Source organism: Dermacentor albipictus, chromosome 9, assembly GCF_038994185.2.
Source record: "Dermacentor albipictus isolate Rhodes 1998 colony chromosome 9, USDA_Dalb.pri_finalv2, whole genome shotgun sequence".
In the NCBI taxonomy this organism is placed as follows: Eukaryota; Metazoa; Arthropoda; class Arachnida; order Ixodida; family Ixodidae; genus Dermacentor; species Dermacentor albipictus.
The window spans coordinates 68,530,473-68,602,561 of record NC_091829.1 but is presented as its reverse complement, the minus strand read 5'-3'; positions in this window follow the sequence as shown (position 1 = coordinate 68,602,561).

The following is a 72,089-nucleotide window of genomic DNA, read 5'->3' as shown; positions in this document are numbered from 1 at the left end:
GTTTCCACTGCTGGTGAGGCCCTACTTTGAGCTACTGTCGTTTCTGTCAGAGGAGTTGTTCTTTCTTGGGGAAGAGGAGTCCCCTCGACAGTGGATATGCCATTTCCTGTCAGTGGCTTATGGACGCGTATGGCTTAATTTTCGAGCAGCCTGGTTTTTGCAGCCAGGCCATCAAAAGTATTCACTGAATATACATGTATGTGGGTGCGCGTGATTTCTCTGTACTCTCATATGCATGATCATCTTTGTATATAGACCTCTCATAGCTTCGCTACAAAGCTATGTAAAGTCACATCATCATTCTACATAACTATTGCGTACACTGTATATACTGAACATCATTTTGTGTAAAGTAACAATTAGTTTATGTGGAACTGTGCGTTTCTTTGGCTCTGTGTAGCTATATGTTAGTGAGTGTGAACACGGACACTTCTTTCAAAACGTGCCATGTATACAATGCTTGGTACTTTGTGTATGTTATCGTCCTAGTGGAATTGTGCTTCGATTATACCTTTGTGCCTTTATGCCATTATGCCTTTGACAAGACGTCGTTTTCGTGCGGCAAATTTAAATTCAACAATCGTGGGTGTTCTGCGTGCCGAAACCACGATGTGATTTCGGGGGGCACGCCGTAGTTGTGTGTTTGCGGGGGTGGGGGAGTTGGAGTACTCCGCATTTATTTTGACCACCTGGGGTTTCTTTAACGTGCACTTATACCCAAGCAGACGAATCTGCAAAGTGTGGCAAATGCTATAATGAACAGCTGCGATACCGTTGGCACCCAGGTCGCTACTGCGTGGGCATGACGTGGGCGCCGAGTGGTTCGTCGGTGGCCCCACCTTTGGTATAAGGCACGTACAAAGTCAGCATACAACCTTTCATTGCGGCATGCATTAAGTATTGCTTCAATCCGCATGTCGGTGAACTGCATTGGTGCATTGGTCCAGAGACAACCACCGGAATACTAAAGCTAACGTATCTTTATCGTTGTCGAACGTGAATGGTCCTTGCTACTTGATTCAGATTTGATTCCGCAATTCACTATTAGCAGTGTGATATTCCTTTGTGATGGAGATATCAGCGATGATACTTTTTTGTTGGTGTCTTGGGAGAGATATACAGATGCACGTGAAAGACTGCTTCCGGATGGTTCTGCTGCATGGACGAGGGCTGTTGCCCAGAAGTGCACTTTCTTTTTCAGAGTGCATGCGCGGACCATTATTTTCTGCTTAATTTCATCTTCTTCAATAAGAATGTCTTGCTTTTGGTAAGCATATGATTTTGCTGTCTGCGCGTACTTAGGCAAAGCCATTCATTATTTCGCAAGTCTCACCAAATTTTCATCTCATTAAAAGGATGTACGACGCTGTAGTACGTACATCTAGTTGACATGCATCGGATAACCGAAAGCAGTTATTGATAATTTTCAGGCCCCCAATTTACCAATTGTAAGCTTCTAAGTGGCGTTACGTGCACTGGTGAAAAAATATTTAGGTATAAGCCTCATTTTACTAACATGAGTCCACACAATTTGATATTTGACTTCATTTGGAATTGAGGAAACATTCGGCATTCAATTCGATGTTTGAAGGTCGCCTTTCTCGAATATTTCTATACGATCCCATTGGCGAAATTTACGATTAGAACACTGCTAATATGTATGCGTGCTCTAATTAAATGAAGACAGCTTGCACCCTTGGAGCTTATCTTGTCTCATACCAACAATCGCCATCGTTCTTGCGCGCTTTTCCTTTCTTTAACGCAGCGTACTTCCAGGTCACGAACGGCTGGCGCGTTATCAGCGTGATATAGCATTTTTAACAGGAAAGCTGCGAGAGCAGAGTTTTCACGAAAGGAAACGCAAGCAGGGAAGATGAGGGTAAGCGTTTGGGAGCGAGATACACCTTAAAGGGTCTAAACCTTATTCACAGTGTAGCCTTAAGATGAAGCTTTAGCTCGGGTGCTCCTTTCTAAATGAACGGGAGAGGAGAAATCGTTTCTTTTTTGGCAACTGCATCCTAGAAATTGGGGCAGTTTATTTCGTTTAAAAGAAGACGGTAAAATATACAGTCCGTAGCGAGTAAATTTCTGACTTACGCCGTGAGATTTTTATTTAAAGTTCCCGAGAATTGAAGAAAAAAATGTCTATCACGGCTGCAAATTGTTAAGGCAGCATTGAAACATGCCATCACCATTCCGTAAGCTACACCTAGTCATAAATTTGAAGCGCACCAAATTGATGTATAATAATATGGTCACAAATGTACCGTCAGTATCGGAGTGGAACTTTTCCGGAAACCGTTGTAAATATTGTAGCAAATTTGAGTAAGCTGTAACTTCGTATATGAAAGGTTTGTAGGCTTTAGATGTTCTAACGGTTGCACTTTACAGGAGTGCGATGTCTGCTTTTGGTGCAGAGTTAGAGATTCGTAAACTTAAAAAAATCATAAAAGACTGTTCGAGCTACAGCTAAAATACGGTTTGATGAAGTCACTAGAATTTAGCTTTCTCTCTCTAATGCAACAAATCTCATTCAAATCGGTGCGGTGCTTGTCTCTTAAAAACATTTCTGCCTTTTACATTCGTTTGAATAGTCCCGAGCTAATGCTATATATAGTTCGCGCGTGATAAGCATGAATGGAAGAGGAAAACCCTCTATTCCCTTACAGTGCAGAACGCCGACTGAAGCTCACCGTGGTTACTGAGTGGCTGTGGTGTTGGCCTGCTGAGCACGAGGTCGCGGGATCGAATCCTGGCCACGGCGGCCGCATTTCGATGGGGGCGAAAAGCGAAAACACCCGTGTACTTAGAATTAGGTGCACGTTAAAGAACCCCAGGTGGTCGAAATTTCCGCAGTCCTCCACTGCGGCATGCCTCATAATCAGAAAGTGGTTTTAGCACGCAAAGCCTCAGAATTCAAAATTTTAACGCAAAGTGAAATCGCTGGTCGAATATCCGTAACGGAAGCGACCGCCTACGCTAAAAACAACAGCCAGTGATCGAACGTTTCTCGTCGATGCCATCGAAGGTGGCAAACAAGCGCTGCAGGACTGTGCAACCTCTACTACTAGTGCCTTGACAACCCCTTGAAACCTCGGCGCGGTTGACATTTTTAGCTTGGAATGACACTAGAGTCTGGCGCTCTTCGAAAGTATTATGCCTGGTTTATTACTGCACGAGGAAAATGTCACTTCTCGCCGCCTTGCTCCCGTGCTAAACACGCGTGCAGAGTTCACCTGTAGGTGTAATGATCGGAGTAACCTTAGAGAACAAAAGAAAAGAGAATGTGGTAAATTCGCGGACCAGTGAAAGTGGCAGTGTCTAACACTGCCGTTTCGTTGACGGAGCAGTTGCTATTACGGTGACCTCGTTTATTATGCCAATTACACGTACGACGTCATAATTTAGGACAGTTAGTTCGCTCGTTACTGTTGCTGCACTTTCTTACTCCAGCGTTTTGACCGCGAGTGTACACGGTCATCGAGTGAGATGTGTTGATGTTTGCTTGAGCGCACATGATGATGATATGTGGTGTTTAATGGCGCAAGGGCCAGGTTTGGCCAAAGAGCGCCATGACAAGTGGTGATGTTGACGATGTATTATGGAGATGTGACTTGGCTGTAAAGTGGCCTAAAAATTGTCGCTGTAAAGTGCGTAAAATCTACGTGCTATAAAATTATGGCGATGACTAATGACGAATACTATGAACACTGGAATGTATTCGGAAAAAGGATGCAATGTACAAAATATGTGAGATGCTAAAATTTTCTAAGGGCACCACTGCCTCGTCAAAACCCTTGAACCCAAGGGACGAGAGGCATGTGCAATTCGAAACAACTATCACAGCGCTATCCTCTATAGAGAGGAGGCGCTACGAACGTATGGGCTAGTTACATGTAATACAACATCTTTCAGAAAACCTAGGACAGTGCTGGTGTCAAAGAGCGGTTCTGCACCGAGTAACATAACAGGATGAAGGGGGATGTGCTGCCGGTATGCTAGGGGAAAATGCTTCTTTCTTTCATATTCGGCTTCCCGACACTCCAGCAGGACGTGGAGGACGGTCAGCCTCTCCCCGCATCTACCGCAGGTTGGAGGCTCGTTTCCAGTGAGTAAAAAGTTGTGCGTGCCAAATGTGTGTCCTATTCTTAAGCGACAGAATAGGACATCTGTCCGGCGTGACTTTGTTACAGGAGGCCAGAAACCTAATTTTGGCTTTATTACATGCAACTTATTATTTGTTTCCAGGTCCCACAATCGTTGCCAGTAGTTTCGCAGTTTCCTTCTTAAGAAGGGTTTCAGGTCTGTGACAGGGACCGCAGCGGTAGAATTAACAGTGTGTGATGCAATTGATGTGGCCATCTGGTCCGCTAGAACATTACCCTGGATGCCCCTATGGCCAGGCACCCAGCATATAATCACATGCTGGTTTGATACATATGCTTTACATAAGATGGAATAGAGTTCAATTATTATAGGATTTTTGTGCTTACAGAACGACATCAAAGACTTCACAACACTAAGGGAGTCCGTATATATAACTGATTTTTCGAGTTTTGATTTCCTTATATGCTTCACGGTCGACAATATTGCGTAGGCCTCAGCCGTGAAGATACTAGTTTCCGGATGCAGTAAATCGGATTCCGAGAAGGATGGACCGACGGCTGCATATGACACCCCCTCGCGTGACTTCGATGCGTCTGTGTAGAACTCAGTGCAGGAGTATTTGTACTGGAGTTCGCAGAAATGCATTTGGATTTCAATCTCTGGAGCATGCTTGGTGACTTCCACCAAAGATATATCACATTGTATGAGCTGCCACTCCCAAGGAGGTAGCAGCTTGGTTGGATGCATTAGGGGAAGCTCGAGGAGTGGAACGTGCATTTCTTCACTAAGCTCCCTCACACGCAGCGAAAAAGGCTGTCTTACGGAGGGACGATTGCGAAAGAGTGTAGCATATGTCACGTCATTAACGGTATTAAAACAGGGATGTTCAGGATTTGAGTGTACTTTCAGTAAATATGTTTGGCTGATGTACGTTCTCTGGATATGAAGCGACCACTCATTCGATTCTGCATATAAACTTTGTACGGGACTCGTTCTGAAAGCTCCTGTGGCTAAACGGATACCTAGATGGTGGACCGGATCTAGCATCTTTAGCGCGCTCGGGGCTGCAGAATGGTAGATCACGGCACCATAATCTAATCGTGAACGGATCAGGCTCTTATAGAGATGAATTAAGCACTTCCTGTCACTACCCCACGATGTATGGGATAGAAGTTTCATTAGGTTCATTGTTTTCAGACATTTTTCTTTAATATGTTTAATGTGGGGGACGAAAGTGAGTCTGTAGTCTAGTATAACACCTAGAAACTTGTGCTCTTTGTTTACGGGTATTTGTTGTCCACAAAGTTCTAAGCAAGGATCTGGGATCATTCCTCTCTTTCTTGTAAAAAGAACGCAAGAGCTTTTGTTAGGATTGATCTTAAATCCATTATTGTCTGCCCACATTGAGACTTTGTTCAGGCCATGCTGTACCTGCCTCTCGCAGACTGCGAGGTTACAAGATTTGAAAGCTATTTGAATGTCGTCCACGTAGACAGAGTAAAAGATGGCGGGTGGTAAGGATGCACGAAGCGTGTTCATCTTTACGACAAAGAGCATGCAGCTGAGTACGCCACCCTGGGGTACCCCAGTTTCCTGTATAAGTATACGCGACAGTGCAGGACCTATTTTCACTCGAAATGTACGGTTCTCTAGGTAGCTCTCTATAGTATTTAACATGTTCCCGCGGATACCTAGCGCGGAAAGATCGCGCAGGATTCCGTACCGCCAGGCTGTGTCGTACGCTTTTTCCATATCCAGAAATACAGATAAGAAAGATTGCTTGTGCACGAAGGCATCGCGAATGCTCGCTTCGATCCGCACAAGATGGTCGATTGTAGATCGCCCTTCACGAAAACCACATTGAAATGGGTCAAGCATTTTACTGGACTCGAGGAGATGCACGAGACGGCGATTGATCATTTTTTCAAATACCTTACAGAGGCAACTTGTCAGGGCTATCGGGCGGTAACTTGCCACTGAGGAAGGATCTTTGCCTTGTTTCAAAACCGGGGTCACAATGGCTTCTTTCCATGCAGTCGGGAAGTATCCCGCAGCCCAAATCGTGTTGAAGATTGTGACTAGTGTAACTTGGGTGTCTTTATGTAAGTGTTTGATCATTTCGTACATGATTCTGTCAGATCCCGGGGCAGAGCTCTTGCATGCGCTCAAGGCAGCTCTCAACTCGGCAATGCTAAAAGGACAATTGTATGGTTCATTCTGTTGGCATTTTCTCATGAGTGGTTTACATTCTTCTATTTGTTTATTTTTCAGAAAGGATTGCGAGTAATGGTTGGCACTTGACACGCTCTCAAAGTGCTCCCCAAGTGAGTCCGCCTGATCTTGTAGGGTATCGCCTTCTGTGTTTACCAAAGGGAGTGTATGTGCTTGTCGCCCTCTTATCCTATTGACCCTGTTCCAGGCTTTCGCCTCATCTCTGAACGAGTTAATACTTGATAGAAACTTCTGCCAACTTTCTCGTCTGGCCTGTCGGCGGGTTCGCCTGCCTTCGGATTTTACTTTTTTAAAGTTAATAAGATTTTCCGCAGTGGGGGAGGCGCGTAGCAACCCCCACGCTTTGTTCTGATTTTTACGTGCGATCCTACAATCGTCGTTCCACCACGGAATACGCGGTTTGCACGACAGGCCATTTACTTGTGATATACATTTAGACGCAGCATCTATTATGAAGGCTGTAAAATATTCGACAGCAGCGTCAATTCCTAGCGAGGACATGTCATCCCACGAAATACAAGATAGAGTTCGGAATTTTTCCCAGTCGGCAGTGTCAATTTTCCACCTAGGAGTTTGTGGTGGATATTCCTTTACTTCAGGTGTTCTAAGCAGGATTGGGAAGTGGTCGCTTCCGTAAGGATTGTTCATAACTTCCCATACGAGTTCAGGCAGTATACACGGGGAAACTAGGCTGAGGTCAATTGATGAAAATGTTCTGTTGGCGAGAGAATAATATGTGGGTGCCTTCTTATTCAGCAGGCATGCACCAGAGGAGAATAGGAACTGTTCAACAAGACGACCTCGCGCATCTATACGAGAGTCACCCCACAGGCTGTTGTGCGCATTGAAATCCCCGAGTACCACGTAAGGTTCTGGCAGTTCATCTATGAAGGACTGAAATTCATGTTTGCTTAGTTTGTAGTGTGGAGGTATATAAATCGAGCAAATGGTGATAAGTTTGTTTAGCAAAACAATTCGAACCGCCACTGCTTCAAGGGCCGTTCGTAGCTGTAAATGTTGACATGCTATGCTCTTTTGGATTACAATTGCAACACCTCCCGATGATGCGATTGCATCATCGCGATCTTTGCGAAAAGTAACATGCTGTCGGAGAAAGTTTGTGTGTTGTGATTTGAGGTGTGTTTCCTGTAGACAGAGCACTTTTGGATTGTGTTTGTGTATAATCTCTTGCACATCATCAAGGTTCCTAAGAAGACCTCTGACGTTCCACTGTATAATTTGTGTATCCATATTTAGAGTAAGTTGGTGCTGTGTGTACGGAAACTGAAAGATGTCTTAGATTACAGAGCTCTTTCGAGGCCCTGTAATCGGGGTTTTGCCCTTTCTGGAGCGTTCGAGGGAGCCTCGCCGCTCCTTAGGCGCTTGGCGCGCCGTGAGGAAAGGTGTAGTGTCCATTGCCTCGTGTGAGGCGCCGGACACGTGCTCTTGCGAGCGAGAAGTTACTAGAGAGGGTCCCGCCTTGGAGGGCAAGACCCCTGCGCCCACCAGCCCGGAGGTCGATGAGGCTCCCTGAGGGATTTGGCTGCGCCGGCTGTTGCCAGCGCAGGAAGGGGCCGGGGAGGCCGGGGCAACCTCGGCTGCGCCAACCTTCGGGGTCGATGATCCCTCATTCAGGGTTGACGGAGCAGCGCTAGCTGCAACCGCCGTGGGGGCAGATGGCGTAGCTGCCGACTCACTGCCTGTGGGTCGGACAGCTGCCGGAGGCCGTTGTGACGCTGCCCCCTGACGCGCCACTTCGGCAAAGCTTTTCTTTGGCAAGTATGCTACCCGCCTGCGTGCCTCTTTGAATGATATGTTTTCCTTTACTTTGATTGTGACTATGTCTTTCTCTTTTTTCCAGGACGGGCACGACCGCGAGTATGCGGCTTGCTCGCCTTCACAGTTTACACAATGGAGAGTGTTCACGCAAGCTTCAGAAGTATGTTCGTGTGCACTGCACTTCGCACAGGTTTGACGGCCTCGGCAGCTCTGCGAACTGTGACCGAAGCGTTGGCATTTGAAACATCTAAGCGGATTTGGCACATATGGCCTAACACGGAGCTTGATGTACCCGGCCTCTACAGACTCGGGCAGAATACTTGAGCCGAAAGTCAATATAAGGTGTTTGGTCTTGATTTCTTTGCTGTCACGCCTGATCTTAATTCTTTTAACATTGATAACGTTCTGGTCACTGAAGCCCTCCAAGAGTTCATCCTCCGTGAGCTCCAGCAAGTCATCGTCCGAGACAACACCGCGGCTTGTGTTCATGGTACGGTGCGGGGTTACTGTTATTTGGGTCTCGCCAAATGCCACAAGTTTCGGCAGCTTTTCATACTGCTTCTGGTTTTGGAGCTCCAAAAGGAGATCGCCACTTGACATTCTCGACACCTTATATCCTGTACCGAAAACTTCGGTCAAAGACTTGGAAACTAGGAACGGTGAAATGGATCGCACTAGTTTGTCTGGCTTTTCTGAGTGAATGACGTGGAATCGAGGAAAGTTGTGGACTTGTCGTCCGAAAAATTGAAAGAGCTCTTCGGTGCGCCCTCGTTTCTGAGGGCGATCAGGAAGTTTGGGGAAAGAGGTTTCCATGAAAATGTATAAAAATTCGGCAACAGCGCCGACCACCCACCACGGAGCCCAACGAGGGGACGCGGCAGAGCTTGCACGCAAGTCTGCACGACGCCAGCTGTACGCCGCCACTATAACCAAATATGGTGTACCCAAGGTTGGATAACCACACAGGGTTAACCCTTGCCGCCGAGGAGAATGAAGTAAATGGAAGAGAGGAGAAGACAGGAAAGGTAAAAAAAGTAAGAGATAAAGACAAAGATTCGAGATGAAGAGATAGGAAGAGGCGACTGCCGATTTCCCCCGGGTGGGTCAGTCCAGGGGTGCCGTCTATGTGAAGCAGAGGCCAAAGGGGTGTGTTGCCTCCGCCGGGGGGCCTTAAAGGTCCAAACACTCAGCATCGGCTCAACCCCCAGGATCCCCTTTTCCCCAGACACGGCTAAGCCGCGCACGGCTACACGCGGGAGGGTCCAACCCTCGTGTGCTCGGGTCCGTGGTGTCGCCACACACCAAACGCCTGCTGACGCAGACGCCCCTGCGGGGGCTTGAGCGCACATGACACCATGCTTGTTAACTTTGTTAGTGCGCGAATGTTTACAAGTTTTTGTGGCTGATAAAACTACTATTTCGCATCAGAATTTCGTACACTCCACCGTCTTCGAATTGAATTTCGATGGCGCGTCCTGCTTTTGTAAGCCCGATAGCCAACCTCAGGTCGAGATCCCTGCAAGCTCTGTTTGCATGTAAGACCATTCTTCAGCTATGTACAGACGTCAGTTCCTGTTAGTATATTCAAGTTGACAATAGATCAGAAGATGGAGTGGGGCAAGCCATATAATGCACAGAGGAGATGATGGACTTATTCAAGAACAAACTGGTTCTCATGAGAAAGAAAGCGCCGTCGAGGACAGCAGAGGATCGTGTGGTGGATGCAAATTGGAGGAGTCAGCGGACGCAAGACAGGAGAATATTGGAGATAGCTTAGTGGGGCCATCAAGCAGCAGTAAATATTAAGCTGATGATTATGATCAGAGAATTTTGTAGTTTTTCTCCGGGCAGTTAAACATATCGAGAATGACCTTTTTCTACTTCAAGCAGTTCTTCTACAAGAAACGAATTAGAGTCAGTCCACTTGGTTTGCACCACCCACTCTCTCGTAGGCGTTGAAGTTGAGCCTGAGGTTTTGAATAAACATGTTGCTTTTTTACAGCGAAGGTGACTACACTCTTCTACTAACTTGTTTTGTCAGTTGGACCGCAAAAGGATATATTTATTGTAGCACTGGAATGTGACCATAGCACTGCCGTTCTCCGAATGCTAACAAAATGAACCAGCTCACTTAGACATGAGGGCATCCTGAATTTTGGTTGTTTATTTTGCGTCGCAGCCGATGCTGCGCATGTTTTCGAGTTCGACTAACCGCATTGACATGTTCGGGATTTTGTCGTAACATTTGCGGACGTTGCTTTATCCAGTAGGGTCCAAAAAGTCGCTACTGCGCTATTACATAAAGAACGCTGCGTAAATGTTCGTTTGGAGGTTTCTTTCTCGAAACGTGGGCACAAACACTAAAACGTTGAGGAAATAAAACAAAATGCGAGCTAAAACCACCCATATCTGGAGAACGTGCTCCCTGCCAGGCGCCATAATTTCTACCACCCTAACCACGACCCTTCCTTATGTTTCACAACCTACGTGCTCTCTATCAAAGCGCCGATGTAGCATATGTGTTACCATCGAAACAAAAGAGCGTGAACTAGCATGCAGATGTCGAGGTACAGCACTCACCTACGGCAACATATGTTGCTGCTGGAACACAAAATGTTCACACATTTCTTCACAGGAGCACAAAAGCCATCGTCGTTTCTTTATACACAACATGCATAGATGTAGGTACAAACGACTTTATAAAGCCTACTTGAAGACTATGTTGCAATCCGTGTATTTTCCACCTTACACCCGTGGTTCCACCTACGCCGAACCATACAATCGGCTTGTCGTTAACTCACGTCGAACGGCCACAGCAGAAATCATGCCATTGCTGTCATACGATAATCCTCACTGTCGTTGTCGTCGTCAAGCTAGTGTCCTCACTCACGCACTCACATCAAACAAACAACTACTCTAATCGCACAAACGCGCTCGTACCATTGGCAACGCTTTGTGGCACTCCAAACGGTGCCCAACCTTCAAAATTCTTCGCATAACCTCGATTACCACAATGTGTCAAATCTGCACCTCAATTCGAAATTGAGAAATAAATTTCCTTGGGATACGCTCTAAACTGCTGTGAAGCTTCTTAATTTAATTAAACTAGGGAGTCTTTGTTTGACAATACCATGACCTGCTTATGAGGCACGCCGTAGTGGTGAACTCTGGGTGAGTCCTAACCGCAGGGGGTTCCTTAATTTTCTTGCTATGAGGAAACAATACGCCAGACACCCTTTACCACATGGTCTGGGATTGAAGGAATAACCCATAGACAACGCCTATCCAGGCACCAACAGAAGACCAGTGGGACGCCCCGCTGACAAGTTGAAACCTTGCGGACCAGCTACGGCTGGCAAACAGGGCCACAGCTACCTGGAATAGGGTGGCCGACTAACTTCGGGCATCAACAGCTTGGTCTCAGAAATACAGTGTTTATTGATACCCTCAACATCAGGAAAGCTGTGACGCAGAAAAGGGTATAATTACAAGCTCTTAAAAAAGCATCCCGCTGGGAAATACTTCAATCACGACAATAGGCTTCCATGAAAAGACTCAGTGAAAAAAAAATATCTTTCATACTATGCATGGTGCACGAACGCTTTTGCATTCCGCTCCCACCAGCGACTTGGTGCTCAGGTGCACGACACTATATTAATTCAAAGAGGTAATGTGATAGATCGCGTGAAGCTGCGCTGGTGGGGCTGGTGCTCCCACCAGAATTAACATTTGCAGCTTAACTATGGATGCAGTTGGTTTTGTATGGTCAGTTAACCTGCTCGCGAGAGGTCGAAATATTTTTACCAAGCATTGCCAGAGACGGAGCTCAGAACTGTACAGAAGAGGACGACGCTCGCTGGTGTCGTGCGGACTGGTTTCCATCTTGTGCGCCCTGTATGCCAGTGGACGCGTTGTGAATACCCTGCAAATATATCTTAAACCTCGCTTCTCACCGTAGCAATATTGTCCACGTCATTTTCGACACTAAAGTAATGAAACTAAACAGCGAAAGTCTCCAGGAGAAAGCTTTGGGAATGAACCTTAGGGTCACGTCTTCAGCATCGATATTTTTTCTTTATTAAACGACAGACGAGAGCGCGCAGATCATGTGTAGTTTACATATTATTCACCAAACTGCATCACAACCTTTTATTTATAGAAAGTGTATTCTTGAAAGTGTTGTCTTGAAGCGTCTCTTGCGTGCTGCTGTTGCTAGTCCTTTTGTGTCTCTTCTAAAGCCATCAGAGTGATTTGAAATACTTTCTTAATAAATAAACGCAAACGTCTTACGCACGTAACAAAATAGCGTTTTCCTCACCCCGCATGCTCAGTACGCTGCTGGGGTTTTGTGGCTTAAGTACGGTAAGACATCGTACAGTTCTAAAAAAACGTTAACCCGAATAAAGTCTATGTGCACATGCTGAAAAATAGCATTGTCGAGCATGTCGTCAACGATTGCTTCGCATATGGTTCGAATTGATCCGACGGTGGTATTCTCGTCTTCGTTAATCGCAAGTAAATCGTGAATTCAGCCTTTGTTTTAGTCTATGCTCTTTTGAATCGCAAGCTATAGGCGGATCAACCGAACAAATTTCAGTGATCCTTTGATTCGGGCGTCTGTAGGCCTTATGAGAGGCGCTAACGTTCTAAATACAGCATCTGCGGACACGGATGGTTTTGGTTTGCAAACCTTTGACACAAGGCACTGGTGGCCCTATGGTTAAGGTTCACTGACGATTGCGTTTCCACACATTAACTACATGTCATCGTGGGGAGCACACCAAGGTTTCTCACAAAGAGCTTGGGCTTAACGCACGCTTGAAGGGTGAAACGTTATAAAAAAAGCTTGATTTGTTTTGTCTACATCTTCTGTCGGTTTCCCGTGCGCTGCTTTCTTTTTCTTCCGTTGTTCAGTGGCTTCTTCCCGTAATCTCTTTGGGCAACCAGCTACTCTCGTAGCACACACATAAGCTTCAATCGCCCGTCTAAGTTCTTTTTTAAAAGGCTGCTGAATAACAAGCATCAAGCAACACAACGAAACATAGTCAGTGAGCTGAAAGGACGAGCAACCGACGAAACCTTTTATTTTCAAAAACAGTGAACGGAAGTGTGTTACACTTCGACTTCGAAAAAGAACACAATCGTGCACACAACGCGGAGTCACAACAGCAAGAGGCGCCAGCCACTATGGCATATAACTTATTGATCCTTGTGAAAGGTTCATATTTTGAGGAAAAAGGGAGTGTCTACGAATTTTATGCAGCGGTAGAGATGTGTAAAGTATTCAAAAGTTAGGCAGGATTGCGCTTCCTTCATGCTTACTGAAGAAAACACGTTCCACGTCATAGCCTTCACTAGTGTCTACTCCCCCATAAGGCATGTGACCCACTGTGTGCTCGTGGAGCCAGCTGTTCCAGTCACTCTGCCGTTAACGGCCATAAGGTAACTTGTGGTGCAAAATTTCTCGTAACTACGAGCACTAAAATAAATGTCCCGCAGACAGATGTTGAAATTATAAGAAGAGTTTTCCTCGTAACGCTTCGTTTCGGTAAAACAAGAAGTAGCTAAACAGTATTTTCTAACTGATATGCTTGGAAAATTGCGTAAATATTACCGCAACTTTGGAATTCCCTAAGATATGAAGGTGCTACTGCAGGATTAAAATGTTCAACGTGCACACAGACCACTTGCTGCGTTCAGCTGCTGGCGACAGGAAATACCTTTAATTTGTGCGCGCGATTCACGTTTCTCCATTTGTATACTTGTACGGTGTAGGAAAGCACGGACTTTTCTCGTTAACCTGTCTGAGTGTCCCGCCTAATTTAAACTTGCTGCAGGAGATAAAATTCTTTACATCTCGTGTACAGAGTGCAAGCTTTTCTTCAGCACTATTTCTTGCGGTAGCGCCATTAAATAAGTAGTATCGTCACGAATCGCAGAAATCAGTGAAAAGTAACCAGCTTCAGAAATGAATTAGTTGAGGTGCCTATACAGACAAGGCACTAAAAAATACACACTAGCGTGAGGAAAAAGAGGCTTGCCCTGCCGGCATGAAAACAGTGCTCGGCGATCGTAAGAAGCGGTTGTGCGTTGCCATTCACCATGGTGTATCATAAATCATACCTCCCTATGAATGACTGAGAGAGCTAGCACTAACACAGCATTCAGATTCTGGCAAGTCAAAGTCAGCTTGATGGCGGTAAATCGCGGAGGACAAGCGAAATCACAGTTATTTCCTGCCAGCAAACCACTTCTGCTTATAGGAAAGAACAGAGGCTCGTGCCCGACTCATCCAGCTTATTTCTCTAGCGTGAATTCAGTTTTTGTCTTAGAAGAATGGTCTGAGTAATAAACTGTTTATCTATTTGCACTCATGATGCGTTCGGTAAAGCGCGACCATCCCATCACCATTATTTCAACCACCAAAACGATACCGCTTGCCGCCTGTAACATGGCATACTGCATAAAGAAACTGCTCATGTCGAACTGAAAGGTCTCAGTCGTAGCTGTGTAACTACATCCAACCTCATCTCTCCAAAGCAGGCGGCCTTTATCAGTGGCAAGAAAGAATCGCCTCAGAGGTCCGTATGCTGGCAGCGACTTGCGAACTCGTAACCCGGTCAGAAGCATTTTGAAGTGCTCTTTGAACTCTCGAACGCCCGGAAATTTCTCGCGTAAGGCGCAGGGTTGCTCAAGCGTGGTGTAGCATACTCTTTCGTCTCTGTTAGCACAGGCGAGGCAGTCTTGGTAGCTTCTCCTGCTTAGTCCGTCGCGATCGTGATGCAAAAACGCGGCTCCAAGCTTGCGTATCAGTGATCCCTGCGCCTCGCCGCCCACGTGACTATTGAGCTGCTGGTGAGCGGCCGTGTGCTTGTATGCGCAGGGCGCCACCTCACCTCTGTCGAGGGCTTCTTCCAGCTTCTCCAGCGTGTCGATGCGGTCAGCGGGGCGTCTGAGGGTCACAATAGAGGTCAGCTCGCTGCGGAAGTAGGCCGAAAGAGGCAGTATAGCCACGAACCACAGCCCGAACAAAGCCCTGCGAACGATTCTGCCACGTCGAGTGCTGGCACCAGGTTCGGCAGCCGAAGTCCCAAGCCCGGCAGCCAGTAGAAGCATCACTGTACCGACGGCACAGCGAGCACTGGGGCGCACTCCTTCCGTAACAAGTGTCTGGGTCGCAGCGACCAAGCCGAGGAGTGTCACCGTGGCAACCACGAGTCTCCAAGATTCCCGGCTAACTTCCGAGAGCGTGACGGTACGATGGGCGCTCTTTCGTGAGAAGAATGTTTCGTGGTGTAACTGAATCAAAGGGAAATCAAAGCCAAAGACGTGGTGACCTTGCATGTAAATAAACCCATACGGCATGTCAAAGATGTGAGTGAATGTTGCGCGCGTCATTGCTGCGTGTGACAACACCTAGTGAAAGTCTATTGAAACGTTTCTCTCGTTGAGGAGCCGAAAAATAGTCCATGCTGACGTATGGTAGCAGGAATCTTGGTTGTGCCCGTAAAAATTGCCCTTGGCGCACGCTATTGCCAGTTTCTGCCCGGCGAGCCGTTTTACTCCTGCTTGATGAGCTTCCGTATCCTGGAGCACCCCTCTCCACTGAGGATTTGGAACAGCAGACGATGTGTTAGGCCACAATGCTTGATGTATGACGGTGTCGTTTGGGGCAATTAGACGAACCGCTTGGCAGGCTAAGACAGGCGGCCAACGGCTGAGCGGGTGCGAGAGGATCTCGGAACGAGGTCGAACGAAAAGCCAGGACACGCAGTGATGGTCTAGCCCAGTGGCGTTCACAAGCTTTGGTATATCTCCGAAAGGCGTGGTGGGATCTGCGCAAACCAGCACGGATCTTTTGCCTTGTCTGAAGTTTCTGGAAGCCTGCTTAAGGAGCTCATCGTCTGGGACACGCCACGTGGTCACTGTTCCACCGAGTAGTCGGGAAAACTGGGCGTTTGCTTCGTTCCCGCGCTTTTCGAGAGATACAAGCATGACATCTGCATTTTGGGTCGATAGCGATAACAGGCTAAATTGCTCGGTCTTATTTAGTGTCGCATCGGCGGTACCTGCAATGCTGGCGAAAACAGTTATAAGCATCAGTACCCATTGCCACACGGTAAGCTTTGCAGAGCCCAAGCGGTCACATTACGTTTGCTACAGACTAGAACATACCCAAGTCCATATTTTATTAACAGGATCTATCCTGAGAGGGAAACTCAAATCAACTGTAATAAGTGCAATGGCATCATTACTCTTGACCACATGCTTTGGCAGTGCCCCGCGGTCTTCACAGACTGTGACAAGGAAGAAGAATGGTGGCGGCAAACGCTACATAGCGAATCACTCTCTGACCAATTACGGGCAGTCCAGAAGGCCCGCGATGTGGCTGAAAGGCTCGGCCTGACAGTCCCAACGTGGGAACGGCCCGCGTCAACCTATGGTTGACCTTCAGGACCAAATAAAGTTCCTCATACCTCATACCATACCATCAGTGACGGACACATTCCTGCTTGTGATGCCCCTGCCGCCGGGCTCGTGCTCGGCACTACGTCGGTGCAGATTTGTGCTAGACACTATAGCTTTAGGCCGCTAATAGACGTCAAGCATATCACTCCTATCCCGTGCGCCGAATCGCTGTCGTCTCTTGTTCGTTCTCATTGAAACCTGATAGTGAGAGTCGGTGAAACCCAGCAACACACCGTCTTGACTTTATCGTTGCCGAAAGACGGCGTCCAGGAGAGACACTGCACAGTGTATACGACACCGATTAGAGAACTGCGTTACATTTGAGCTCCTTTCGAGCACTTTGATTCACTGTGTGCACTTGATATGAGCGCCGCAGCACTGGTCAATACTTTCTGTCCTATCCTCTGTTGCAGGCTTCAACATAGTGCTGTTGTCGTTAGCGTGCACCTGAACCAATATCATCTGGACGTTGTTCTGCACGCCATGGTCTGTAAAAACAGCCATGAAGTGCTGTGATGAACACACGTGTATACTTTTTGTACGGATATTATGTTTAAACCGGAAGATACGTTGGTAGTAATCAAAATACCCAGAAATATCTAAAAATACCTAACTGAAAAACACCGCAACCATGGCAACGACTCGTAACGCCCAGGAAACGGCGAGAGATCGATGATTCCTATTTTCATTCGGCAGAGTCGTGATACACACATTTGCTTGCACTCTCATAAGACTTCGACAGACGTATATGGTAAGGCAAACCCCTCAAAAAATCCAATTTGCATTTTTGGCACAGGAAAATCGACTGCACTATGAGGAACAAATTTGCGGAGGCAGGACCTCGAGCGCCCGTTCAAAGCGGTTCAAATGACGTGCGGAAGCGTGCCATGTGCCCTGGCGTTTAAAAATGGCGGGCGGAGTTCGGAGGCCGGTTTGTTTATTGTTGTCTTCCGCGGGTTTGTTCGTTATGGCGTGGTTTTTTTGCTTGTGCATGTGCGCGGCAAGGAAATGATTTGTACTAGAAGATCATATCTGAATTGACAAAAACAGACATCCACCCAATCGTAGCAGTTGCCACAAAGAAACTACATACGGGTTCCTCGAAAGAAAAGCCTCGCAAATGAAGAAAAATTCGTCCTAGTCCGTGATTCGAAGCTGGGACTACTGCCTTTGCGGGCCAGCCGCTCCACCATATGAGCCAACCAGGCGGCTGGCAGATAGGAGAGCGAAGTCGCACTTGTCAGCAACTCGAAGCAAAGGCATGAGTTTGACGTAATAGTCTTTTGTAGCAGAAAATAATAGGAGAAACTCTTGCCTTTGCTTCGGGTTGTTGACCAATTCAACTTCGCGTCGCCGACTGCTAGCTGCCTGGTTAGCTCAGAACCCGCCGTGGTTGCTCAGTGGCTATGGTGTTGGGCTGCTGAGCACGAGGTCGCGGGATCGAATCCCGGCCACGGCGGCCGCATTTCGATGGGGGCGAAAGGCGAAAACACCTGTGTACTTAGATTGAGGTGCACGTTAAAGAACCCCAGGTGGTCGAAATTTCCGGAGTCCTCCACTACGGCGTGCCTCATAATGAGAAAGTGGGTTTGGCATGTAAAACCCCATATATTATTATTATTTGTTAGCTCAGATGGTAGTGCGGCTGCCGCAGTAAGGCGACGGTCCTGGGTTCGAGTCGGGGACGAATTTTTTTTCAACTGCGAGACTTTTCTTTTGAAACCCATGTGGGTTTTCTTTGTAGCAATTGATGCGATTATGTGGAAGTCTGAATCATAATGACTTCTCTACCCCTTGCGGGTGTTGAGAACTATAACGTCGAGATCAATTATTGTAGAAAGTATTCCTTTTAGAGCAGATGTACGGCTAGTGGTGGTCTTGTAACGTGTTTCGTCTTTGTAACTTTTACCACCTTACTGTCGTGGTCTACTCTGTTTCGAGGTTCAAACGTATACCTTGCCCAGAAGATGGCGCGATGGTCCAGCAAATGGAGGAGAAAAAGAATTTTCAATGGTAATCGGTATTCTGAGCAAATTTCTTCATGGATGAACACAGAACACTAATGAGTAGCTCAACCTACTCATCCAGGGCCGCTGCTCTAAACCAACATTTATCAGTGCTTAGACATTGAAGACAGCAACTAACAATGATGTAGCCTAGTACAATGACGGTAATTCTGCATGAAAACTGTTCTGCAGGCCCTTGGAATTGTTCCAGGTGTGTTTTGTAATATTGCCCTCGACAGTATGAACAAAGAGCGTGTTGATAGGGCAGGATTGTATGACTCTGCCAAGAGCAAGGAAGGACGACGGATAAAAAGGAACACTAAGAAGGTTTTGGAGACACGTGCAAGAAAGTCAGCAGTGAAATGTATTCTCCTTGGACAGTTTGAGGATCCACAAGCAGTATTCACCCATGAAACTTCATTTTTCACATGTCAAAGAATCCTGCACATTCTCCTTCGAAACTTCACAGGAATGCAAAAGTGTTGCTCAATGGGAAACATTTTTTTCAAAGTTATAGTTCAGAATATCGGCTGAGGGTCAAAAAGTTTCAACTGACTTCAACAAGAAGGTAATCCCTTCCAACATGTGCATTTTGGCACTTAGTCGGAACATTGGTGGTGCGTTAAAGCAGTTAAAGCAGGTCAGACAGGGGCAGTGAAGCCCCACGACAAGAGGAAATCGCTTTGCACCCTCCCGGCAGAGGGCACACTGATTTGAAGAAGCGCCAAATTTAAACCATGAAGCGGTTGCTTTGTAGTTAGCATTGAGACTGTCATGGTAGAGCGAGTGTTATGAAGTCTATTAGCACGCGGCAGGTATTTGAGAGGCCGCCGAGATGGTATGGCGGGGTTATGCGTGTGCATGTGTTGAGCGTGCCTGGCTATGGTTGTGTGCGCGTGTGCTCGCTGTGTAGGTGTGTGCGCGCGAGGTGCCTCGGTATTTGCATTTGCATGCGAGCGAGTGCGTGTGTAAGTGTTCATGGCGTGTGTGCGTGCCCGTGTGTGCGTGCGTGCGCCTGGGCACGTGCTTGCGATGCATGCGTGGGTGCGTGTGAACGTGTGTTTTCGAGTTTCAGCATCCAGGAGTGAGAAGAAATATGTGCGTGTTTGTACGCGCATGGATATCTGCACGGGCGTATTATGCGTGTATGTGTGCGAACGTGTACGACGATTAGAGAGAAAGTACGTGCGTGTGAGGGAGAGTTTGTTTGTGTGGGAGGGAGACAGAGAGAGTGGATGTGCGAGGGAGACAGAGCGCGCGCTCGCGTTTGTGTGTGTGTGTGTGTGAGGGAGAGAGAGAGTGAGCGCGTGTTAGTGCCTCCGTACTTGCATATGCGTGGGGGAGCGTTGGCGGCGTGTGTGCATCCCTGCATCTAGGCATTGTTAGGGTTGGCGTCTGACACCACGTGGCGACAGGAATTTCGCCCATGCTTCTACCAGGATTTGTCGAAAAGAGGGTTGACTTCTCCTGCGAGGGTTAACGTCAGGCACCTTGCGCACAAAGGGCCTTCTACCAGGATTCGTCGAAATGAGGGTTGACTACTCCTGCGAGGGTTAACGTCAGGCACCTTGCGCACAAAGGGCCTTCTACCAGGATTCGTCGAAAAGAGGGTTGACTTCTCCTGCGAGGGTTAACGTCAGGCACCTTGCGCACAAAGGGCCTTCTACCAGGATTCGTCGAAATGAGGGTTGACTTCTCCTGCGAGGGTTAACGTCAGGCACCTTGCGCACAAAGGGCCTTCTACCAGGATTCGTCGAAATGAGGGTTGACTTCTCCTGCGAGGGTTAACGTCAGGCACCTTGCGCACAAAGGGCCTTCTACCAGGATTTGTCGAAAAGAGGGTTGACTTCTCCTGCGAGGGTTAACGTCAGGCACCTTGCGCACAAAGGGCCTTCTAACAAGATTCGTCGAAATGAGGGTTGACTTCTCCTGCGAGGGTTAACGTCAGGCACCTTGCGCACAAAGGGCCTTCTACCAGGATTCGTCGAAATGAGGGTTGACTACTCCTGCGAGGGTTAACGTCAGGCACCTTGCGCACAAAGGGCCTTCTACCAGGATTCGTCGAAAAGAGGGTTGACTTCTCCTGCGAGGGTTAACGTCAGGCACCTTGCGCACAAAGGGCCTTCTACCAGGATTCGTCGAAATGAGGGTTGACTTCTCCTGCGAGGGTTAACGTCAGGCACCTTGCGCACAAAGGGCCTTCTACCAGGATTCGTCGAAATGAGGGTTGACTTCTCCTGCGAGGGTTAACGTCAGGCACCTTGCGCACAAAGGGCCTTCTACCAGGATTTGTCGAAAAGAGGGTTGACTTCTCCTGCGAGGGTTAACGTCAGGCACCTTGCGCACAAAGGGCCTTCTAACAAGATTCGTCGAAATGAGGGTTGACTTCTCCTGCGAGGGTTAACGTCAGGCACCTTGCGCACAAAGGGCCTTCTACCAGGATTCGTCGAAATGAGGGTTGACTTCTCCTGCGAGGGTTAACGTCAGGCACCTTGCTCACAAAGGGCCTTCTACCAGGATTCGTCGAAAAGAGGGTTGACTTCTCCTGCGAGGGTTAAGGTCAGGCACCTTGCGCACAAAGGGCCTTCTACCAGGATTCGTTGAAATGAGGGTTGACTTCTCCTGCGAGGGTTAACGTCAGGCACCTTGCGCACAAAGGGCCTTCTACCAGCATTTGTCGAAAAGAGGGTTGACTTCTCCTGCGAGGGTTAACGTCAGGCACCTTGCGCACAAAGGGCCTTCTACCAGGATTCGTCGAAAAGAGGGTTGACTTCTCCTGCGAGGGTTAACGTCAGGCACCTTGCGCACAAAGGGCCTTCTACCAGGATTTGTCGAAAAGAGGGTTGACTTCTCCTGCGAATGTTAACGTCAGGCACCTTGCGCACAAAGGGCCTTCTACCAGGATTTGTCGAAAAGAGGGTTGACTTCTCCTGCGAGGGTTAACGTCAGGCACCTTGCGCACAAAGGGCCTTCTACCAGGATTCGTCGAAATGAGGGTTGACTTCTCCTGCGAGGGTTAACGTCAGGCACCTTACGCACAAAGGGCCTTCTACCAGGATTCGTCGAAATGACGGTTGACTTCTCCTTTCCTTGTTCCGTAATGCATGAAGAGGGGCCCTCTCTCTGTGCCTGTCACGTGACATCGACGGAAGCAAGATCCCGCCCAGACTTGTAGAGAGCCTATTTAAGGGGCTCCGAAATGTACTTTCAGATACTTCATGCTTTTCTTATATTCTTTCAACTACTTTTGAATAAACCGTGCAAGTTTCGCACTAGAAAATCGTCTTGCCCTTGCTCGGTCGCCATGGTCTACCGGATGCCTGCAGCCGCCGACAACACCACGCTACCCAATAAGTAATGTCGGTCGAGCTTCGATAGGCAGGTGCGGCTACTTCTCGGCAGCAGTACGGTACGCTACCCTGGAGTAGGCAACAGCGTGCCTGAACGTGCTTGCGCGCGTTAGTGCATGTGTGTGAGTGCGCTTGCGTGCTTGCGGCGTTTGCATGGCGGCGTGTGAATGTGCACGCGTGCGACCATGCGTGTTTCAATTTCGGCTTGGATGCCTGGGGACAAAAGCGTGCATGTTTGTGCGCGCATTGGTATCTGTGCTTGCGACGGAGTCTGTGTGTGCACGCGTGAGGAAGAGAGTGTGTGTTCGTGCGAGGGAAGAGAGAGTGCGTGTGTTTGTGCGTGCGAGGGTGTTTATGTGTTTGCGGCTGTTAGCGAACATTTTCCTGCTTACACATACTCTTGGAAACAAAAGCGATGCGGAGACCATTAAAACCACTATTTAAATCCACGAGATGAGAGCGAATGACGCGGCATTTGTAGCATTATCTCTTTTTGAAAGTGAAACCGACAAAAAAAAAGCGCCTGTGACATCAGTACTCCTGCCCTTGGCTGGCACGGCCCCATCAGAAGCTGCCAAGTGGTTCCACTTCGTTACCTTCTTCCGTCGGTGGCAGCACAATCTCTTGATTGCAATGGCGCGCTAAATCTGCACTATCATGCAATCGTGTATGTTTTCCTTGACGAAGCAACTTTCGACGGCGCACGTTCGTTTTTTCATTGATGTTTCAACTTTAAGCGGCTTGTTTTCGGAAAAACATTGTGAATATAAATTCTCAGTCGTCTGGCCGCAAGGAACAGGCTCGCGGAGCAGTACCATTCGTGACAATATCTCAAAAGGCTGGAAGCGGTCAGGTCGATGTTACCCACGATTCTTGTGAAAGGCTCACATATCGAAGAAAAGGGGAGTGTCTACAAATATTACGCGGCAGTAGAGATGTGTAAAGTATTCAGAAGTTAGGTAGGATCGCGCTTTCCGTATGCTTACTGAAGAAAACACGTTCCACGTCATAGGCTTAACTAGTGTCTACTCCTCCATAAGGCATGCGACCCACTGTGTGCTCGTGGAGCCAGCTGTTCCAGTCACTCTGCCCTTAGCGGCCATAGGATAACTTGTGATGCAAAATTTCTCGTAACTACGAGCACTAAAATAAAGATACCACAGACGGATGTTCAAATTACAAGAAAAGTTTTCCTTGTAACGCTTCGTTTCGGTAAAACAAGAAGCAGGTAAACATTTCCTAACTGACAGATGTCTTTGGAAAATATGTGTAAATGTTACTGCAACTTTCGCATTGCCTAAGACATGAGGATGCTAGTGTAGGATTAAAATGTTCAGCGTACACACAATGGCAATCCGCAAGGACCACTTGCTGCGTTCACCTACTGGCGAGAGGAAACACACTTTCAATTTGTGTACGCGATTCACGTTTCTCCATTTGTCGGAAAACGCACACTTTTCACGTTAATATTTCTGGGTGTCTCACTCTCTTCTAATGTTGCTGCAGAAGATAAAACTCTTGGCAGATCTTGTATAGAGTGAAAGCGTTTCTTTAGCACCATTACTTGGGTTAGCACCAGGAAATAAGTCGTATACTCATGACTCGCAGAAATGAGTGAAAAGAAGCCAGCTTCAGAAATATATCAGTTGAGCTACCTATGAAGACACGGTGACTAAAAGATCCACACTGGCGTGACAAAAAAGAGGCTGACCCTGCAAGCATGAAAACAGTGCTCGGCGATCGCAAGAAGCGGTTGTGTTGACATTCACAAGAGTGAACTATAAGTCATACAGCTCTAGAATGGACTGAGAAAGCTAGCACTAACAAGCCCTCAGATTCTTCCAAGCCAATGTCCGACTCATGGCGGAAAATGGCCGAGAACAGTGAAAGCACAGCTATTATTCGCCAGTAACCGACTTCTACTTATGGCGAAGAACAGATGCCTGTAACAAACTCATCCAGCCTCTTTCCCTAACGTGAATGCAATTTTCCTTAGAAGAATATTCCGAGTAATAAACACCATCTATACGTACCCATGAGACGTTCGGTAAAGCGCGACCATCTCATCACCATTATTTCAACCACCAAAACGATACCGCTTGCCGCCTGTAACATGGCGTGCTGCATAAACAAACCGTTCAAGTCGAACTGAAAGGTCTCAGCTGTACCAGCGTAACTACATTCAACACCATTTACCGAAAACAGCCGGCCTTCTTGAGTGGCAAGAAAGAATCTCCTCAGAGGTCCGTATGCCGGCAGAGACTTGCGAACTCGCAGCCCGCTCAGAAGCATCTTGAAGTGCTGTCTGAACTCACGAACGCCTGGAAATCGCTCGAGTACGTCGCAGGGTTGTTCAAACGTGGTGTAACATACTCGGTCCTCTCTGTGAGCACAGGCGAGGCAGTCTTGATCGCTTCTCGTGCTTAGTTCCTCGCGATCGTGAAGCACGAACGCGGCTCGAAGCTTGCGTATCAGTGATCCCTGCGCCACGCCGCCCACGTCCTCAGTGAGTTGTACGTGAGCGGCCGTGTGCACGCATGCGCACGGCGCCACCGCAGCTCTGTCGAGGGCTTCTTCCAGCTTCTCCAGCGTGTCGATGCGGTCAGCGGGGCGTCTGAGGGTCACGATCGAGGTGAGCTCGCTGCAGAAGTAGGCCGAAAGAGGCAGTATAGCCACGAACCACAGCCCGAACAGCGCCCTGCGAACAAATCTGCCACGTCGAGTGCTGGCAGCAGGTTCGTCAGCCGAAGTCCCAAGCACGGCAGCCAGTAGAAGCGTCACTGTGCCGACGGCACAGCGAGCACTGGGGCGTACTCCTTCCGTTACGAGTATCTGGGTCGCAGTGACCAGGCCGAGAAGCGTCACCGTGACGGCCACGAGTCTCCAAGATTCACGGGCAGCTTCAGAGAGCATGACGGTACGATGGGCACTCTTTCGCGAGAAGAATGTTTCGTGGTCTAAAACGACGAAGGGGAAATCGAAGCCAAGGACTTCGATCTCTTTCATGAGCGCAAGGACGTAGGCCATGTCAAACCTGTGAATGAACGTTCTGTGCACCATTCCTTCGGGCGACGACACCTTGTAAAAGTCAATGGAAACGTTTCTTTCATTCAGCAGCCGAAAAATTGTCCACGCTGATGGGTGGTGGCAGGAACCTTGGTTGTGCCCATAATAATTGCCCTCGGCGCATGCAACTGCCAGATTCTGCCCGGCGAGCCATTTTACTCCTGCTCGATGAGCTTCCGTATCCTGGAGAAAACCTCTCCACTGAGGATTTGGAACACCAGACGATGCGTTAGGCCACAATGCTTGATGTATGACGGTGTCGTTTGGGGCAATTAGACCAACCGCTTGGCAGGTTAAGAGAGGCGGCCAAGGGCTGAGCGGCTGCGAGAGGATCTCGGAACGAGGTCGAACGAAAAGCCAGGACACGCAGTGATGGTGGAGTCCCGTGGCGTCCACAAGCTTTGGTATATCTCCCAGAGGCGTGGTGGGATCTGCGCCAACCAGCACTGATCTCTTTCCTTGTATGAAGTTTCTGGAAACTTGCTTAATGAGCCGGTCGTCTGGGACACGCCAGGTGGTCACTGTGCCACCTAGCAGTCGGGCAAACATGGCGTTTGCTTCGTTCCCGCGCTTTTCGAGAGATACAAGCATGACATCTGCATTTCTGGTTGATAGCGGCAACAGGCTAAATCGCTCGGCCCTATTTGGTGTCACTTCGGTGGTAGCTCCAATGCTGGCGAAGACAGTTATAAGCATCAGTGATGGAGACATTCCTGCACGAGATGCCCCAGCTCGCCGCAACATCTGTGCAGACCTGTGCAAGACACTATTGCTTTAGGCCGCTAATGGACGTCAAGGATATCACTCCGACCGCGACCGCCGAATCACTGCCGTATCTTGTTCGTTCTTACTGAAACCTGGTGGTGAGACTCAGTGAATACCAGCAAGAAGCCGTCTTCACTTTATCGTTGCCGAAACGCGGCGTCCAGGAGAGATACTGCACACCTTATGTGACCCCGATTAAGCAACTGCGTTTTAATTGGGCTCCTTTTAAGCACTTTCATTCACGGTCTGCACGTCAAATGATCACCGTAGCATTGGCTCATAATTACTGTCCTACCGCCCATTGCAGGCTTCAAAAAAGTGCTGCCGTCGTTAGCGTACACCTTAATCAAAATCGTCTGGACGTTCTTCTGCACGCCATGGTGTGCAAACACAGCCACGAAGTGCTGTGACGACCAAGTAGGCTTTTTTTGTTGCGCGGATGTTAAACTTAAGCCGGAAGATACGTCTGTTGAAATCAAGATAACCAGAAATGGTTAAATATGCCTAATTGAAAAACAATGCAACCATGACGGCTCGCGGCGCCCAGTAAACGGCGAGAGATCGATGATTCCTAATTTATTCTGCAGATTTGTGGGACACACCTTTGCTTGCGCTCTCATCAGAAGACGACAGAACGTAAGGCAACGTTTCTTAACAGAAGTCTGCCGGTGGAATCGTTCACTGACCACCGAAATGATTTTTTTCGCCTGTGTTTAGTTCCAGGGCTTGGATTCTCCGTTTAAAAGAGTCCTCGCTCACACGTTTTTCCGCAGTAACTCCTGTTCCGGTTTGGCGTAGCTTATTACGCTGACGTCATATCACTAATTTGGCCGCATTTTCCATACTTCCGTGATTTTCCCGACTCTTGTAAAATCGCAATCTTCTAACGGCGCAGTAGCGATGCCATCGATACGTGTCGTCGTAATGGCATTTGCATAAATGTGCGTCCGCAATAGCACGACAAACGCTCGCGGCACACCGCAACTAGTAGAACGTGCTAGCATTGGCACGGTCTAATTTTGCGGGCGCCAATTCGCCAAGGTAAATCCACTTAGCTGCTTGCATAGACGCCCATACGCTGAAAGCATGGCGGCTCATCGGCGGTTCATAAGACTTACCGCCGTCTGTTTGACGGAGCAACACTTCTGGCGGAAGAAAGAGTAAAGTAACGCCATATCCGTTAAAAACAAAAGTGACGTCACTTATGTTCTCAAAGACGCTAAATTTGTTTTGGTGGCTGGCCATGAAAGCTATATCGTCCAGTGCTATTCGACTCGACGTTGTTTTTAGCCTGCCCATAAAGCTATGCAGCAATAAGTCTGCCTCACGTGTGACAAACTCGCACGCCTGCACGAACATCGTATTTCTTTTTCTTTCGCAGGCCGACGGAAGCTTTGAATGTAGTGTGGTGGTCACGTGGTCAGACGCCATGCCTGTCGGCCTGCGCAGCCGCACGAAAACAGATAAAATAAACGATTGTCTGCCGCCCGTTGCTCACTACATGTGACTGAAGACATTAAGAAAAAAGATGGAAATACGTGCGCCACCAGAATTCAGACACATCTTTTTCAACCGAAACAACGCAACCTGTGCGGGCGGGAAGGGGCATTTTATTAAAGCTGAATTGTACGAGCCAGCCTCTCTTCACTCTTCAAGAGCTGTATTTGATTGGAAATGACAGTGACATCCACGGCCGCTTTCATAGTGGGCGCTGAAAAAGATGTATTCATTCTTAATAATATATTAAGATAGAGTTGCCTTTTCTTTCGTCGCCGCTTGTACATAAAATGGATTAGGAATTTTATTGTCGTCGAATGAATCGAACTGCATCTCGCTTAAAATAAAAAAAATGACAACCACTCCCCTCTGTGAAGAAGAAATGGCAGCGAAAGCTGACGGCAATCAAAAACTCTCAAACGAAAAGTGAAGCGCTTTCGCTGCCATTCTATCGTCATAGATTTGAATGGTTGCCATTTGTTCGTTTAGCATTGCGGGAACGTTCTTCTTTGATGGTTGTTTCGCGCCGGTGCCGTTTACATTCTCGTTGCTGTTTCCTCCGGCGCTCCTCGCACACATGTTGTTCTTCGGGTGTACGAACTATACGTGTCCCTCCCATGTATAACGCAGCGGTTTTTAGCGACGTTACCTCTCGTGCTTATATACTGCGATAACCTTGACGTCAAGCTTTCTTTCACGGCGAGTGTTCTAATCTGTTCCGCATTTTGACATTTGCACCGCCGCACTACACCCGTACGTGATCACACACAAAGCAAACGATGAAACCGATTGTGTATGGGTTTTCTGGAATTCGCTATGTGCGTTTCTGTAGCCGTACGCCGCAAAAACTACGGAAGGTTGGTCATATACAGCTTTCGCTGTAAAAAGCGCTATTTCTTTCAGAGCATTTTTTCGCTCCTCACGTAGTCGCCCTTGAATCGCTTACTCCCACAACCATACACTCTAAGAAAAAAGAGAGTAAAAAGTGAGTCACGGCAACTTGACTCTCTTTTTTCTTCCGAAGACCCACTTTTGCGCGAGTAGCGTCAGAAAGAAGAGTCAACATTCCCGCATGGGTCGTTTGACTCGCAATAGCACGCTAAGAGTCATGGAAGATCGCCATTCCTCTGATATTCGAGATGAGTCTGGCGAGAGAAAGATTTTAATGCAGGAGAAGAAATACCAGATAAACTCTTCTGTTGTAGGCCGGCCCTCGGGTTCCTGTCCTGGTTGTAATGCCGTGTATTGATTTTCCTTGACCATGTTTGTTGATACCTCACACGCTTAAGCGATAGCTGGATTCCCATGATAAGGAAAACTTGGATTTGTCACACTGGATTCTGACCATAAGTAAATCTAAAAAAAATATTGGCTACTAAAGAGAGCACAGCAAAGAGATAAGTTCAGTAGGTGCAGTCAACAGTGTCGATTGTAAATGTAATTCCGCGACTTAAACTAAATTTTGAAGATTTAAGTTCCAAAATGAATATCTTGTTATGAGGCGCACGGTAATAGAAAGCTGCAGATTTATTTTCAGCAGCTCGGGTTATTTAACGTGTACGGAATGCACGGTTACGCGCGTTTTCGCATTCTGCCCCCGTTGGAATGTGACTGCCGCGGTTGTGACTGGACCCGTCACCTCGAGCTCAGCAGCGCAACACCAAAGCCACTGGGCTACCGCAGTGCGTTGCGTTCCGCGGCCAGAAACAAATATTAGCGTACGCAACACTGCTTTGGAACCCCCTAGAAATATAAAAACAAAAATACAGCAGTTTCGCCCCAATGCTGCATGAACCACTGCACGAACTATTGCTCGAACCAAGGTTCGTTGTTTCATCGGCTGAATAAACTGCAGTAAACATTCGCTTACTCCTTAAATTAGGAAGCACTGGTTCACGCGCGTACGTGCAAACAACAGATCTCACTCAATGACGGCGAACACTCGCTGTCATAGCGTTGGCGTGGCGAAGGGCGCGAACAGAGCGGACCGAACGCTTCTGCTGCCTCTTCCGTCAAAGCGTCTCCGCAAAATTGCGTTATCTGAGCGCCCCCCCTCCCTCCCCACAGCTTTGCGTCCATCGGAAATTAGCACCAAAACAGAGCGAGGGTGGCGCAAGACCGGGCTAGAGCAACGGCTAGAGGAGGAGAAGCGCGCTAAACTAGCGCATCCCTCTCCCGGCTTGCGCGCGTTTTATCACGTGACCTCCTATAGATACTTGGGGCGCCCATTGAGCCCGGCTCAGCCTCAAATACTTCCTTCAACGCGCACAGCCAACGGCGCGGGATAGGATCTTATCGCACTTGACTTTATACGAAAGCTCACGGTAACACCGACAGATATATTTCGACGGTTGTGTCCATATAATTGCTATCGCAAAATTCGCAATAAATAGAAATTTTCACTAAGGACCAACCACGCTGCTTCTCCATGTCGTGAGAGAGCGGTGAACGATAGTTCTAGAAAATGTGTTGCTAAATCTCCGCCAAATGACTACGCTCGCATTTGGTGACAACGGCACACAGACGCAAGTACTTGTGGAGGAAATGCCGGAGTTCTGGCAGCTTCAGGTACACTAGATCATTCAGTAACATGGGAGGCTTTGTAGTTCTACCTCACATCAGAGCAAACTGCACTCGACAGAAATAAAGGGCAGCTGCACCGTTATAGCTAAGCAAATTAAGGACAATTACGCCGCGTCTTCACACTTCGAGCATGCTCCGCAGCCCCCCGATAGATATTTCAAACGTAACCACGCTCGGACGAGCAAATTTTGCTTCTGCCAAGTGAACGTAGCGGGTATTTCAACACGCGTGTCAAATTCATGGCTGTTTCATTCGTGAACATTACTTAAGTGACGTAAAAATTATCAGTGAGCAAAACAGTTTTTATTTCAACGCGAGGAAACAAAACCGAAACTAGCGCAACTGTTTTGCTCAGTTGTGCAGATACAAAATGATCCAAAGCCGAAGCCGTCAATAGCATGACGCCATTTTAAAGTTGCGCTGTATCACGCGCGAGTGCGTTGTCGTTGAGTGGTTCTGAAATCGCTGCGTTAAGGGCGACTGCAACCAAGCGTTGCGGCAAGTTACGGCGGGAGCTTCTGTCCGTGCTGTGTGATTGCGACGAGGGGACCGCCGCCAGCAGCAGCGTATCGCCGATTTCGTCTTTCGGTTTGCACTGCATCTTTCATTGTGATATGGGAGATCGCAACGGACAGAGACGACCGGATGAATACGAACCACTACCAGCGGGGACCTGTGACCTGTGCCATATTTCTCTTAACGTCTCAGGTAAGCATATCAGCTTTCGTTCCGAGTTTACAAATGGCGCGGACTCGGCCCTTCCGGTATGGCTACATTTTGCGCCACGTTTCTCTTGGCAGTTCACAGACGTTTCTTGGGCATGCGTGCGCGTATGTATGCGAAAATACTACTGGCAGACGGAAGCCTCAGGAGAGCATCTGAAATTATTTTAAAGCTGTACTGCCAGGAGAAACACCGTTCTTAACGACTCCGGTGACGAGCGGCCTGTCGCATCGAAAAATCCGTATAATATGAAGTACTGCGTAACTTGAAGTGTAGATACAATACTAGCACCAGTGTGACTTTCGCTGGCGAAGACAGGTAGTCGAAAAGACAGCTTGTGTATTCTGAAGATTTACTAGCGCTTTAGGTATATTACCGCGAATAATAAAAGCGCTACAACGCTGTATGGCAGTGTCAGGCGATGTGGCAGCACAGATATCTTAAGAGCGGTAAAGCGGCTGCATGCACAAGCGAACAGACACGGCACTTTAAAAGCGCTGAAACGGAAAAAATTTTATGTGCATTTAGCTGTAAGTAGAAAACACAAAACACGTTAGCTGACAATCTAAGCCGATGTACAATGTTATTATTTTTTATGTAATCTTTATATTCATTGTGGTAAATATTTAAAAGCATGAATTTGCTGCAACCTTTATATAGTAAATCCTACTAGGCGTACAAAACCTGGCTGTGTTATGCACAGAAGTTGTGGTATTCCTGCTGGATTTTCTATTTTGAGTCCGGTGTTTTATGAAAAAGAGGGTCTTTTTATTTGTAGTCTTATGTTAGTGCAGATATTTGGCAAGCAGAAATGAATTGATGGCAAAGTGGTACCTCCTGGTGATCTGCATATAAACCCAAGTTTATCCTGTTTTGGCTATTGTAATGTGCATATAACAATTTTAAGTATATACTGCTGTAGTTGGCTTAGTCACTGTCGCGTATTTTGTAAAAGTAGAAGGCTATGATTATTTTACTGTTTTCATGCAGAAATACCTTTCTTTCTTGTACCAAGAAACGCTCACAGCATTGAATGAAATGAAATGAAGTGTGGTGTATTATTCTACTAATTTAATAAAGGAAATTTCGTCTGCACTGCATCAGAGATTAGTTTACTTTCTTTTACTAAACAATGCGTTATCTCCTCTGCTACTGCTGTTCTGTGTATTTTTGTAATTTTGAAATGTACTTTATTTTAGGTATTCAAGAAATGCCAACATCCAGAAGGCGCCATCTTATCCAGCATGTTATGGGTGAGACAGATCGTAGCAGGCACTTTCGCACATCTCATTAGCATATGATGCTATTTGTTGTAATTTTTGTGTCCACTTTCCTGGCCTTTATTCATTTCAGCATTATTGTGCAAAGGGTAATACTTTTACATCGAGATAGAGTAATTGTCCAAAGGAGAGACATGGCTGGAGGAGACGGCACACATAAGCCTCCTTTGTCCGTATATCTATGTTGGGCAGTTACTCTGTCATTGTCTACCAACAAGCCCAAGTTCTTCATCAGCTACATTTACTAATTCTCCGTTATTACAATTTCATTGATACAACATTGAAAGTACAGAGGTACACAGGAAGACAGAGACTTGAAATGATGAAGAGCCGTAGAACAAGGAGCATCGCTGGAGCCAGTGTTTCGACAAAGAGAAGGAGATAAGTTTTCTTGTCAAAACATTAGCTCCAGTAAAATTTCTTGTTCTATCACTGTTTATGATTAAAAGACAGCATTATTGCTCTTGCTGAAGTATTATGCATTATGGAATAAAAATTAGCAGGGTTAAATGTCAGGAATGTGAAATTTCTTGTGTATTTTAATGCTACAGCGAAAGCCAGAAAAACAAGATATAGAGAACCACATTGTTATTTGTCACTACCCAGTTTGCCCAGCTTCATCAGAGCATGCACTTTGTTGCATTATCGACCACTGGAATTCATTAATTGAATTGCTTCGTGATTACTTATATTTAGAGATGCTGAACTTGTTTTAATGCAGCTTAACATAGTGCGTGTAAAAAATATACAATGACATTTTAAGAGGCTTGCAGTTGACTAGCAGATCATTTGATGGTATCAGCTCGGGTTTCCACTGAGCTTCCATGCACAAATCAGATGCACATTTTTTTTTCATTGCTTGGATTTTCATAAGCATAAGTACCACTTCTTCTTTGTCGATGTTCTAGTTGTGTTGTAGGACCTAACTTTTTACATTTATTTGTATTGGTATCCATGTTACACAGACAGCTGAATTTTTCTTGTAAATTGTGACATGTTAGGACTAAGAGCATTTGCAAATTTGCTGCAGGTACACTCTGGTGGCTCCCGCCCCTGCATCCTATCACCACTGTGTCCTGACTACGTCCACTAGAGAGTTCGAAGCCTTTGGCGGCTCCTGCCACTGCGTCCTGCCACCACCGTGTCCTGACTACGTCCACTAGGGAGTTGGCAGCCTTCGTGATGATGCCAAGCAGGCTGGAAGCCGACAGAAAGATTAAGGTAAATACATGTGATTAAGTGGCAACTTTTTGAGTGAAGTGGCTTGTAGCCACTCAGCAATGAAAGAGTTAACTTCAAAGCAGTTTAGACTCCCTGCTATCTGTGCAGGTATGCTCAAGTCCATGTAGTTTGCCTTAGCCGCCAAAAGGCTATGTGGATTACACGAAACGCGCTGCAAATTTTCAAACGAGTAGGAGACCACTTGTACAATTTTTTTTCTTGCTTGACAAAAAACTGCTTTGATAAAGCTTTAGCAATCTAAAAACAATACAGTGTACACTCATACATGGTAGTGGGCATAAATTTACTAGGACTGCCTCAATAGTAAGTATGCCGATAAACACACCAAAACTGACTTTTTTTGCTAGTTCATCCTCATCTCTGTGCACTGCTGCATAATTTATGTTCCTGAAACCAGTTTCTGCATGCAGCACAACTCCTAACTATGTGGATTACATAAATTTGCAGCTTTTGCTGTAAGCCAGATTCATGAAAATAAAGTTAATAGGCCATTTTGTCCATTTTTAATGACCCATAATAAACTGAGCAGTGGCTAATAAGCAGTTCAATTTTTGGTGTAAGGCCTCTCTTTATTGTCCTGAAAAATTTGGCCCCCTTAATGAAGGAACCAATTTTTCTGCTATGCCTTTTATGATGCATAGATTGGTGCATTACACAAAATCTCACTTAGTGCTTGCAGTAAAAAAACTTTTTAAGTTAAGTATTTCTTGAAATTAACATTTGCGCTATATTGAAGGGCCTCCAGTTTTTCAAAAAAAAATTTCAAGTGGTCGTGTGCCAGGTTGGTACAGCTCACATGGAATAGCCTACTTAAATAGGGAGGGCCATGCCCTCCGTGGTTGCTCAGTGGCTATGGTGTTGGGCTGCTGAGCACGAGGTCGCGTGATCGAACCCCGGCCACGGCGGCCGCATTTCGATAGAGTCGAAATGCGAAAACACCCGTGTACTTAGATTTAGGTGCACATTAAAGAACCCCAGGTGGTCGAACTTTCCGGAGTCCTCCACTACGGCGTGCCTCATGATCAGAAAGTGGTTTTAGCAAGTAAAACCCCATAATTTAAGTTTTTTTAGGGAGGGCGAAGTAAACTTGACTTTATGTTAAGATACTATTATTGATCTACAAAAGACAAAATGAAACATTCCATCCTATAAGCAGCTCTTCACACTCATTTACACTTTTGCACAATTTTATACCTGAAGTCTGGTGGCTTGTCTGTTTTCATTATCTGCTATGTGCCGATGGTAAACTTCAGGTTTGCCCTATGGTGAAGAATATTGTGGTGCTTATAGATATCGATCTATGTTTTTCAGGTTGCCTCGAAATTTTACCAAAGCCGTACCACACACTCGGGCCAGGCCTTTTTGGAAACGGCGTATAACCAGGCTCAACGCATGAGTGTCGAGTGAGTCCGGAGATCAAGGCAACCTGCTGTGCAACCAGCGTGCAACCTTTGATGACCCCTCTACATGTTCCACCTATTTCACAGCTGCACCTCAGCTGCAACTTATCCAAGCAGCATCACCAACTGTGGTCACTCATCGAACCATGGATGAATGTTGGGGTGGAGTGATTTGAAGAGACATTCTATTTGTCTCTTCAAATTCTTAGCAAATACTTGTGTTATTATAATTAATATGTGTCTTTAGTGCGTAGTTTTTAATGGTTCCTTTCTATTAGAATTCTCACCATCGATTCCTGGTATTATAATGTATGTCTTTATGCCCAGTTTTTCGTAGTTGTTTCGTACTTGTGTATGTAATTGATAGGTTCATACTTGTTATACAGAAGGCTAAAATGCAAACTTACAGCATTTTTTTTCTTTCTTTTGATAATCTACAGCACTGCAAAGTGTTCAAGAAATGTAACCTAACGTGGGCTCTTGTGCAGGAAAAATTTAAGAGCAATATAGAGTACTTATTTCAAACACCCATTATTCTTGGAAAAGTCAAGAATATAGGAGCACAAAAAGGAAAATATTAAACTAGAGAAACACGAGTTCCCCTCATAAGTCTGATAATAATGCGACTTCCTTTCACTGCAAAGATACCAGTAATGTACTCGCATACAACGTGTCAAACAAGAAAGCTATGATGCCCTTGGCATTTCTCAGTGCCTATTTGCCACACTGACGAATGTCAAAGGCATCGTAGGTTTCATGCACACATTGATTGTGTTACACTTTTGAGTATTGCATTTCTCAAACACAAAGCTTTACAGCAGTGCTTTAAATAGCAAGTGCATTTCCTAATTTATTAGTACAAGAGTAACAGTACAGGTCATGTAAAAATTATTTTACAGACTATATGTCCATGGATGCACGCTTCTGATGACATAGCAGTGACGTGTTCGTGGGATGAATGTCTTTATCTCAGACTTAAATATTGGCTTCCAGGTCTGGGTTAGTCTCCTACACTGAGTAGTCTAGGTCAGAGCCCATTTACTAGAGAAAGTGAATTAAACTAGGAATTATAAACATCAAAAGATCTTGTTTAGGACACCAATAAGACAATCAGCAAGGTTCTTTGGTTATTAATTTCCAAATTTGTGAGGATATATTTTATGACTGGTTTCAATATTGTGAGAACAAATATTTGTTTATTGTCACACTAGAGTTGGCTGCCCCCATTTGTATACAACCCCTTTACAGGCTAAAAATTCAGTGTGTTACCCTATTTACTCGCATAATGATAGCACTTTTTTGTAAAAAAAATTGACTCAAATTCAGGGGTGCGATCATTACGCTGGTTAAATTTCCCGCAAAAAGAAAGAAATATATTATCTGGCATTTACTACGGGATGACAACAGGTCAACAAATAGGCGGGTGCTGCTGTTTGTAGTGCTGGACACGAAAAAAAATGGTGGCCGGCAGAGCAAGCCGAACGCGCCGAATGCGTTTTTCTTCTCGTGAGTACATTACAGTGCATTCAAACAGTTTCTTCCATATTAGTAATGAATAATATCGGCAAGTTTGCGGCAATAACATAGCCATGCCCACTTTGAGGGGACAGAAACAGATGGGCGCGCTTAGCTGCCAGTGACATAGGAACACATGGTGGGCATGCTGCGGAAACTGCGGCATTTGTCTTCACCACTAGCCTAATGTGGCACGTTTCCGCTAAGGGTGGGCGAATATCTTAGCTGCGTTACAAATGTCGGCGAATGAATAGGGTACACTTCTAACGCATCAGCGTAAACGTGGCTGCTATCATTGCCGCTCGCGATTTGTTGCGTGCCCACAAGTGCAGATGAGAAGAATCGAAAGACGCCTTTTTTGTTGTTTTTGTTGACCACAACCATTATAAAGCCTACACATAATAAAGGAAAGTTTGGTTGTAGCTTTTTTTTGTCGTAGAAGTGCGGAAAGTGATGAAAGGAATGCAATGGGGCATCTGCTTAAGAAAGTTTTTTGCATGCAGACTGCTTGGTTTGTCTTGAAGAGTCGTTCGCATAGCAGTCGACAGATGGTAAGCGCGATCATTATTAGCTAGATTTGGCACATGACACATCGCTGCGGCAAGTTCGGGGTGAAATCATTACATGGGAAATAAAAAAAAATCGAATTTTGACGACAAAATTTAGGAGTGCGATCATTACGCGAGTGCAATCATTATGCGAGTAAATACGGTGATAGGCTGTTCTTGGTTTTGTGCACTCTATGTTAAGAGATGCAAATGGTGACATACAACAGAATGCAAAAATGACTAATGAATTCAAGCAGGGCATGGGGCTTTTTAGGCAGATGCGTGCGTGTGCTATTTATAAAGCTCCCCATGGTATGCCTGAAGGCATTTTCTAACACTTTGGTAGAATACACTGACACCCCCTTATTAACTCCTCGAAACAACTTATTTATATATTTGTACTAGAGAGTTGAATATACTGTCATTCATAAAGTGTTTTATTAGATTTGAATTGTCATTTTTGTGTAGCTGCTGTTTTTCAGTTATGTCCTACACAGTGGCAAAATATTTTTGTGGGCACTTTTCTGTGTATCAAATTTTCAGAAATAGCTTCATGCTGTATCTTATTTAGCTACTCGTATACTGCAAAGTGGTGATACCTATCCAAACGGCTTGTACAATTACTGGAACTATGCAAAAATATATTAGGCCACATTAAATAATTTTACAGATTGCAATTTCAATTAGATATCAGCATTCTGCATATGTTGAAGAGTACGTATGCCAAATTTCGAAGTATAGGACAACTATAAGTGCATAAGGTTATTCTCATGCTATTGTGAGAAAATGTTTTTGAAGCATATTCAATAGTTTTTTTTTCACAATAGCATGAGAAGTATGCAAGATTAGTAGGCAGGCCTCTCTGCCTGCCTACTAATTTTGCATACTTCTAGTAACTTTACAGGCTCTTTGAATAGATATCGGCACTTTGCAGTCTAGAAAGAGCTACAGCACACTGCTTTTTGTATTCATTGTATTTCCCATTGTATTCATTGTATTTCCCATTGTATCCAAGATCATTGTATTTTCCCATTGTGTAGGACATAACTCAAGAAGCAGCTAAAGAAATACTAATGACATATATGACATCTGCATGAAGAACTCTACAATTTGCTCTGTTTTCAAGCCTCTAGTACGAATAATAAGACTGTTTCGAGTAATATTCAATCAGCAAAACATGCCCCTTGCTATAGTGACCTACAACATAGAAACGCAAATTGAACGCAAGTCTTTTTGTTGAAGCGACTCTGGGCTGTCTTCCCAAGGACTTCTGTTAAACACATGTTAATGTATATGTTTATCTACCAAGTAGTCTTATCGTTCATTGAAACATATCCATGTAATGCAGAGAGGGCACCCAAATTATAAATATCTCTTCTTGCTTTCTACCCTGCTCTGGTGTTTTCAAAACCTAGCATTGGTGCAATGGCCTGTCTGCAGAAAAGTAGTAAAGTGGCTAAATTTAAAGGTCAACAACATAATTAAGATACCAAGCAAAAATATAAGTTCGCAATTGTCCCCCATAACGAGAGTTCTGCTTAGAATAAAAAAAAAATTGACATCCTGCTGTGGTGTGAGAATTGCTTTGGGTGCCAAGGGGACTACGTAGCACCTGTACTAGTGTATACAAAGCAAAAAAAAGATCACTCCAGATTGGAGCGGCAGTGGGAAGTCAAGCGCAGATGATTTATTTCACGCACCATTAATGTGGTTTATCATCTGCTCCTGTTGTATGGGAATGCATACATTGGGAAGACAATCCTTTGCGCCATTGTTACCTTAGCGGGACACCGGAGAAAGGTAGAAATCGAGAACAGGTATTCACACTTGGTTGCCCACAGTGTGTTATTTGGATGTGTTTCACTCTACAAAAGACTACTGTGGTAGGTAATCATAATGACAAAGACAAAATAATTAAAAGAGGTATGTGTCCGTCATCCGTCCGTGACCTCCAGTGTTTATAGAAACACTTCTTTGTGTGTATGTGCCAAGCCGTAGGGAGGCTTTACGTAACGCAGTCATGCTTGCTAAGCTAAAGATTGGAATAAGGAAAATCACAAGAACATTGTATGAGTGATTTATAAATGTGGCACCTAAAGTAACCTATTCATGTATGTCCTGAGGATAGATTACAGCCAGTGCATAATGTGCTCTTGCAGGATGACTTGTGATGAGTAAAAGAAGCCTTCCTCACATCTTCCTCTTTGTTTCTTTTGGATCTTTGTGCACTATGTGTATTGTTACAGCTGCGTGCATGCAGTTGGGTATAGTTTGTTTATGTGTTCTGCTTCCTCTCTTGTACTCATCATTCATGCGCTATCTTTGCCGTAACAAAATACACCTGCCTGTGCTACTTATTTTGTCAACGTGTTTGCATTATGGAAAGTTTTGTATTAGCGGTTATTTCTACCTGTGAAATTGTCTGTGTCAGCTATTTTACTTAGTCTTGCAAAAGTATGCTTCTCAACATAAATAAATGATCAGTGTAAGTATTGCTGTATTTATTTTTGTAATTTTGTCAGTTATGAGGTTTTTATATACTGTTGCTTGTTGTATGACAGAATAAAATTGATGCACAACTTTTTAATGTGGTGTTTTTCAGATCAATTTTCATCATGCTAACATGCACAAATTGTGTGGGAAAAAGTGCCAACAAGAGTACCATAAGGTAAGACAGCTGTTTTTACTATTAGACTGGATTATCAATTGCCAACCAGTTGTTTTCAGCAAGCATAGCATAATGCATAGATAATGTAATCTAAGTTGGAATATTGTTTTTATTGCACTTCATTATATGGGTCTCCTTTGTACATAAGTGCAGCCTCTCTTATTTGTTATGTGTAGCTTACTTGCTTAGAATGTTAAGTCATAAGTCTTTTAGAACAGGGAAATAGGTTGCACTTATGAATATTTTGACATATTATAAGAGACTTGTGCGGTGGTGAATTAACCTTCTACATGAGTTACATAATATTTTGGGGTCTCATTATGGTTCTAAGTGGCATTGCAGTGTCATACATATGCAGCTGCAGGCTACATATTGGATATTTATTTAAGACTGTTTTGCTTAGTTGGCTATTGATTCCAGTTTAATGGTAAAGAGAACTGTCTTGCTTTCATGGTGATTTTGTGCTGACTTACACATTTGAATTTTCCAGAAGACAGTAACAAAGATTGATGAAATATTTTTTCTTGCTAACCTGCCATGTGCTTTTTGTCAAGTTTACTGTGAATTCTTTGTTATCCTATGTTGTCTTTTCATAGTAGTCTTCTTGAGAACTAGCCGTAGTCGTGTGTACTTACAGCAAGAGTTGTTGACACATCTTGAAAAGCGGCTCGACACTGCCATCCAAGAGTGAAACGACTTACATAGATTAGTTACCTTACTTTATTTGCAAGAGGCCGGCACTACGCACTAAGGGTAACTTGACACACATGCTGGAGTCATCAGACTCATCTAGAATAGTTACCTGAATCATTCTTGCAGTGTTCACGTGACACTTTATCTCGAGTCGTTCGACTAATTTAGAATTGTTAACGGACTCCCTCAGCACTAGTCTTGTAACCCTTTTGAGAGGGTATAGGCGACTATTACAACAGAGTATGCATGACTATTGTGTGCGGAGTCACGCGAACACCTTGTATTGAGCACAGATAGTCTCGGGACTCTTTGCCAAAAGAGAGTTCGGGTGTCTCCCACAAAGTGAGTCGTATATGTGACGAGTCCAGACTCTTCGAAAAGAGTAAGGGATACTCTTTTTTTTCTTAGTGTGTAGAGTTTCTGACTATAACACCTCGAGGGAAATGCGGCGCCAGCGTCTGTGGGAGATTGCTAAGGGGTGCTGTGCCGTCTTGGGAAGGATGGTATACGTGTCTGCGAGGCTTGTGTTCCCTGGTTTAGGGAGATGCTTCGTCTAAAACGTAGATATGGCTATGCAAATAACGCCATCTTAAAGTAAAATCTCCACAAAAGGTTTTTATTCGATCATATTACGTCTTCCCTATACGTTTACTCAGCTACAACGCATATACAAGTGAAGACAGGTGAGAACAGACGACAAACCTTTCCAAAGCATGCGTGAATCTTGTCTGGGGTCAAACTTTATGGGCCCGGAGATCTTTTTCACGTGTCATATAATAGTACATGCCGTAACAAGTTCACATAATAAAAAATATTATGCTTGTTGTAATAATGAAGCTAAAACAGATTTTCACGTGCTGTTTTAGTACAAAATGAATTATTGTACCAGACCGAATGGTGCCTGTCTTCAATATGTCCTGGCTCACCGAGAACATTGCAAATCCGAAGTCATAATATACCCACATTCCAACGTCAGTACTGTCCATGTGTACAACTGTGCAGCAGCGCCAGATTTCCCTCTAGGTGATATAGTGAGAAACCCTATGCCCACAACCACCCTTGCTGATGTCTGTGACAATTGGTTCTAAACAGTCTATCGCCCGCAGCGAAAAATGAAGACGACGAATGCGGTGGTGGGTGGGATGGGCTCCGCATCTTGCTCCGCACAGAAGCCAATTTTTCTTTCGGCGAAATCACCTGTGCCACCAGTTTCATCTTGAACGTCAGGTGTGTGATTTCATCCATAGGAGGTCGACACGGGAACTTAAGGGTGTTTAACTGCTATATTGTGCATTTTTACGGTCACATCAAGTTTCGAACCGGGGACACGCCGCCAAACCCACCGTGCTAGCGACGTGGTCTGTACAGCAAGGGCTCCGGCAGCCGAGCCGCTGCAGGTGGTGAACGCGCTGTTGAATGCCGCCACCAGCGAAGACCGCCTATCGTCTGCCGGGGCCTCGGTATACGAGGACCTCGAAATCCACGAATTCGACTTCTTGTAGCGCGCATACTTGAGGTCTCTTTGAAGATTATCTTAGTTTATTTCCGTTTCACTTGGGCACTTCTACAGATGCAACACAATATTTAAAAGGTGGAGTTGGCACCTCTTCAAATCAGCTTAACGGTATTTTTTTGCTCCCGGTCTCTTTAATTATACCCCAATATTTCTTGCACAATTTCTGACAATTATTCTGGCCATCAGATGATTGGGTCCACAGAAATGTATATTAAAATTACAGGGATGCTTAGAACTTTCTAAGAACGTGAAGGCGAAAGCCCATCTAGATGTTCTGTTGGGTTGCTGCTGAACTTTGGGTTGTATTTTCTGCTGATCTACTGTTGAACTTTTGCTGATCTGCTCTTGAACTTTCTGCTGATCTGCTGTCGAATTTTGTGATGAACGCTCTGTTGATGTGCTGCTGAAGTTTCTGATAAACGCTGTCCTGATCTGGTGTCGCTCAGGTTGGGCGGCTGCCGCAGCTTCAACCATGGATGGATGGATGTGTGTTGTTTAGTGACGCAAGGGCCAGGTGTGGCCAAAGAGCGCTATGACTGATAATTTTGTGTTAAGCGCTGATTCGTGAGTGGCGATGGTGGGATGTAACACGGCTGTAAAGTGGCCTAAAATCAATCAGTGTCATGGAAGCGTAAAATAGTATATAGCATAAAATTATGATAGTGATACATGTAGTGGTCTGTGGATATAGTACGCGTGATAAGTGATCATGGAGCTAAAATGGAAGAATATGTAAATAGCACCTATGCCTCCGGGGGGCCTTTGAGCCCAAAGGCTGGGAGGCAGGTGCTTTCTTTTATTGCACCTACCGCAGCAGAATCCTCTGTTAGAGGCTGTGCTACGGATTTCCTGGGGCTATAATATGAAAACTATGTACATCTTTTAAAAATCGAAACAGGGATTCATGTTTAAAGAGAGGTTCTATACCTATAATCATTTGAGCACGGAGTGGAATTAGCTGCCGATGTGGTAATGGAAAATGCTTTTTTCTATTAGCGTCTAATTGAGTGCATTGCAGCAGGATGTGAAGCACCGTAAGTGGCTCACCACATTTATCACACGTGGGTGGATCGCCACTGGACAAGAGGTATGCGTGTGTGCTGTATGTGTGTCCTATCCTGAGTCTGCAAAGTGTTACTTCTGTGTGGCGATTCTTTGATACCGGCGGCCAGTTGCCAAGATACGGCTTGATGACATGTAATTTATTTTCTGTCTCTTTATCCCACAAGCGCTGCCAGAAAGCCCTTAGCTTCTTTCTTATTGAGGGCTTCAGGTCCATTACAGGGACAGTCGTGCAAGTGGTGGATGCGTTCGCGTGGACGGATGTGGCTAGCTGGTCAGCCAACACGTTTCCCTCTATCTCTCGGTCCCCGGCACCCAGCATACGATGATATACTGCTTGGGCTCATAGGTTGTGCATAATGCTGAGTAAAGAGATAGAATTACAGGGTTTTGATATTTCCTGACAGTTTTCAAAGTATTTACGACACTCAAAGAGTCTGTGTATATAACTGCCTTTGGGATATTAGATTCATTAATGTGTTTAACGGCAGCCAATATCGCGTCGGCCTCTGCTGTGAAAATACTTGTGTTAGGGTGCAGAACACTGGCATCTGAAAAGGATGGACTGACCGCTGCGTAAGATACGCCAGAATTACACTTCGATGCGTCTGTAAAGAATTCAGGACAGGAGTATTTGTGTTGTAATTCCAGGAAGTACATTCGTATATGCGCGACAGGCGCGTGTTTTGTAACAGCTACGAAAGATGTATCACAGTCTATTGGTTGCCACTGCCACGGCAGGGGCAGTATAGGGGGGGGGGGGGGCATAAGGTGGTATTCAAGCAGTGGAACCCTTGTTTCTTCAGCCATGTCTCTAACACGCATGGAGAAAGGCTGTGGCACTGTGGGCCGGTTGCGGAAAAGTTGACAACTGGACAAATCGTTTATGGTGTAATACGCGGGATGCTGACTGTTTCCGTTCACTCTAAGAAAATACATGAAAGACGAATATGTTCTCTGCAGATGTAATGACCACTCATCCGATTCAACGTACAGGCTTTCTACTGGGCTTGTTCTACAGGCGCCTGTGGACAGGTGAATTCCTAAGTGGTGGACAGGGTCTAGCATCTTTAGAGCAGTTGGTGTAGCCGACTGGTAAACTATGGCTCCATAGTCTAGTCGTGTGCGTATGAGGCTTTTGTACAAGTTCATGAGACATTTTCTATCACTGCCCCAGGTTGTGCGTGAGAGAACCTTTAAGATATTCATTGTTTTCATACATTTGTTTTTAAGATACTTTATGTGCTGTATAAAAGTCAATTTCGCGTCTAAAATTATGCCTAGAAATTTATATGTTCCCTGTTTACGGGCAGGCGCTCATCATGCAACACAATGTCAGGATCAGGATGCAGGCCTCTTTTTCTAGAGAAAACGACACAGGTGCTTTTTTGTGGGTTCAGTCTGAACCCGTTCTCATCAGCCCATTTGGAGACCTTGTTAAGACGAAGCTGGACCTGTCGCTCACAGATTGCGGAAGAACTTGATTGAAATCCTATCTGCACATCGTCAACATATGTTGAATAAAAGATGTTATGTGGTATGTGTAGACGGAGAGAATTCATTTTTACTATAAAGAGCGTGCAGCTGAGCACACCGCCCTGCGGCACTCCAGTCTCCTGTACAAATTTCCGTGACAAAACATTGCCCACTCGAACACGGAATATCCGATTTGACAGATAACTTTCGATAACATTGAACATATTTCCGTGTATACCTAAGCGTGAGAGATCTCTCAATATCCCGAACCGCCACGTAGTGTCATAACCTTTCTCCATATCAAGGAATACAGATAATAAAAACTGCTTATGGACAAAAGCTTCACGGATACGTGCCTCGATGCGTATAAGATGGTCACTGGTAGATCGACCCTCCGGAAACCCGCACTGGTATGGGTCGAGCAAATTGTTCGATTCGAGGAAGTGTAGTAGGCGACAGTTAATCATTTTTTCGAAAACTTTGCAGAGGCAACTTGTTAAAGCTATGGGTCTGTAGCTTGATACAGAGGAAGGATCCTTTCCTTGCTTTAGAATTGGGATTACAATAGCCTCCTTCCAAACAGAGGGCATCTCGCCGGAAAACCATATAACGTTGTAAAGGTAAAGGAGGGTTTTTTGTGTTTCGGGGGGTAGTTGTTTCAACATCTCATATATTATGCGGTCTGAACCTGGGGCGGAGACATTACAACAGTTCAGTGCTGCCTGCAGTTCTGCTATGGAGAATGGTTCGTTGTAAGCCACACTTTTAGCACATTTTATTTGTAACTTTTGCTGTTCTATTCGCGTTTTGTTCTTTAGGAAGGTTTCGAAGTAGTGCGAGGAGCTCGATATGTATTCAAATGTGCACCAAGAGAGTTGGCTTGATCTTCCAGGCTTTCTCCATGGCTGTTTACTAAAGGTAAGGAATACGTTTGTTGCCCATTAAGTTTCTTCACTGTATTCCAGACTTTTTTCTCATCTGTGTAAGAGTTAATGCTTGAGATAAACTTTGCCCAACTCTCTCGTCTTGCTTGTCGGCGCGTTCTCCTCGCCTGTGATTTGACATGTTTAAAGTTTTCCAGGTTTTCTGCTGTTGGCGAATCACGAAGCGGCGCCCATGCTTTGTTCTGGTTCCTCCGCGCTTGCCTACATGCATCGTTCCACCAGGGAACACGCCGCTTAGAACCAGTGCCGCTCACTTGGGTAATACACTTACAGGCGGCATCTAGTACAAAAGCTGTAAAATATGTGACAGCATCATCTATGGCTATACCGGACATCTCAGTCCACGTCATATGAGTAAGAGCTCGGTACCGTTCCCAATCGGCTGATTCAACCTTCCACCGGGGGACCTGCGGGAGAACTTGATCTTGTTTCGTCGTACTTAATATTATTGGAAAGTGGTCACTGCCATACGGGTTATTAAGCACACTCCATTTAAAATAAGGTAAAAGTGTCGGCGATAAAATGCTAAGATCTATGGCAGAATATGACTTGTTAGCCAGGTTAAAATACGTACGCTCCTTTGTATTCAAGAGACATGCTCCAGAAGAAAAAAGCAGCTGTTCAATGACTCGACCTCACGCATCACAGCGTGAATCGCCCCACAAACTACTGTGTGCATTAAAATAACCAAGAATCAAATAGGGCTCCGGGAGCTCATCTATTAATGATGCCTTTCTCGGCTGTGAAGGTGATAATGTGGTGGTATATACAAGGAGCAGATGGTTACGAGTTTACATGAAAGTACCGCTTGAACGGCCACTGCCTCAAGGGCCGTTTGGAGCTTTAAATGCTGACAGGCTACACTTCTGTCAGCAATAATGGCTCTACCGCCAGATGATGCGACAGCATCCTCGCGGTCTTTGCGAAACGTAACATACTTTCGTAGAAAGTTTGTGTGTATAGATTTTAAGTGTGTTTCCTGTAAACACAGCACTTTTGGATTGTGTTAGTGGATGAGTTCTTGCACATCATCAAGGTTTCTGAGAAGACCGCTGACGTTCCATTGAATTATTTGTGTATCCATATTGGAAGTTAATAGGTGCTGTGTGTACAGAAACAGAACTAGTGAATATGGAAATTACAGAGATTAAATTACAGAGCCCTTTCGAGGCCCTGTAACGGGAGTTCTGCCCTTTCTGGAGCGTTCGAGGGAGCCTCGCCGCTCCTTAGGCGTTTGGTGCGCCTTGAGGACAGGTGTTGTGTTCATTGCCTCCTGTGAGGCGCCGGACACGTGCTCTTGCGAGCGAGAAGTTACAAGAGAGAGTCCTGCCTTGGAAGGCAAGACCCCTGCGCCCACCAGCCCAGAGGTCGATGGGGCACCCTGCGGGATTTGGCTGCGCCGGCTTCAACCATAGCCGCTCCCTACCGACGGCGGTTACGACGAACGGCAATTCGAGCGGCTCTAGCTTCTTACGCCGTGGCGTACTTTCTCGTACTTCGATGTAAACAGGGATCCCTGTTTACAAACTTTATACCACAGTGTGCTATTCCATCTGTCAGCCCCTTTCTTGTTTTTGGACTTCCATGACAGCTGACGATGACGGAACAGGGTAAGTGCCCCTTGTTATCCTTTGCCCATGTAGCAGTCCTTGGAGACAGTCAGTACAGACACCTGAAGGAACATTTTCCACCAGGCCCACACGCGCCATACATAAAACACCTTAGTGGGGCACAAACATCAGATATTTTACCGCTAGTATGTGATACGCCAGTTGACACCACACACTTTATTATCAATGTAGGCACAAACAACCTAAGAACACAAAGCGCCGCGGACACGATAGAGTCCATGAGCGACGTAATAAGAACCATTTAAGCCGCTCGCCCAAACGCAGATATAACCATAACGACTGTCGCTCCCCGCCTACAAAACAAACACCGCCCACTAATCTACCAAACTAATGCACTCATGAAGCACAATGAGGAGATTAGCAAGCTAAACTCACTAATTTTCAACTTAGAAAACGTCCATAAGAATGTTGACACCATGCACCACGCAGAAATACACGAAGCACCACACGAACACCTAGCTTGGGACGGCTTCCACTTGAACCGCAGTGGAATATAGCTAGTTTCCCAACACATCAAGTCCTTTATTAAGGACAAGTACAGAAAAACTCTTTTAAATTCCACCTCAAATACCACCTCCACCAACTCTGCGGAGCGTGCAACCGCGAACAACACAACTGCGACAGTCACTTCGAGAACACAGGGAATACAGACAGTGGAATGTGAAGCAAGCCACTGCACAAGTGAAACAGTTTACACAAGAACAGTTGGAACACAGACAGTGGAATGTGAAAAGAACCAAAAGGCACACACAGCACCAAAAATGCCTTCAACCACAGTGCAAACAGACACAATAGCAACAGACAACAGAAAACTTACCACCGATGTCTACACACAGACCCCCACACGCCTGCCTGCACACACACAAACTCAGAGACCGAGATCGAATTAAGCCAGGCCTACGATAATAAACCGGCCGAACAGAAAAACACCCCACGCAAATCTGCCCGCAAAAAGACAAGTAAATGACAGACATCGCAAATCAATAACTGTTCAATGCCACGAAGCGCCGAATTCCTACAGGCTAGAAAACTTACCAAAAAACATGTGAGCTACACCTCCCATCTGAAAACCTACACAAGCTGCGCAGAGAAAAATATAATTCCTAAAGGTCTAACACTCAAGGCTGTACCACCTCTAGGAACACTCCCACCACACCATCGCGCAAACTGGTAACCAACATTACATAATGCCTCACTTTCACTTTTGAATATCCTCAAAGAACACTGCGAAGAGCAAATCGAAACTTTTAACCACAGACTTAGGAACATAACCCTGACACCAGATGAGAAGAGAGATTTAGAACATTACGGCGAAAAACAATCTAGAAAGTTGGTTCAAAAACAAAGGAAACAAGCAAATTTTAATCAAAAAATTGGAGGACGCTTAAGCTTCGCCTTCAAGAGTGGAACGCGATAGCGTTCCCGTCGACCCGCCAATGGGTGTAAGACAATGGGCTACAGGGCAGCCATCACTTACGAGGCGCCCCGAATCAGACGCGGTGAGCGTCGAGCCATATGGTCGAGCAACGCGGCGTTCGGCGCAGCAACGAAACTTGCGCCTGAGCAAGCGGAGCGAACCAAAGAACTCGGTATCCCGGAGGGGGAAATGATGCACGCCAGCCAAACGGCGTGATCGGCACGGGCAGAGAGATAGAGAGATAGTGATCTAAAGAAAGGAAGGACGCTTGATTCTACAGAGGGAGCCAGGCGAAGCGTTGTCAGGGGAGAGAGTCCGAGCAGCGCCTCCTCTATAGAGGAGGCGCTGGTCCGAGCCGCGACAGCTCCAATGCGCGCGTGGCGCGCCATCTGTCGGGGCAGCGCCGTACATGGAGAGGAGGGGGTCTTCTGTGTTTGCCGCAAGATGGCTCTCCGTGTGCGGAAAGCGCAGAAGAAATGCAGCGAAACGCACATCGCTACTCGTGTAATTGCGACTTCTGTAAGTTACATGTTCATAATTACCGATATACACCACAGTATAACTTTCCACGGCTCGTTTCGAAGGCAACACCGCATTCACTAGAGGCGCGTTTGTACCTTTTGGAAGCATCGAAATCGTGGCTGAGTGGTAGCGTCTCCGCCTCACACTCCGGAGACCGTGGTTCGATTCCCACCCAGCCTATTCTTGAAGTTGCTTTTTATTTATGGAGTGCCTGCCGTGATTTATCGCTCACGGTCAACGCCGCAAAACGCTGACGCCGACACCCGACGCCGACACCGACACCGACGCCGACGACACCGGCTTTTCTGCGACACGAGCTCCTTAACGCTATCGCGTTAAAAACAACCTTCCAGCCAAACAGCCACCACACGCAGACAAGAGGGACCTCGAGCTTAGAAGTACCAGACAGGAAGGAAATTTCCACAGAACTAAACCGCTCCAATGTTATAGACATTTCAAAAACATTAAGTCAAAAAGAAATAGCCGTACTCAGCAAGGGCTTAAACTTTTGCCCCACGGACAACACAATAAATGAATTCGAGCTTCACAAGGACCTCTCTGAATTCTCCCGACGAATGCGTATCCGACACTTTTTTGCAGACACACCAGACACCGGGACGACACCACTTAGAGCCCAATCCACTCTGACTCCCGAACCAGAACAAGCCATAGAACTTGACATATACCTTAAAACTATCACTAAAGAAATTATAAGCCAATCCAAGACATCGAAGCGACCTAAAAACATAACTGCGTCGGAGAGTCATATCATTTCAAATCTGAGTTGCCGGAATGACATTGTTATTAAGGAAGCAGATAAGGGTGGAAGTATAGTTATTTGGCAAATAGAAAAATACAAGCATGAGGCTTAGAGACAACTAAACAACCCAGAACATGACCGCAAACTATATAACGATCCGACATTGTCCTACACAGTGACAATTACCAACAGGCGGAAATCACTTTTGGCTGATGAATTGATAACACCATCAGAATAAAAATTTCTTAAACCAAGCAACAAAACTGCCGGGCGTTTTTACCTCCTTCCGAAAATTCATAAAATTCCATCCGCTGAACTATACACTGCTATTATCCCAGGCCGTCCGATAGTATCAAAGAACAACACCCCGACAGAGAGCATCTCCACATTCCTTAACCACTACCTTGGTGACTTGCCAAAAGCGCTTCCGTCATTTGTACAAGATACGCCCCACCTGCTGAGAATTATAGAATACATTAATACTAAAGGCACACTACCCCACAACACAATTCTCGCAACACTAGACGTCACGGCGCTGTACACCAACATTCCAATCCCTGATGGTTTATCTTCGATAAAACAAACGCAGTCTAAACACAGTGCACAACACTCTACTGAAGTCTACCTGTCTCTGCTTGAATTAGTTCTAACACATAACTACTTCGAATTCGAAGAGAGTTACTACCTACAGATACATGGTACAAGCATGGGTGCGCCTTTTGCACCAACCTACGCGAGCATATTTATGGGGATTCTAGAAACAGATTTCCTATCGCGCTGCACTACCAAGCCCCACACATACCTACGATACATAGACGACATACTCATAATCTGGGGACATTGTCAAGACAGTCTAGATAAATATGTAGCCTTTCTAAATTCTGTTCACCCAACAATAAAATTCACATCAGAATCCTCAACTGAGCGCATAAACTTTCTGGACACAACAATGTACACTGACAATGGTGAACTAAAGACCACGCTGTAGAGGAAACCTTTCGACAAACAACAGTACCTAGAATATACCAGCCACCATCCCAGACATTGCAAACAAGGCATCTTTAAAGGCCAAGCCACACAACTACGTCGCATTTGCGTTGAAAACCAAGACTACATAGATAGACTCGATCACCTTAAAGAAACGCTATCAAACAGGAACCACCCAAACAGTGACCTTCAAACAGCTTACATCGCTGCAACCAAACTTGATCGAGCCGAGGTCCTCAAGCCCCGCCCGAAGATCACAAGAACAACAACGCCTCTTCTTACTACTAAATTCTCAAACGCACTCCCAAACGTGAATAACATCCTAAGTAAATACTACCCGATTCTCACCAGCAACCAGAAACTTAAGAAGATTTTTCCCGACCCTCCCAGAGTGGCCTACAGACGCAACACTAATTTTAAAGATGTTCTTGTGCACGCCAAACTACAGAAAAAGAAGAAGTTGGGAACCAATCCCTGTGGCCGCCCCAGGTGCTCTACATGCAAACACATTCAATCTACTACTACAGTAAAAAGTACAGCGTCGAATTACACACACAAGGTAACTTCGGGTTTCACCTGCACATCAAGCAACGTAGTCTACTGTCTAGAATGCGCCGCTTGTAGCAAACAATACATAGGTGAGACTGGACAACAAATTAATACAAGACTCAATGGTCACCGCGCGGACACAAAACACAATTTACCCAAAGCAGTAGCCAGCCACTTTAATGAACATGGACATATGTTTGACAAAGCAAGGCTCTATATACTACAAACAAATTTCCGTTCCCCTCGCGAAAGGAAGTATACGGAATCATATCTCATACACAAGTTTAATTGCCTACACCCGGCAGGAATTAATTTGGCACGAGGCAACTTAGAATCTCTAAAAGCTGTAACCTAAATCTGAAACTCTCATATCATCAACCAATACACAAAACACATTAGGCCACCAGCCAACTTTAATTCTTAACCTCACCTACTGTTCCATTTCGACAAAATTTTTTCCTGCCTACTACTCAATTTAATGTACTCTTTCAGGTTTTTACGTCTATACCAACTGTACGATCCCCTTCTTTCATGTACACTTGCCCCCGCCCGCTTCTGCGCGCGTCACCCTCCAGTTTGTTATACCGGTTTCGGCCACCCCTCCCCCTCTCCCTTCCCTCCCCCTCCCTTTTTCTTTTTAATCTTTTTTTTTCTTGAAACCCCCTCGACAACACATTCCGAAGTCAATATGCCTCTTTCGGCGCCTAAACCCAGAGTATCGCCATCTCTGGATGCCGCCGTAACGACACCTACGTTAAACGCGTGGGGCAGTGCCCCTTGAATGACCATGCCGCTGCCTTTCAGTCACCCCATACATTGCACCGCACACTCCTCGTCGCCACCTTAACTATTTCAAGATTACTCGACGTATTGCTACTATGCAAGTCAAGTCACTTTCAACTCAAGTTTTTTTTGTGTGTGTCTGTTTTTTCTCTTTTTTTGTCTTTTGTGTTACTCGCGCACTGACCGCTTGACCAGCCGTTCTAATGCCTCAAAAACATGCCGCCAACGACTCCCACTGAATACCTCCTAATCTTTCGCATCCCCAACACGCTCCCAAGCCCCCGTATTTCTTAATGATTTCATTTTTCTCTTTCTTTTCTTTCACTCCCCCCTTTTTTTTGTCTGTCTTGGTGCCGCCCTGGCTTCCCCCACTCCCCCCCTTTTTTTCTTTTTTTCTGCTTCTATTTCTTTTCTTTTCTCCCCGCATGCCCACTCTCACGCTCTTGTCCCCTCGTCTTGAGAATGAAGCTCACGGACGTCGGACGACAGCGCTTGTTTCCTCTTGTAATCTCTCTCTTTAAAACCAGCCACCAGCGACAACACCCGCACGTGACGTCACTGCACTAACCCTTTAAAACTAACACGCCGAGGATGACGAGGCCGCCTTTGACGAAGATAGGTCCTCTTATCGAAACGTTGGCCAGCCTGTCTGAGGCACTTTATCCCTGTTTACAAACTTCATACCACTTCGATCTCGTAAAGTTATACCGGCGCCCGTGAATGTCGATTCTGTCGTCTTAACAACAAAAGAAATATCGGAATCACTTGAAAAAATTGCTAAAGTACTTGCGCAACGTTTCAAACATAAATTTACGTTAGGCCTACAGAAACCTCCCTTGGGAGACGACTTTGAAACAGTAACAGCGACAGAGCTTCAAGGCATTATTAGTTCATTACCGACGTCAGCCCTCAGTCCGGATAAAATTACAACAGGAATGCTAAAAGTTTTATTTTATTATGCGCCTCAGGAGCTCCTAAACATAATAAATTTCTCTCTCAAAAACGCATGGGTTCTAAGAGAGTGGAGAATAGCTAAAATTATTCCATTAATAAAGAAAAAATCAGCTGGACTTCATTCACAACATAAGACAGATTTCTCTCACTTCCAATGACGTCAAATTAATAGAAAGAGTTCTTCACGGCCTCATAACAAATTGTATGCAGGATGATACCCTACTCAGTCCTTGCCAGATTGGATTTCGTCTCGGGCACTCGATATGGTGCGCCCATGTAGATTTAGAGCGCCGCATTAAACTTGCTCGCCGCAAATGAGAGTACTCAGCTTTCGTGACGCTAGATGTATCAAAAGCATACGACTCTGTAGAACATGGTATTCTATTCGATAAACTTCAGTCTACAAATTTCCCTAAATACATAACCGCTTGGATCTATGAATTTATAAGAGATAGAGAGTTTTATTGTTACCAACACGGTATTTCCACTTCCAAACACAAGCAGACAAGAGGTGTACCACGGTGTTCCGTTCTTTACCCTATGTTATTTAACATTTTGCTAAGCATCATTCCTTTGACTCCGGAAGTACGTGTTTATGTTTAAGCTGACGATATCGCATTTTTTACGTCCGCAAATATTATGCATTCACTACAACAGTCTTTGCAGAATTACTTAGGAATGCTGGATGCATGACTAGAGGGGTTATGTATGTCGTTAAATATTAGCAAAAGTGCGGTATTAGCATTCCTATTAACTGCAGAGGTACATATATCTTTACAATATCGATGGGAAATCATTCCCCAATTTGACAAAGTCAAGTACCTTGGTGTCATCTACGATGGCAAACTCACCTGGCGCAGTCACATTGAATATACTAAAACAAAGGCAGAACGAGCCATAGCTATGCCCCGCCGGCTCAGCCACCGACGCTCTGGACTACGCAGATATATCTTACTGATGATCTATAATTTTCCGGTGGTCCCGCCTACAAAATTAAACCTCTGATACTCTAAGAAAGAGAAGCTCTACGGTCATGCCTTGGGCTACTTAGATTTGTTGCCAACGTTGTTCTTTATCAGGAAGCTTATATACCCACCCTAGATTGCAGATTCCGCATACTTACAGTTAAGACATTTTTAAAAATTTATGACTTTTTAAAAAGGCGTACTCAATATATATTTATCACTGAACCGCCTGAGTTTTTCCAAGTATCGTGGTAGAGATTTCACAGTCCTCAGGTAATATTCGTACAAGAAGAGTTAAAAAAATTGGATGTGTCCCTACGCCATGTTTACCATTCAAATGATGCTTTACCAGACCTCAAAATTCAGTTCGATGACATATTTCCAAATCATGCTAAACTATTACCAACGCGAGATTTAATTAATATCTTAAACGGCCACCTACACCAGCTAACCACTGACAATATAATAGCTACGGACGCTTCTGTGTGCAATGAGAAGGCAGGAGTGGGGATCTTCTCTGAATCTCTTCAGTGGTCTTACTCCCTTCGCCTTCCCGACTTCACACCTATATTTCAGGCAGAATTATTAGCGATCATATTAGCATTACAAAAACTGCCCCAAAATGACCCACTAGCTGTTATTGTGATCTACCCGCTATCTGTATGCACAGCACTAACTGCATTTTTAAATTCAGCCATTCAAAGAACATTTCGTTCGATGGTGCCTCGGCACTTACAAAAAGTACGTTTGGTTTGGGTAGCGGGACATCATAGGTTGCACTTGAATGAAATGGCTGATTCACTCGCTCGAGCTTCCCTGAACGGTCCTATCATATCTGTTTCGCCGACATCAGCTTATGTCACCGCGGCTAGCTACAGAAATTTCACTATATCTCAAAACTCTGCAATATCCATTCTAACACCGTCTTCTGATTTCCACCACCTTTGCTTCCCATGGAATACTAATTGGTGTCCTTCAAGGCAATTGGAAGTTTCTTTTACAAAATTGAGAGGTCGCATAACTCCTTTAAATTTTTACTTACACAGGTCTGGTCTCGCTATGTCCCCTCTATGTTCTTTTTGCAGTGCACCTGAAACTATCGAACATTACTTTCTCTCGTGCCGCCGCTTTCTAAGACAAAGGAAACTATTAGAATACTCATTTACCAAACTTGACCTCTCGCTAACCTTGCCAACCATTCTTGCTTTTGGGGCGACTTCACTGTGATCCAGCCACAGGGATGCTTTTCTGGCTGTTTAGAATTTTATTACAGACACAAAAAGAGTACCTTGCTGAATTTCTAAAATTATAATTTAAATTATTTCATTTCTTTACGTTTACTGATTTTATCGAAATTCCTAACAATATTTATTACCCTTCTAAATTATAGTACTATCGTCCCACGGTCCACTATAAAAATCTAGTTTCTCTCTACTTCTAACCATACGGAAAACCACCTGCGTCTTGGCCAATCCCCCATAGTGGGTACGCGCCACTGTCTGGGACACAAGACAAGACAAGACAAGAGCACCGACATTTTTTTGTAACCAGTGAAAGAATACAATAAAGCTGAGTGGCACAGTAGCACCGCAAATAGAGTCACAAAATGCAAGCCGTGCACGCACAAAAACTAGAATGTAAGTATCCGGAACAGTACCTGCGGCATGCACTTGTTTTACGTATAGTAGGAATGTTTGGTGTGTTTCTTGCCAAAACGTGTCGTAAGAGGGCCATATCACATGAGTTCACTGCGCACTTTTCAAACGGTTGCAAGTCTTGTGGTGTGCATTTGTGCCAGAACGATAATAGTCATCTGTCTTGCTTGCGTTTCCTTTCTTGAAAACTCGGCCCTTGCCACTTTCCTGTCGAGAATGCTGTGTCACACCGATAACGCGCAAACCGTTCGTGACTGGGAAATACCGGGCCCGCAGCGTTAAAGGAAACGCCAGGCAAGACAGATGACGATTATTATTGTGGGGCAAGATAAGTCCCAAAGAACGTAATGTTTTTAAAGAGTGCAGTCAGGGCGTAGTCTTGGCGTAGACAATCGGTGCAAATTGATAACAGCAAAGTGCGAGTGTGGATGTTTCAATGCGCGCCGCCGACAGCCTATCCACACTAACGCTGAGACAGTGTTGCCCACTCTAGCTCCAGTTTGTGGTCAGTGGAGGCTTTCAAGTAAAAGTCCAGGAAATGTCTGGGTGCAATCTTGTACAGTGATTTCAACACACGTCATCTTCCAGGAAAGTCAAGGTAACATTCAGAAAGTAGATGGCGTATCTTGCTTTGAGCTACGGTCTTTCCTTTTGACTCGGACTTTTTTTACTCCACGTGCACAGACGCTTCGCTGCGCAATCTGCGCAATGCTCGCGATGGGTGGACGAAAAACATTGATAAGCACTGCGAACGTCGCGCCACTAAAATTTCAATCACGAGAACGACACAGTTGAAGACTTGCAGAACTGCGTACTGCAAGAAAAATCCGACCAGGTCAAATTCAACACCGTCAGGTATATCACCGTCATTGCATTCGGGATAGTCTTCGTTTATCAGGCGGCCCTCTTGAATGGCGTGAAAAAATCTTCGCAAGGGCCGGTACAGTGCCAGTGATTTATGCATTGGGAAACCACTTAGCAGGACCTTGTAATGTTCTTTGAAGACTCGTACTTCGGGAACTTGATGTCGCATATCGCACGGTTCTTCAAACACGTGGTAACAGACACGCTCAGGACTCAGGGCACAACGAAGGCAGTCGATGAAATCGCGCTTGAGCAAGTCTTCCTCATCGTGGCGTTTGAACGCCGTTTGTAACTTGGATATGAGTGAGACTTCCTTCGAAATGTTAAGTAGTAGGTCACCGTGCATGGCCGTGCGGAAGGCGCAGCAAGGGGCAACTTCGTGACCGTCGAGGGCATCTTCCAGCTTTCGAAGCGTATCGATCCGGTTTCCAGGCTGCTTAAGCGTTACTTTCGATGTGAGCTCACTGCGAAAATACGGGGAAAGCGGTAGAATCGCCATGAACCACACATAGAGTGCTATTCCAGCTATGGCACGTCGCGAAACTCTGCTTGGCTGTGAGACTGCGGTTGCCAGGACCGCTGCCAGTAGTAGCATAACCGTGTCGGCGATGCTCCGAAACGATAGACGCTCACTGTTCTCCGCTTTGGCTAGCACAACTGCTACTAACAAGAGAAGTGCAACGACCGATGAGAAAAGTCGCCAGGAACTGTAGACCACTTCGGAGAGCGTGACGACGCGGTGGTCATTGAGTCGTGAATAGAACGTTGCGTGGGTGACAAATATAGTCGGAAAGTCCACATCCACAGCATCAGATTCGTGCAGTTTGACCGCAAAGAACAGAATGTCCCAAATGTTAGCAACAGTCCCTTTCTTTACAGTCATGTAAGTTGTAATGTTATCAACTAATTTAACGATGACCGACATGTTCGCTTCGTGCAGGAACTGAAGAAAGCGTAGGAGAGAGGGATGGTTGCACGAATCTCCATGGATGCCATAATGTAAGCCCTTAAGACAGGCCACTGTCAATCGCTGCCCAGAAATATGTTTTAAACTGGGGCTCTCTATCTTCAGCTTCAAGCGTACTTCTCCTTCAGAGGGATTATGGCTTACGGATGATGTCAGAGGCCATGCAATGCGTGTCACTTGTGTGCCGTTCAGTGTCAGGAGACCGACAACCTGACATGGGAAGAGAGTGGGCAATGAATTTCTCACATATGCCTGGGTTTCGTAGTGGAATCTTACAAACAGCCACGTGACGCAGATATTTCTAACCCCGACCGAGTGAAAAAGCGCTGACACATGTTCGAGTTGAGCGCTGGGATCGGCAACGACCACTATAGTTCGTTTGCCTTGAAATTTGTTCTTCTGGAGGTAGGAGAGCAGCCCTCTGTTCGGAACGTGCCACGTGGTTACCGTCCCGTCGAACAGGTGCGAGAACATGGTGTGTGTTGCTTTCCATGGCTGCTTGAAGGAGACTAGGACAATGTCGGCTCTTTTCGTCGACAGGGATGAGAGCTCCGCAGTTTCGTGTTTCTCCACGGCTGGCTTACAGGCTACGTCCGGCCAGAATTGAAGCGTTACGAGAACTATTGCGGTCATCGTCACTGCGCTCAGCGCCATGTCGCCACGATAGTGTTGTGGACGTTGGACCGAGAAAGAGGCACAGGGTGTTGCTTTCTGCACTGTGTGAAAAGGGCCTGTGGGAACAGTCACTTCACAAAATCTAAGAGGATCGACTTCAGATGTGGCATTCGATAGATTTTGCTCGGGTGCCTGGTTTCTGCGAAGGCCTTCGAAGAATCAACCTATCCGAGGTGTCCTGTTGTAGTCGACGTCAGAGGAAGCATCCCTAGAGTGCTTAGTGACGTTAGTACAAGAAAAGCGGTTCCGTCATCCTCCGTCACCCGTCATACGTAGATTCATATGGGAACGGCATGTGCATGAAGCACGTCACATACGCATCGTGTCTTCGGCACGCTTTCGCGTGGAATTCTATAATGCAGTATAGCTGATTGCCAAGGCGGAGACGCCGCGTCAATACCCGTCGGCGTTTGTGCTAGGCCGAAAGCCGCAATAACCAAAGCGCAGTAGCGAGCTGCGGTACCTTCAAGTCTACGCCACGTCGTTTCACGCATATTCTATTCAAGTCTACATGAAATTGCATTATCACAGCATGGCGTGTCAAGTACGTCGGGCACAAGAAAAGCAGGACCAGAAGGGACAAACGTGCAGCCTCACGTCGACAAAAGCATGTTGTCTCAAACTTCTAAAGCAATCTGGTTCGTGTATACGTGATCGGGTACACAAAGAAGTTGGGCAGAGAAGTTGGGCGTATGATACGGCCGGCACGCAAGCTCAGCACTCGTCCACTTTTTCCAAGGGTCTTCGTGATATTTTCCCTGCAAGTAATAAAGGACGTAGTTGCGCACAGACTATGTCGTTTGGGGACAAATTGATGTTTGGGGCCTACATATGCGCAAGGAATATATCAATTTTCTACGCTCCGAGCAGTTGGCTTTCTGTGTGGTAAGTGCAAGAGGTACTGCGTAGTGCAGGTTGCTACGGGTGCAGGCAAAGTGCCTTGCGTCACTCGAAATTGAGAGTGATGGTTGCGTAGGACTCCAGAGAACCCGTGAGTTTAGCAGCGGTGAGGAACCCGTCTGAGGGGGGCGCGCGCCCATGGAGAAGGAGTGATGGTATTCGCAACGACACTGGCTGACAGGCCGGTAAAAAATGAGTTGAATGAATAGAATGCAGTTGCAGGAGTAGAGCGTCACCACATGTCGATCGAATAATAACTAGTTTGTTTTTATTTCAACGTACTGCAACCCGAAAGGACTGTTGAGAAGCCTGTAGAGAGTGCAAGGTTGTGCAGAATGTCCTAAATACAAGTGATTGTTAAAGATAGATGGATCGTTTCAAACAAACAAAAACAAATTGTTCCCAGTGAAATTCAGAGGCCACCAGTGATTTTTTGTTGGTTACATTGACTTAGATAGACACAGTAAATTCGCTTACTCTATAACTACCCTTCTAGTAGGTTAAATGTCGGTTAAGAAGTTGTGGAGAGTCATAAAAATCATTGACACAACCGTATAAGTAACGCCTTGCCGATCGCAGCTTCTAACATCGTGTATGTGCCGCTAAACATTGGGGTTTAACAAACATTCGTTGAACCAAAGTATGGGAGAAGTTGGAGACATGATATTCACTGGTAAATAACTAGAAAAAGCAGAGGTATGTTACGTAAAGCTTAACAAGCTCATGCAGGCTTGGTGTCAATGTTTTTTCCCACACAGTTCAAAGTGTGGCGACAGATGCGATAACAGGAATGATGATTTATTGGCGTACTCTTTGAAACGGGCCGGTCACAAATAGCCTCCTTGAGTTATTAGGGTATGCTATACGGCTTTTCATTCTAACAGTTTTGCACATATCTCCGTTATCTCCGTAAGGGGGATGTCTGAGTAAAGTTAGAAGTGTGTGTGTGGAATATAGTTAGGTGGATGTGTACACGTTACAAAAGTTCTGGTAATTACGCTATGGAGCTGTAGATATGGGGCATATCAAAGAGTATCTATGCGTTCACTCCTATATTAGGATAGATAACTGATGATCAGTGAAGTTGGTTAATAAAAGACGGACTCACCAGAGCTTACGTTTAGAACCTGCCACACGAATCGCCATCTTTGGAGGAGAAACTTGCTTTACGCGAGCGTGCTGAATGTGCGCGAACAATATAACATCGGTCATTTCAACAGGGCAAACTGGCCTGGTCGGCGCCGCTCGAGTACACGATTGAGAACGTCGGTATCGGCGATCTCCACGTCACCTTCTCACCTTCGACGGACGTGTGGAAATATGTGCGCGACCGAAGGCGGAAGCTGGACCGGAGGGCGGACCACGCCGCCTTCTTCAACGACCTGGTGAGGGTCTTCCGAAACGGAACGGAGGGTGTCGCCTTCGTCGACGACTTCGAGGGGACGGTGCTGCTGGAAGAGGAGCACATCGAGGCCATCGTCGGCTCGGCTGGAGTGGGCTCGGGCGATGCGGAATCCGTGATGTCGGACTCCGGCGACGTCTCGGCAGAGCGCTGGCGCCTCTCCCTAGCGGAGGTGTTTTCCGAGCGAGCCCTTTCGGGCAGCACGAGGGTCGCCTTCTTGGCCACCGACCGAGGGTGGTTCGAGCGCCTGCTCAAGCAGGTCGCGTCCAACGAATCGAACGCGGTGCTCCTGCTCGGATGGCGCGCCGCCCGGGAGGCGTCCCAGTATGGCAGCCGCGCGATGGCCCTCGGCTACTACCGCACCGAGGAGCGGCCCCTGAAGAGCTACGTGGTGCACTGCTTCGACCTCTGCTCGGATCTCATGGGCCTGGCGTCAATCAAGGACTACGTGGCCAGGCACTTCAAGGTGCTTGTTCTCCACGGACGGGCTCTTCTTTATTTTTGCGTGCACGTTACGTGGTACGGATGAGAATAAGAAGCTACGAAGGGTATAGTTGTTTTCGGTCACACTCGTGCGAATAAGTGGACAATGAAACCAGTGCAAACGCCAGGGAAATGATTTATATAGAGACACTAGGGGCGGGATGCAAAGCCAAATAGAACGGGACAAAAAGATAACTTGTCGCAAGTGGGAACCTGCGACAATTAATTTCCGGGTGATTTGCCGCTTTATATAGGCACTTTATTAGCGGGTTTCCTTCATGCTTGAAAAAAAAAATGCTTTTATGCAGCATGTATTGAACAACAGAAAGTTGTAGCCGGAATTTTTGGTGTTGCTCTACAATGTTCTCATTTACGCGTTTCATACTATACATTTAGTCAATATATTTGAGAGGCTGATTAATTCAGACTATTTATGTAATTAGGCGGAATGAAAAAAAGATAAGCATCTCCAAGCGACGGAAAATAACATTACCTTGGTTCTGACCAGCTACTTTCCCGCTCTGCAAGTCCTCCCCTCCCCCGCCCCCCATTCGTCTTTACTACGGATAATGCCTTATATGTGGTCTTCGAAATACGCATGGCACTGGGTCACTGTGTGCTATGCGGTAAAAAAGCTTCTCCTTGAATTCTCTCGCTGCAGGCCATGCGCGACGACATGACCCACATCGCTCAGTTGATCCGGCGCATCTTCTTCGAGAAGCTCACCGACAGCGCCTACGACTGGCAAAACCTGTCGGTGTTCTACAGCCTGCTAGACAGCTCGCAATCGCCGTCGCTGAACGCCCAGTTCTTCCAACTGCCAACCCTGGGCGCGAGCTTCCTCGAAAACCTGCGCCAGGTCAAGGTACTCCTGCAGGACAAGCCGGACGTCGGCGTGGCCCTGTACGCGCACCACCTGTCCTCGGAGCTCTACAGCCGGAGTGCCTACTACTTCCGCAAGCACAAGGACCGCTCGGTGGCCTATGCGATGCTGCAGCTGGTGCTCAACTTTCCCTACTACGAGTCGGACACCCCGCTGGCAGTCAGGTCTGTACGCCTTGCGATACTTGGCTGCCGGCATAACTGGAACGATAACCGTAGTCCGCGATCTGCCCAGCACGATCTCTTCAAGTTACTTTGTAAACAATATGTCGTTTTATGTATGCAAGCACAAAAGGAACTGTAACGCCTATGCAGTTGTGCGCAAAGTTCGGGAAATAATATGTCAAAACTGTTGTCATCCTGGGAATTTGTTCCAAGTGGATTCACCTTGCGAACTCCAGGCTAGAATTTGCATATTGCAATGTGGGACACAAGACATTTAGTTAAATCCTTAATTGGAAAATCTTTGTTAAATAGTCGATTATGCATTTCAAATTCTTGTGCAAGTAGTGTCCGCCGCCTCGAGTATATACCACCTCGTCAGCTAGAATTGGGCTATCTTCCATAGGTAACCTTTAAACTTTTTTGTAAGTGTGCGCTGAAACACCCGGTGAACCATACATAGATGTATTTCTCTCGCATTCACCGCTAACTGGCCAATGAATTTTTTTTCAATGCTTCGTGAAATACTCCTTTTCAAAAGCAGTGTCACGTGAGATGTTTGAGACCCTCAAACGGTCTCACGGGTGCAGGTACGGTTCTCTCGGCACGTCTCTGGGCTCACTCACTGCCGAGATCTTCTTCGCCGAGGCCCAGAAGACGGCCACTCCACCGGCGATCCTCGCTTTCCTTGAGTGCGCTGCTCAGGACGGCGGGAGCTCACTCGCGGTGATGGCCGGCATCCACATGTCGTGTTTGTGGAGCAAATGCGAGAGGCGTCCGGCACCGAGAAGCAGCTGCCCCTGGCCGGTCTGGAGGACCTGAGCCCGGGACAGTTGTTCTTTGCCACAGTGTACCACCACTGCGGCTCGGCCGGATTGACCAAGGGCAACAAGATGCCGCGACTGCTCAGCGGCTTCAGCGAGGCCTACGCCTGCGCCAAGGAGACTCCGATGCGAGCAGCGGTGTTCTGCAACCAGCTGGACTGACGGGACGACGGCTGCGCTTGTAGGACGACGGCAGAATGTGCTCGGAAGCCTTTCCCCAGTTTTCTATTTGGTTTCCCATCACTTCTTTGGAAGTCTTGTGGCAGTGTTGATTTGTACTTGAGCCTCCGTTTCGAAAGATTTGTGTCTTGGTGTTTAATAACTTTTACGGCAACCAATGTTATCGAACTTGTATTAAGGGGTGTTAATTCCTTCTGTAGATAGCGTTGCGAATTTTTTAGCACTGGTCCCTAGCTCCAGGCGTGTCGATGCGATGTGCTAAATTAACCGCACTTTCGGTCGACGCGAGCCACCGTTATGCTTGTGCCAAGTTACAGACTGCCACGGTGTTCGAGCTTTGCGTGGTATACAGGTAAATCTTAATGCCCGTCAGGACGTGCGCAGAAATACTGCTCAGGTGGAACTTTTGATAGTCAGTTTCAGTGCGGCGCAGATAGCACTACTGGCTCACGGGTCTGTGGAAATGGTGTCATGACACTATTAGCTCTGCACACGAGCTGTGCGAATAGGATGATTTGAATGAGTACCAGATTCCCTTTCTTCATATTTTTTTTGGGTGACTTGGCCTCCTATGGTGAAGGCTACCAGACTGTCAAGTTTGTGTGTTACGCGTCTATTTTCGTGATGCTTCTGTTTTTGTGAGTCTAGTGGTGCCTGGCACAGGGATCTAAACCTACGCGTGCTTGATTTGCAAATTTCGAAACACTAAAGGCATATTCCACTACACATGGTGTAGCGACGCAAATGTAGCTGATGTCCTTGCTTTGTTCCTTCGCAGAAGCTGCCTGTCACTTGAGAGCGTAGAACTTTCAGCTCTTTAAGCAACGCAATACAGTGTGCTTGGAGATTTCTGGAATGAGCATCTTTTGCTCGGGGCCATAGATGAGGGTGACGGTGGTGGATACGCTCCGGGGGAGTTGCCAGGTCACACTGCAAGAATGTGCAGCAGACGTGCGGATTGTGTGGCAGATTATGCTGCAGCATAGGGTAACGAATGCATGTTTCCTTCTATGCGCGACCCCTTGACCGAACCGTGCTCTGTGATAGTTTAACAGCCCACCGAGACACAAAGCGCATCAATTCTGCTGTTTCTTCCCTACAGATCGCCTCCTCAAAGCCGTCTGCATCGACAGCGACGATTCTCTTTGAACTAGTACTCCACTGGCTGCGGCACAAAAAAGAAATCTGCAAAAAAGTGTGGTTGTGTATTCCTTTGGAAAAAGGAACACTGTTCACAACAATATCCCACCATTTTAAATAACTTGTATCGAACAAGAGCGCAGTCTTGAGCAAGTAAAAAGATGCGGGCTAAACGAATTTTTAGGAATGTTACGCAGGGTTAACAATTGTCGCATGCGGTAAAGAAAACATCGATCGAAATTGAGAACAATACTTGGAGCAGGTGAGAGGGTTCCTCGTTATAGCTTCCAAGGAGTGCTGCACTTCACAATTCGGCTCCGAAACAACCTTTGTTAAGACGTTCGCCGCCATTACGGGTTACTAGGTCCTTGCAGTCCCTTGTTGGTTCGTCCTTCTGGTCGAGCAGTACAGAACTGGTCTGTCGCGCGGCGCTTGCCCAAGCACGCTCTCGCGGTGGGTTCGCCTTCCCATCCGTGTCTGCCCACTGCTCGCTGCTTGCTCGGCGATTTCAGCTCCACCTGTTACAGCGTGATCAGTGTTTCACGCGTGAGCTCGCCTGCTATTTCCTTGGCAGAAAACTTCGGCACATGCTACCGGGTGTACACTTTAATCGTGAACCACAAGTGCTAAACGCACCTGCATATTACTCTACGGTCGCGGCACTTTACTGCCATGTAGAACAGGTATTTCCTGATGTAGACGGTCCCGAAAACCGTGTTGTGAGTATACTGTCAGCCTTACTACTTAATCTAGTTCCCCCAGCGCTCCACGCACGCTCCAATATTCTGCCGTTGGGTGGGATAACGGTGTCATTCTGCCTGGCTACCTACGCGCGACTTCATGTGGCGTCTGGGGTGGCAAGTGCACCCAACGCGTGAAAGACTAGAGCGGTGGGGCGTAGTCCCATCTTCGCTGTGTCCCAATTGCCAAACAAGCACGTGCTGATGCAATGCGCTGCTGCTAGAGTATTTTGGAGGACCGAGCATGCTGGTTTGCGTGGCCTTAGAGTTAACCGCTTTATTACATATGGTCGCTGCTCACGTCTCCGCTTTGCACGACTTTTAATTCTTGTGGGGGCCTTTTGTCTATGGCGTAACCGGTGCGAGGCAATTGCAGCTGGACATCGTCGCCGCGCTCTGTTTCCACTTCTGGATAGGCCCCACTTTGAGCTACTGTAGTTTCTGTCAGAGGAGTTGTTCTTGTTTTAGGGAAGAGGAGTTCCCTCGACAGTGGTTATGCCATTTCCTGTCAGTGGCTTAATTTTCGACCTGCCTGGTTCTTGCAGCCAGGCCATCAAAAGTATTCACTGAATATACATGTATGTGGGTGCGCGTGATTTCTCTGTACTCTCATAAACATGATCATCTTTGTATATACCTCTCATAGCATCGCTATAAAGCTGTCTAAATTCACATCATCATTCTACACAGCCATTGTGTACACTGTATATACTATACATCATTTTATGTAATATGACAATTACTTGATGTGTAACTGTGCGTCTTCATGGCTCTGTGTAGCTATATGTTAGTGAGGGTGAACACGAACACTTCTTTCAAAACGTGCAATGTATACAATGCTTGGTACTTTGTGTATGTTATCATCCTAGTGGAATTGTGCCTCGATAGTGACTCAGTGTTCGTATCGTCTCTTGTTCAACTAAACGTCTTCTAAACACATTCTACCAGCCTGGTTCTTGTAGCCAGACAACACAATACCTAGAAAAAGGAAACTGTAGAACTGTACCTTCCAACGTGCAAATGAAATAGCAGTAGCGGTCGCGTCGTGAACTAAAATATACGACCAAGAGATGGCGCTGTCAAAATAAACTAATGTCATTATGCCTTTGACAAGACGTAGTATTTGTGCGGCAAAATGAAATTAATCAATTGTGGGTGTTCTGCGTGCCGAAACCACGATGTGATTTTGGGGGGCACGCCATAGTTTGTTTGCGGGTGGTGGGGGGGTGGGGGCATGGAGGACTCCGCATTTATTTTGACCACTTGGGGTTTCTTGAACGCGCACTTATACCCAAGCAGACGAATCCGAAAAGTGTGGCGAATACTATAATGAACAGCCGCGATACCGTTGGCACCCAGGTAGCTACTGCGGAGGTATGACGTCGGCGCAGAGTGGTGCATTGCTTGAGCCACCCTTTGTATAAGGGACGTACAGAGTCTGCATACAACCTTTCATTGCGGCATGCATTAAGTATTGCTTCAATCCGAATGTCGGTGAAATGCATCGGTTCAATGGTCCAGGGACAACCACCAGAATAGCAAAACTAACGCATTTTTATCATTGCCGAAGGTGAATAGTCCTTGCTAATAGGTACAGATTTGATTCCGCAATTGACTGTTAGCAGTGTGACATTCGTTTGTGATGGAGATATGAGCTATGATACTTTTTTGTTGGTGTCTCGGGAGAGAAATACAGATGCACGTAAAAGGCTGCTTCCGAATGGTTGTGCTGCTTTGGAAGAGGGCCGTTGAGCAGTAGTAGTTTTTTTTTTCAGAGTGAATCCGTATACCATTGTCTTCTGTTCAATAATTTGCTCTTCTTCAATAAGAATGTCTTGCTTTTGTGCAGCATATGATTCTGCTGTCTGCACGTACTTAGGCAGGGCCATTCATTATTTCGCAAGTGTCGCCAAATTTTCATCTCATTAAAAGGATTTACGGTGCTGTAGTATCACACTTTTTTCTTCAGCAAACATAGCACTCTACGTACATCTGGTTGACATGCACCGGTTAACCGAAAGCTTCTATTGATAATTTTCCGGCATCCAATTTCTTTCTTTCTTTTCTTTTTTATTGATTTTTTTAGGACAAAGAACAGATTGTCTGAGGCGACACGGCTAAAGGCAAACATTTGCCTGAGTAGGCCGTGCCACCCGCAATACCAATATTAAGCTTTGAAGTGGCGTTACGTGCATTTGTGAAAAAATATTTTGGCATAAGCCTTTTTTTACCAACATGAGTCCACACGATTTGATATTTCACTTCGGTTAGAATTGAGGGAATATTCGGTGTTCAATTAGATGTTTGAAGGTCGCCTTTCTCGAATACGATCCCATTGCCAAAGTTTACGATTAGAACACTGCTAACATGTATGTGTGCTCTAATTAAAGGAAGACAGCTTGCACCCTTGGGGCTTATCTTGTTTCATACCAACAATCGCCATCCCTCTTGCGCGCTTTCCTTACTTTAACGCAGCGTACTTCCAGGTCACGAACGGCAGGCGCGTTATCAGCGTGACATCACATTTTTAGGAGGAAAGCAGCGAGAGCAGAGTTTTCACGAACGAAAACACAAGCAGGGAGGATAAAGGTAAGCGTTTGGAAGCGAGATACACCTTTAAGGGTGTAAACATTATTCACAGTGTAGCCTTAAGATAAATATTTAGCTCGGTGCTGCTTTCCAAATGCACCGGTACGGAGAAATCGTTTTTTCCTCGAGAACCGCAGCACCAAAATTGGAGCAATTTTTTACGTTTAGAAGAAAGCGTTGAAATATACAGTCCATAGCGAGCATATTTCTGATTTAGGCCGTGAGTTCTTTATTTAAGGTTCCTGAGAATAGAAAAAAGAAATCTTGTCTTTCACGTTTACAAATTGATAAGCCAGCATTGAAACATGACATCACGATTCCGTAAACTACACCTAGTAATGCATCTGAAGCGCACCAAATTGATGTAAAATAATATGGTCACAAATTTACCGTCAGTATCGGAGGGGGACTTTTGGGAAACCATTTGTAAACATTGTAACAAATTTGCGTACGTGTAAATTAGTATATGAAAGTTTTGTAGGCTTTTGATGTTCTAACGGTTGCACTTTACTGGACTGCGATATCTACTTTTGGTGCAGAGTTACAGATATGTAAACTTGGTACACATGTCTTGTATTTTTTATAAAAAAATGTTCAAGCTACAAATAAAATGTGGCTTGATTTAGCTTTCTCTCTCTAATGCGACAAATCTAATTCAAATCGGTCCAGTGCTTGTCTTTAAAAACATTTCTGCCGTTTACATGCGTTTGACTAGTCCAGAGCTAATGCTATAGTTCAATTGTGGTAAATATGAACGGCAGAGGAAACCCATGTGCTCGCTTACAGTGCAGAACGCCGACTGAAACTCACCGTGGTTGCTTAGTGGCTATGGTGTTCGGCTTCTGAGCATGAGGTCGCGGGATCGAATCCTGGCCACGGCAGCCGCATTAAGATTGGGGTGAAATGCGAAAACACCCGTGTACTTAGAATTAAGTGCACGTTAAAGAACCCCAGGTGGTCGAAATTTCCGTACTCAACCACGTGTATTCTTGAAAGTGTTGTCTTGAAGCGTCTCTTCCGTGCTGCTGTTGGTAGTCCTTTTCTGTCTCTTCTAAAGCCATTAGAGTGATTTGAAATACTTTCGTAATAAATAGACGTAAACGTCTTACGCACGTAACAAAATAGCGTTATCCTCACCCCGCATGCTCAGTACGCTGCTGGGGTTTTGTGGCTTAAGTACGGTAACACATTGTACAGTTCTAAAAAAACGTTAACCCGAATAAAGTCTATGTGCACATGCTGAGAAATAGCATTGTCGAGCATGTCGTCAACGATTGCTTCGCACATAGTGCGAATTGATCCGACGGCTGTATTCTCGCCTTCGTTAATGGCAAGTAAATAATGAATTCAGCTTTTGTTTTACTCTCTGCCCTCCTAAATCGCAAGCTATAAGTGGATCAACCGAACAAATTTCGGTGATCCTTTGATTATGGCGTCTGTAGGCCTTATGAAAGGCGCTGGCGTTCATTATAGCATCTGCGGACACGGATGGTTTTGGTTTGCAAACTCTTGACACAAGGCACTGGTGGCCCTCTGGTCAAGGTTCTCTGACGATTGCGTTTCCACACGTAAACTACATGTCATCGTGGGGAGCACACCAAGGTTTCTCACAAAGAGCTTGGACTTAACGCCCGCTTGAAGGGTGAAACGTTATAAAAAAAGCTTGATTTGTTTTGCCTACATCCTCTGTCGGTTTCCCGTGCGCTGCTTTCTTTTTCTTCCGTTGCTCCGTGGCTTCTTCCCGTAATCTCTTTGGGCAACCAGCTACTCTCGTAGCACAGACATAAGCTTCAATCGCCCGTCTAAGTTCTCCTTTAAAAGGCTGCTGAATCACAAGCATCAAGCAACACAACGAACATAGTCAGTGAGCTGAAAGGATGAGCAACCGACGAAACCTTTTATTTTCAAAAACAGTGAACGGAAGTGCGTTACACTTCGACTTCGAAAAAAATCACAATCGTGCACACATCGCGGAGTCACAACAGCAAGACGCGCCAGCCACTATGGCATATAACTTATTGACTCTTGTGAAAGGTTCACATTTTGAAGAAAAAGGGAGTGTCTACGAATTTTACGCAGCGGTAGAGATGTGTAAAGTACTCAAAAGTTAGGTAGGATTGTGCTTTCCGTATGCTTACTGAAGAAAACACGTTCCAAGCCATTGCCTTCCCTAGTGTCTACTCCCCCATAAGTCATGTGACCCACTGTGTGGTCGTGGAGCCAGCTGTTCAAGTCACTCTGCCGTTAACGGCCATAGGGTAACTTGTGGTGCAAAAATTCTCGTAACTACGAGCACTTAAATAAATATCCCGCAGACAGATGTTGAAATTATAAGAAGAGTTTTCCTCGTAACGATTCGTTTCGGTGAAACATGAAGTAGCTAAACAGTATTTTCTAACTGATATCCTTCGAAAATTGCGTAAATATTACCGCAACTTTGGAATCCCCTAAGATATGAAGGTGCTACTGTAGGATTAAAATGTTCAACGTGCACACAGTGGCAGCGTGCAAAGACCACTTGCTGCGTTCAGCTGCTGGCGACAGGAAATACCTTTAATTTGTGCACGCGATTCACGTTTCTCCATTTGTATACTCGTACGGTGTAGGAAAGCGCGGACTTTTCTTGTCAATCTTACTGAGTGTCCCCTCTCACCTAAACTTGCTGCAGGAGATAAAATTCTTGACATCTCGTATAAAGAGAGCAAGCTTTTTTTCAGCACTATTTCTTGCGGCAGCGCCATTAAATAAGTAGTATCGTCATGACTCGCAGAAATCAGTGAAAAGAAACCAGCTTCAGAAATGAATTAGTTGAGGTGCCTATACAGACACGGAACTACAAGATACGCACTAGCCTGAGGAAAAAGAGGCTGGCCCTGCTGGCATGAAAACAGAGCTCGGCGATCGTAAGAAGCGGTTGTGTGTTGCCATTCACCATGGTGTATTATAAATCATACCTCCCTATAAAGAACTGAGAGAGCTAGCACTAAGACAGCATTCAGATTCTGGAAAGTCAAAGTCAGTTTGATGGCGGTAAATTGCGGAGGACAAGCGAAATCACAGTTATTACCTGCCAGCAAACCACTTCTGCTTATAGCAAAGAACAGAGGCTCGTGCCCGACTCATCCAGCTCATTTCTCTAACGTGAATTCAGTTTTTTTCTTAGAAGAATGGTCTGAGTAATAAACTGTTTATCCATATGCACTCATGAGGCGTTCGGTAAAGCGCGACCATCCTATCACCATTATTTCAACCATCAAAACGATACCGCTTGCCGCCTGTAACATGGCATACTGCATAAAGAAACTGCTCATGTCGAACTGAAAGGTCTCAATCGTAGCTGTGTAACTATATTCAACCTCATTTCTCAAAAACAGCCGGCCTTCATCAGTGGCAAGAAAGAATCGCCTCAGAGGACCGTATGCTGGCAGAGACTTGCGAACTCGTAACCCGGTCAAAAGCATTTTGAAGTGCTGTTTGAACTCTCGAACGGCCGGAAATTTCCTGCGTCTTGCAAAGGGTTGCTCAAGCGTGGTGTAACATACTCGGTCGTCTCTGTTAGCACAGGCGAGGCAGTCTAGGTAGCTTCTCGTTCTGAGTCCGTCGCGATCGTGATGCAAATACGCGGCTCGAAGCTTGCGTATCAGTGATCCCTGCGCCTCGCCGCCCACGTGACTATTGAGCTGCTGGTGAGCGGCCGTATGCTTGTACGCGCAGGGCGCCACCTCACCTCTGTCGAGGGCTTCTTCCAGCTTCTCCAGCGTGTCGATGCGGTCAGCGGGGCGTCTGAGGGTCACAATAGAGGTCAGCTCGCTGCGGAAGTAGGCCGAAAGAGGCAGTATAGCCAAGAACCACAGCCCGAGCAAAGCCCTGCGAACGATTCTGCCACGTCGAGTGCTGGCAGCAGGTTCGGCAGCCGAAGTCCCAAGCACGGCAGCCAGTAGAAGCATCACTGTGCCGACGGCACTGCGAGCACTGGGGCGTACTCCTTCCGTAACAAGTGTCTGGGTCGCAGCGACCAGGCCGAGGAGTGTCACCGTGGCAACCACGAGTCTATAAGATTCCCGGCTAACTTCCGAGAGCGTGACGGTACGATGGGCGCTCTTTCGTGAGAAGAATGTCTCATGGTGTAACTGAATCAAAGGGAAATCAAATCCAAAGACGTGGTGACCTTGCATGTAAATAAACCCGTACGGCATGTCAAAGATGTGAGTGAGTGCTCCGCGCGTCATTGCTGCGTGTGACGACACCTTGTGAAAGTCTATTGAAACGTTTCTTTCGTTGAGCAGCCGAAAAATAGCCCATGCTGACGTATGGTGGCAGGAATCTTGATTGTGCCCGTAAAAATTGCCCTTGGCGCACGCTATTGCCAGTTTCTGCCCAGCGAGCCGTTTTACTCCTGCTCGATGAGCTTCCGTATCCTGGAGCACCCCTCTCCACTGAGGATTTGGAACACCAGACGATGTGTTAGGCCACAATGCTTGATGTATGGCGGTGTCGTTTGGGGCAATTAGACCAACCGCTTGGCAGGCTAAGACAGGCGGCCAAGGGCTGAGCGGGTGCGAGAGGATCTCGGAACGAGGTCGAACGAAAAGCCAGGACACGCAGTGATGGTGGAGCCCCGTGGCGTCCACAAGCTTTGGTATATCTCCCAGAGGCGTGGTGGGATCTGCGCCAACCAGTACGGATCGCTTCCCTTGTATGAAGTTTCTGGAAACCTGCTTAAGGAGCCGGTCGTCTGGGACACGCCACGTGGTCACTGTTCTACCGAGTAGTCGGGAAAACTGGGCGTTTGCTTCGTTCCCGCGCTTTTCGAGAGATACAATCATGACATCTGCATTTTGGGCTGATAGTGTTAACAGGCTAAATTGCTCGGTCTTATTTAGTGCCGCATCGGCGGTAGCTGCAATGCTGGCGAAAACAGTTATAAGCATCAGTGACGGACACATTCCTGCTTGTGATGCCCCTGCCGCCGGGCTCGGGCTCGGCACTACGTCGGTGCAGATTTGTGCTAGACACTATAGCTTTAAGCCGCTAATAGACGTCAAGCATATCACTCCTATCGCGTGCGCCGAATCGCTGTCGTCTCTTGTTCGTTCTCATTGAAACCTGATAGTGAGAGTCGGTGAAACCCAGCAAC